The sequence below is a fragment of the Lynx canadensis genome, chromosome X, assembly GCF_007474595.2.
Source record: "Lynx canadensis isolate LIC74 chromosome X, mLynCan4.pri.v2, whole genome shotgun sequence".
In the NCBI taxonomy this organism is placed as follows: Eukaryota; Metazoa; Chordata; class Mammalia; order Carnivora; family Felidae; genus Lynx; species Lynx canadensis.
Genome location: NC_044321.2, coordinates 96,223,513 through 96,295,601, shown reverse-complemented (window position 1 = coordinate 96,295,601; position 72,089 = coordinate 96,223,513). Strand labels below are relative to the sequence as shown.

The 72,089-nt window shown below is 39.4% G+C and overlaps 1 protein-coding gene and 1 pseudogene across 3 annotated transcripts; one reads left to right on the top strand and one right to left on the bottom strand.

Annotated features, from left to right (window-relative positions):
• The first annotated feature begins 12,133 nt into the window (after positions 1–12,133).
• On the top strand, positions 12,134–50,313 carry CUL4B (cullin 4B). 3 transcript variants are annotated; one of them, XM_030305144.1, is made up of 21 exons: positions 12,134–12,311; positions 13,066–13,605; positions 15,937–16,052; positions 26,411–26,514; positions 26,938–27,007; positions 27,777–27,850; positions 28,634–28,796; positions 28,943–29,032; positions 29,324–29,406; positions 30,347–30,414; positions 32,043–32,161; positions 32,753–32,945; positions 37,976–38,080; positions 38,536–38,646; positions 39,096–39,187; positions 40,260–40,367; positions 41,236–41,349; positions 42,387–42,492; positions 43,604–43,776; positions 45,189–45,341; positions 48,077–50,313. In XM_030305144.1, the coding sequence occupies exons 1-21, from the start codon at positions 12,284–12,286 to the stop codon at positions 48,170–48,172; spliced, it is 2,706 nt and encodes a 901-aa protein (XP_030161004.1). In that variant the 5' UTR covers positions 12,134–12,283; the 3' UTR covers positions 48,173–50,313. The 3 variants fall into 3 exon arrangements, with proteins under 3 accessions (XP_030161004.1, XP_030161005.1, XP_030161006.1); XM_030305145.1 differs by having other exon boundaries at positions 12,135–12,311; positions 39,096–39,181; XM_030305146.1 differs by lacking the exons at positions 12,134–12,311; positions 13,066–13,605 and adding an exon at positions 13,635–13,907 and having other exon boundaries at positions 39,096–39,181.
• On the bottom strand, positions 35,071–35,168 carry LOC115507956 (annotated as a pseudogene).
• Positions 50,314–72,089: the final 21,776 nt, after the last annotated feature.

Sequence of the window (72,089 nt, the reverse complement as noted above, 5' to 3'; positions counted from 1 at the left end):
CCACCAAAATGGCAAAGGTATCTGAGGTCCTACAAAAGCCTTCAGAAGAGAGTCCAGCTGATTTCTATGAAAGATTTATGTGAAGCCTTCAGAATTTACACTCCATTCGACCTAGAAGCATCAGCGCATGGTCAATGCTGCCTTTGTGGGACAGGCCCAAAGTGACATTAGACAGAAGCGCAAAAAAATTGGAAGGATTCCCTGGAAAAAATCCCACCGAATTATTGGAAATTGCCAACAAGATTTCTGTAAACTAGGATCAAGGTGCCAGAAAGGAGGCAGACTGAAGAATGAAACAAAAGGCAGCTCTTCTGGCTGTGGCCTTGAGGCAACCACCCCCTCCGGAAGGGCCCCCACAGAAACCATGAGGGATGCAAGAACAAAAAAGTAGGGCCCCACGGGGACGGGATCAAGGAATGTGGACACTGGAAAAATGAATGCCCAACCGCCAAAAAGGGAAACCAAAAACCTCTTCACTCAGATGCTACCAACCAGAACCACCTAAGGCTGACCTGATCGGACTGACAGGAGTGGACTCTTACTAGGAAAGACTGAACTCTAGCTAACTAGGCCCCCATGAGCCCATGGTCAAAATGAAGGTGGGGGGCCAAATAATAGACTTCGTGGTCGACACTGGGGCTGAACACTCTGTGGTGGCACAAGGTGGCACCTCTGTCAGGTTGAGAAGTCACCATTGTAGGAGCCACAGATTTGCCAACAGGAAGTTAAATATTTGGGCTTCACAATTACCCAAGGCAAACGGAAGTTGGGAGCCGAAAGGTAACAGGCAATCTGTGTCATTCGGGTTCCTGCTACCCATTGGCAGATCCGAGAGTTCCTGGGAGCAGCAGGATTTTGTTGAATATGGATCCCAGGTTTCTCAGAGTTGGCCAGACCTCTATATGAGGCGCTAAAGAGGGAAGAGAGAGCACCCCTTTTCTGCGGCCCTAATAAGAAAAGGCTTTCATAAAGACCATAAAAACAAAACTCATGGAGGCACCAGCCTTGGGACTCCCAGATCACGAGATTTCAACCTGTTGGTACATAAGAATAATGGGGTGGCCCTGGAGGTTCTCACTGGGGAATTTGGACCTTGGCAAAGACCAGTGGCATACCTTTCAAAGCAGATTGACTCAGTTGCGGCAGGGTGGCCTCCCTGTCTGAGGGCCCTGGTAGCCACCACACTTTTAATCAAGGAAGCAGACAAACTCATGTTTGGGCAAACCTAAATGTTAAGGTTCCCCATTCTGTTATTACCTTGATGGATGCCAGAGGGCGACACTGGCTAATGCATGCTCAGATGACACAATATCAGGGACTGCTATGTGAGGACCCATGAATAAGATTGGGAGCCATAACATTTATCCAAGGGATATAGGTGTGCTGTTTCAAAGGGACACATGCACCCCCATGTTTATAGCAGCACTATCAACAATAGCCAAAGTATGGAAAGAGCCCAAATGTCCATCGATGGATGAATGGATAAAGAAGAAGTGGTATATATATACAATGGAGTATTACTTGGCCATCAAAAAAGAACGAAATCTTGCCATTTGCAACTATGTGGATGGAACTGGAGGGTATAATGCTAAGTGAAATTAGAGAAAGACAAAAATCATATGACTTCACTCATATGAGGACTTTAAGAGACTAAACAGATGAATATAAGGGAAGGGAAACAAAAATAATATAAAAACAGGGAGGGGGACAAAACATAAGAGACTCAGAAATATGGAGAACAAAATGAGGGTTACTGGAGGGATTGAGGGAAGGGGATGGGCTAAATGGGTAAGGGGACACTAAGGAATCTACTCCTGATATCATTGTTGCACTATATGCTAACTAATTTGGATGTAAATCTAAAGAAAAAAAAAAAAGATTGGGAGCCATAACAACTATAAACCGTGCCACTTCCTTGCTCACAGCAGCAGGGACCCCAGAGCATGATCTTCTAGAGGTACTTGATGAAGTCTATTCTAGCTGACCCGACCTATTAGACAGGCTCTTACAAACCCTGACCTCATCCTGTACACCAACGGCAGCAGCTTCATGAACGAAGACAAAAGATATGCTGGTTATGCAGTAGTCTCTGATTTTGAGGTCATAGAAGCAAAGGCCCTTCCACAAGGATGGTCAGCCCAAAGAGCAGAACTGTAGGCCCTAATAAGAGCACCAGAACTCTGCAAAGACAAACAGGCCAACGTATATGCGGACTTGAGCTATGCCTTTGCCACTCTACATGTACGTGGGGCTCTATACAAGGAGAGAAGACTTTTGAGTGCAGGAGGAAGAGAAATAAAAAATCGGGAAGAAATCGTAAAACTATTAAGGGCAGTCTGGAAACCAAGTCATCCACTGCAAGGGACACCAAAGAGGAAAGGACTCAGTGTCGGAACGTAACAGACGAGCTGATGCTGCAGCTAACCAAGCAGCAGGAAAACAACACCCTCAAAAATCATGCTGGCCCCGGAACTGCCCGGTTCCCCAAGGCACACAATCCAAGAAACAAAATGGGCACAGCAGGAAAAAGGAGGCCAGACAAAAGAAGGGTGGTGGGTACTTCCAGACCAAAGAGTCTATATCACCAGAGCAGCGAGCCCACTAGGTGGTTCTCCAGCAGCCTGAGCTTGCCCACCTAGGAAAAACCGCCCTTGAAACCTTACTGAGCTGTTACTATGTAATTGCTCGACTCCCATCACTCTGTGCCTCAGTCTCTCAACACTGCCTCCTCTGTGCTCAGAATAATGCCAAACAAGGCCCCAGTGGGCCCATGGGAATCCAACGCTGTGGTCAGGCACCCTTCGAAGATTTAGAGGTAGACTTTACCAAAATAAGACCCAGCGGATGATACAAATATCTTTTGGTATTTATCTGCACGTTTTCGGGCTGGGTTGAAGCCTATCCCACACACACCAAAAAGGCAAGAGAAGTAACCAAGGCCTTGCCAAGGGGTATCATTCTCAGTTAACCAGAGGCTCAGACAATGGCCCAGCTTTCATGGCTGAGGTGGCACAACAAATAGCCAAAACCCTAGGTATCCAGTGGAACTTACAGCCTACCAGCCCCAGAGTTCAGGGAAAGTGGAACGTATGAACCGGACCCTTAAATCAGCCATGGCAAAACTATGTCAGGAAACGAACTTGCCCTGGCCAGATACACTACCCCTAGTTCTTCTGTGAATACACTGCACACCCTGGGGAAAAAACAGGATTCTCCCCATTCGAGATCCTACATGGAAGACCCCCTCCACTAGTCAAATTCAAGGGGGACCTGAAAGCTAGGGAATTGAGAAATACAAAAACGACTAAACGGACTAGGGAAAACTGTATTTGAGATACATAGATGGGTGACAGACAGGATGTCTATTTCCCTAGGAATAACTGTACCCCCCCACAAACCTGGGGATCAGGTTTGGATAAAAGATTGGAAAAAGGAACTGCTTAAACCTACCTGGAAGGGACCTTCTTGTGCTAACCACACCCACAGCTCTCAAGGTGCAGGACTAACCTGGATCCACCATTCTGGAGTAAAGGCAGCCCACCTGTCACCTGACAACCACTTGGAATGAAAAGTAACTGCTAACAGAATGATCCTCTACAGACCACCCTTAAGGAGACAACAGACTATACGTGGCTGGCAGCCAACACCTGAGAACTCTCTCTGTAACCAGAAGCTTGAAGAAATCACCACGCAACTTAAATGAACTATACCAAATCGTTCTCTCTCAGATTTCATTGTCATCCCCACCTATTTCTGTTTCCATACTCGTTGCTATACTCTTTGCTGTAGGGCTGGACCTGCTAACTGCCCAAAGGAGAGGACTGTGTCTCTTCCGAAATGAAGGTTGTTGCTTCTGTGTCATCCAATCAGGGAAAGTCTGAGGTACAGTCCAGCAGTTAAAGGAGTGAATCAACAAAGGAAGACAGGAACTAGCAGATTCATGGAACTCTTGGAGCACCATATGGATGCTCCAGTTGGACTATTCTAGCTGTCGCTACTCTCCTTTCTATGATGAAGAACCCTAGCTGCCTCACCCCTTCCTTTGACGTCCCTGTCCAACAGGAGGAAGCCAGAATGGTCTTCGCCCCTCCTTTCATTCCCTGGGCCCCACAAACTGATTTTCTCTAAGTGCTACCGCAGCTGGAGAATCAAGAGGGGGGAATGAGAAGAAAAGCTTGCTAGTAAAAACAAGATAAAAGGGTCCAGCCAGATGCCCGAGGCTGGATTCTCCCCTTGCATACTTTTGGCTTCTGTAATCTTGTTTGCCTCCTGTGTCCACCAACTGCCCAGTTAGCACCACTGATAAGGCCCCTTCCCCTTTTTGTCTCTCAACCCCCTACCATCCCAGCCATAAAGGAGGCTGATGCCAAGGTTTGGGGCTCAGGCTTTGGAGGTGACTCCACTGGGCCGGCACTGGTGCTCAGTAAACTGTCTTTTCTGATTCCTCAAGTACCTGTGGCTTGTCTCTTCCTGGGCGCCAAGTATATGCTGTAACAGCCACAGCTCCAAGTAGGGGATACGAGTAAGGCCTGGTGCTAAGAAGCCTAGGAATTACTATACCATAAATGAGACTGGGATGCTGCCTTAATTCCCCTCCATAGCACTCCAGGGGGATCAGTTAGGACAAACTAAACTATTCACTGACAACTAGTTTACTTGCTGATCATGAATATGTCTTGAGTCTTTCTCACCTTTAGGATTTAAACATGCACCCTAGTTTCCTTCTTTGTGCCCCTTGCCTCCTCCCATTCTCCTTGCCGGGTTAATTCCCACTTACCCTCATGGATTTAAATTGAATTATTTTCGGGGCACCTGGGTGGCTCAGTCGGTTGAGCTTCCGACTTTGGCTCAGGCCATGATCTTGCAATTCATGAGTTCCAGTTCTGCGTCAGGCTCTGTGCTGACAGTTCAGAGCCTGGAGCCTACTTCAGATTCTGTGTGTCTCTCTCTGCCCTTCCCCTGCTCATGGTCTCACTCAAAAAATGAAATAAAATGTTAAAAAATTTTAATTAAATTACTTTCTTTGGAAGCTATTTGTAACTCCTCACGCCCACCTTTTCTCTACCCCACCCCACCCCACCTTCCTAGGCTGTGCAGGTGTCTCTCTTCTGTGCTCCTAAAGCAGCTTTTATCACTCTGTTCTCTAATTGTCTGCCTCACCCACTAGGCCAATTGAGAACTGTTTGAGGGCAAGGGTTGTCTTTGTATACTCAGTGACAGGTCCTTAGGCAAGGCTTGTTCAGTGTTTGTCTAGATTTGGCTAGGAGAAGGAACTGGTTTCTACCTCTAGTGAAGATCAGCCATTGGGCTGAGGGTCCAGCCAAAGAATGGACTGATTCTCTAGAACCAAATTGCTACTGTCTCCTTAAATGTGTATTGCTTGCTGCTGGATCCTGCCTGAACTGAATCCAAGCTTGGTCTCCTATTGGGCTCTGTGATTTGGCTCATCTCAATAAAGGAGTTATTTTTTATTCCTCACTTTTTTTTCTTCTGGTGAGTGGGACCCTGAACGTCTTTTCCTAACTTGTCTATTACTTGAGACAATTTTATGGCATGTCTCCTTACTAAACTAGAAATTACAGGAAGTACCTTATTTGGGTTTGGAGAAAAAGTGTGTTTGGTTTATGTCTGTGTGCTTCGTGTCCTTGGCAAGTCATTTAAACCTCCTTCTCTGAGTCTGTTTCTCATCTGTAAAATGGGGATGGCACCTGACCTCACAGTGTGGTTATGAGGATAAAATAAGATTGTGTGTGAAAGTGCTTTGAAAAACTGTAAAATCAACCACAAATGGAATTTCGTATTAGTTCTGTATTCCCTTATGACATCTAGCACCATGCCTTGCCCAGAGTAGTTGCTCAATACATTTTTGTTGAATGACCAAATGAATTGGCAAGAAAAATAATGCTATTGGTGGGAATAAAGGACATTTAATGGAATCAGGAAAAACAGATCACTTGGCAATAGAAACATCCATATGGTGAATAATTCAGAGTTGGGCATTTATAGATAGTCCCAAATCTACATTCTCAATGTCTGGTCTTTGTTTTGTTTATAAAAAATATTTAAATTTCTTTGAATAAGCTTTTGGCAGCTGAGATAAACTTGACTAGATCTTAAATATGCAGTCATCACAAAGCAGGATTGGCCCCAGGCAATACTGTGAGGTCAGCAAAATGTACTCTCAGAAATCTTTCCTCCCCTGCTGGTAACTTTACCCCCCCCCCACATCCCCCATTGCAATGCCTCGTTCTTGTTCTGTTTACCTCCAGGCATTTAGGACTTTTGTATTATCCTTTGTTCCCCAGAACCATTCACCTTAAAGGGTCAGGAACTGAGTCTCCCTGGCTAATTTGCATTTGAAAAAAGGATTCTTAGAGAAGGAGACTATTTTTATCAAAAGGAATGAATAAATAATTGTGAAATTTCGGGCATTAAAGAGTACAAAGGCTTATCAGCTTCATTCAAATCATGATGGTACTTAGTTCATCTACAGCTGTGGTCTCAATCTTGGAGGTATGTAGATTCACCCTGAGAACTTCTTAGAAATAATGATAGTTGAGGCCCTACTCACAGAGATTCTAATTCAGTTGGACTGGTTTCAAACCTGGGCAAAGGTGTGTTGTTTTTTAAGTCCCCAGGCAATTCTGTTGTTTACTTGGAGTTGGGAACCACTGGTTTAAACCTAAATTGGCCTTGCTCTGGAGAAAAAGAAAAGCCAAATGCTATTGGAATATCAAACCTTGAAGCGGGACGGGGTGGTGCGGGGGCGGGGACTATGATAGTCATTGATAAAGTGAAGGGAAAGTTAAAAATAGGCCCAGCAACTCCACAATAAGCAAGTGCATGGCAGCACCAAAGAAAAAAGTCATCTGTGGTTGATCCAGTCCCCTACCCCAAACCCACAGGGAAAATGGCCTGGCCCTAACTTTCAGTCCTGAAAACTGCTTTCCAGATGGTTCACGGTAAGACTATAGGTAAAATCTCTGTGCTAAGGGGCTAAGTCCTCAAATGTTTGATGTACCCAAGTCAGTAAGTCTTAAGTTGATGAGATAATTTTACGTAGAAGATAAATGATTTTGTTAAAAATATGAGATCTGTGTTATATTTATTTACATTGCACTGAGCACCACAGGTTTAGCATTTTTTATCAAGTTTCTTCCTTTATAAAGCAACTCTAGGAGGGGTGCCTGAGTGGCTCAGTCGATTAAGCGTCTGACTTTATTTTTTAATTTTTTTAACGTTTATTTATTTATTTTATTTATTTATTTTCAACGTTTTTTATTTATTTTTGGGACAGAGAGAGACAGAGCATGAACGGGGGAGGGGCAGAGAGAGAGGGAGACACAGAATCGGAAACAGGCTCCAGGCTCTGAGCCATCAGCCCAGAGCCCGACGCGGGGCTCGAACTCACGGACCGCGAGATCGTGACCTGGCTGAAGTCGGACGCTTAACCGACTGCGCCACCCAGGCGCCCCTAACGTTTATTTTTGAGACAGAGAGAGACAGAGCATGAACGGGGGAGGGTCAGAGAGAGGGAGACACAGAATCTGAAACAGGCTCCAGGCTCTGAGCTGTCAGCACAGAGCCCGACGCGGGGCTCGAACTCACGGACCACGAGATCATGACCTGAGCCGAAGTCGGCCGCTTAACCGACTGAGCCACCCAGGCGCCCCAAGCGTCTGACTTTGGCTCAGGTCCTGATCCCATGGTTCGTGGGTTTGAGCCCCACGTCAGGTTCTGCTGCCAGCTCAGAGCCTAGAGCCTGCTTCTGATTCTTTGTCTCCCTCTCTCTCTGCTCCTCCCCTGCTCACGCTCTCTCTGTCTCTCAAAAATAAACATTAAAAAAAAAAGCAACTCTAGGATGGGCAAAGGGTGTATGTAGTTGGATCATCTTTGCTTAAGCTTTGACCTCCCCAGTCGTCTCCTAGCAGCCCCTTGCTGTTGAGAGCATCACAGAGCCCTTATTATGACATCATGTTGACTACCTCACCACTGCCTGGTTTAACACTTCTGTACTTCCCTGCTTCAAAGATGGTCCTTCAGAAAGGCCGATAGGCAGCATGGACTACGTTTTACCCACCAGTTGTCTTTTCTAGACACATTCTTAAACAATGCTTGCTGCAGAAATATCTTTAGTATTCTCCGGAGCAATCACTATCTCCTATTTAAGGAAGATTCCACCTGTGGACAACAAGGCTTCCAGGGGTGTCTATCACCGACAAATCACTGCTCTGAGATGTCTGGAGAAGACACAAAACAAAGTAACTTGGGAAATTCCCGTGATCAAAAAAGGGAATCAGGTTACACTCTTTTTTAAAGTTTTTTAGAATTTTAGTTATTTTGAGACACAGAGACAGCATGAGCAGGAGAGGGGCAGAGAGAGGGGGAGAGAGAGAGAGAAAGAATCCCAAGCAGACTCTGCACTATCATTGCAGAGCCTGATGTGGGGCTAGAACTCACGAACTGTGAGATCATGACCAGAGCCAAAACCAAGAGTCGGACGATTAACTGACGACTGAGCCACCACAGCACCCCTCTCTTTTAGAGACATGCCTGCCAAAATAGGGGAATGGACATTAGAAAAACTTGTCCTCTGTTTTTGTATATCTTTCTTTATAAATGTTTACCTTTATAAGAAGCTACAGGTTTATTTGCTTGATTAAAAGAATACCAGTAGTAACTATACTTCATCTGGCAGCACTGTAAAGTTTAATTAATGTTTCTAAGGTATGAGTTGAACTCACAAGATGAAAGATTCTATATATGGAATATGTGTTAAGTGCCCAATCTGGTTTAGTCTGATAATGGCCATAATTGTATGGTGTTCTACATTGCAGTCTTGATTATTGTGGTTTCAGTGAGTTCAACCTTGAGAAATGTATTTTAATGTTGAGAATGTGTTTAACAACGGTTGGCAAATGTTTGGGTGTACTTGATTCTTGATGTAAAAGATGTTTTACAAAGAAATATGGAAGGTTTTTCTTTTTAAATTGGTTCAAGGGTCCAAGAAGACACAAAATTCTGGTCCTCACACATCATATAGTAATATCTAAGTTGGTTTGTGCCACAAAATCTAAATGCTAAATAAAAAAAAAATCATTATTAAAATTACATCTCCATATTAAGATATGCTAAATATGTGAGGATTGAGCTGGCACAAAATAAGGTTGTTAAGATATCAAAAGGAAGATTCGTGTTAATCAACAAGATAAAAAAGAAAAATATTTTTCCACAAAACTCATTTAAGGATATTTCATGGAAAACTTAAATAGTAGGTAGGACTGCTGGGTCATTCAAAGTGAGCTAGTGCTCAAGAGCCAAGGATCTGTGCTTTTAGAGCTAACATGTAACTTGGAAAACCGAAGGGCTTAGATAATCTTGTCAGATTGGGAGCTATTATTACCAGAGTGTAGTTGAATATTAACAAGACTCAGCTATGCTTTATGTTAGTATAAAAGTTTATCTTTGTATGGCAAAAGCCGTTTTCTACCTTTATGTCCATTCCCTTTCTGTTGTACTAATATTTGTAATTTTAAAAATAGCCAGCACTTCCATATACCCTTTAAGAAATATAATTACATGAATTAAAACAAGGCCCATTTTTCTTGGTCTTGAAAAGTACTTGGTTAAAATGCAAATCCTTCTAGAAAATGTATCAATTTGGGCCATTATCAGCTGGCCCATCCACACACCCTTCTAAGAAATTATAACTACACAAATTGGAACAACCTTGTTCATTAAATCCGGAAAATTAGCTAATCTTCCCTTGTAAAGATGTAAAGACACGGCATTATTTTCTCATTCAATGAAATTTTCAGTATTTACTTTGCATTTACAGTTGTTCAGCATCATGTGAAATATGAGACACACTAAAGGAGGTTAATGCTTTAGGATACCTTTCCTGGCTTTAAGAGTTGACAGTCATTTTAGGCAGTCAGAACAAAATGGTACATTCAAAACAGATAGGAATCCATTCCCCCTCTTTTTGGCCTCCATCTCTGTTCTCTATGGTCCTAGGGCCTAAGTTCCATTAGAGCCTTGCTCTCAGCCAATTGTCATCAAACAGCATAAAGCTGATAGTGGTTCCAGGTGGTACCTCTTCTAGAAGGATTTGCATTTTAACTACAGACTTATGAAGATCTAAATTTATTAAATAAATAAATAAATAAAGTGGGCTTGTATGACAGCTAGAAAATTGATTCATTCTTAGAGTTCTGATTTGTCTCTCTAAAACTATTCAATACAAACTGCTTTTACTCCATCCACAGTCCTGTTACTCCCCTGCTTTTAAAAGCCTAGCTTGCTCCCTCCTTTCCTTGCTGTCTAACCTAGCCCACAGAGTAGACCAGATTTTTGGCTTTGTGTGCCAGAGGAGGGAAGGAAACATTCTTCCTCTACCCTTCAAGGTCTTCCAGCTGGATTAAGAATTAAATTCACAGGAGACAGATTAATAGGAGGAAAAAAACCCCAAAGTTTTATTATGTGGGCACAGAGATCTCAAGAAATGACCAAGGCAGGCAGTTCTTAATACATTTTAGACAATGAGACAGTAAATTTGTGAGGAATTGAAGGGATAAAGAAAACAGGTGTTTGAGAGCTTTAATTAAATTACGGAATTCTAAGCGGAATTTAGGTTGAGGTAGATTAGAAAAACGTTGGTTTCTGCAGCTTTCTCAGCTTTACTGGTGATAAGGATGTCTTTTTCTTTCTTAGTACAGGGAGCATATTTGCCTTATGGGAGATTTGTTTCTTGCTTTCATGGGGACAGAACAGGGTCTGCGTGTTCTTGTGCCAGTGGTTTCCCAAGTAGCTTCAATTCAAAATAATCAATATGCCATTGTGTTACATTTTGGGTGGACTGCTCTTGGCCTCTACCCAGGCACTCTTGAGCCTCATTTTCCTTACTTCTAACGACATCTTACTTGGTAGCTTCATTGCACTTTCCGTATTTCCATAAACAGGCCAGGCCCTTTCACAACTCCCTGCTTTGCCCATTTGCACTGCCCAGAATGCCTTTGACCTCCCCCCTCTCTCGTCTTTTTGGCAGTTCCTACTCTGACACCCAGCATAAACAATTCCTATGTGAAACCGATTATTCCAAAATTCTTCCGAATTTCTTGATTCACATGTTTCCGGAGCACTTTGTACATATGTTATACAACTGTTAGGGAAATTAGTTTTGTAACCCTTTTCCCCTACTGGCTTCTCAATGGTAGGGACCTGATAACATGTGTGGCATAAAGTCTTTCAGTTGGATGTTTCTGCAATTAGAATGATCAACAGGTTGGCAGATTTAGTTTTATTTGACATTGTGCCCCACCCCCCCCATGCCCTCAGGTTAAACAAAAACTCCCAGCAGGAAATTTACAAGGTTAGTGCTGCTAATTTAACCACATTTAGAGGTTTGTTCTTAAGAGTAATCTATTTTGGAATTGGGGCTTGTGGAATATATTGGTAGAAAACATTGATTTTTGCCAATATCATTCTTCCAAAATGTGTTCTTTGAAACAGTTCTGAATTGAGATTTGGTAAAAGTCGCTTTGTTTGGTCTGTAAATTATTGGATTAATGACTGAGGAGGTCGTTGTGTATTGTGTGTGTGGGGGGGGGGGTGTTAGTTACCTGCTTATTTCTTGGACCTTAGAATGCACCCTAACTCTGGCCAGCCATCTTAGAAAATGCTCCTGGTAGGAAGGTAAAAAGATTTTACAGCTACGTTACTGAAAAAGGTATCAAAATTCAGGCCCTATTCAGTGTTGGGTCAGCAGTGTCCTTGACATAAGAGAAACAATTTATAGCTCAATCGAAGCAAAAACTCATTTTCTTTGTATCTAACATCTTTTTCCTTTCCTATTTTAACGTCAGGACATTCCTTCTTAGCAGCAGGCATAATGCCATGATCATATTTTCCTTCATTTCGGGTTACTCCCCATGCCTTACAACCCCTCCTTATTCCTTTATCTCTTTCAAAGTTTCCATTCTCGGTTCCCTTACTTTTTACTCCCTCCCTTCCTGTCTTCCTCCTCCTCTTTTTTCCCAGCTAGCTCACCCCGCCCCTCACCGTCACCACCTTCCCTCCCCTTCAGGCTCCTTCCCGCTGCTTCTCCCGCCACCTTCCCCCTACCCCTCCCGCCTCGCGTTCAGAAAGCTCCAATCAGGAGCTCGGGAGGTGTCTAGAAAGCCCGCCCCCTCCTCCCTTTCCACTTCTCTTACCCCCCTTTTCTCCCTCCCCCACCCCCCCCACTCAAGTCCTGCGGACCTGGGGGCTTCGGGATCTGGGCGCTATGAAAAGTGTCTGCCCAGTCACTTCCGGTAAGGGCGCTGCAGCGCGAAGCTTCCCGCGGGACCGTTAAGGAGGGGGTGGGAGTTACCGGCGGACCGGGGGAGGAGAGTGCTGCCAAGGAAGGGGAGCGGGAGAGGGAGGGGGAGGAACAGCGAGAGCTAGGGAAGGAGCACGAGCGTCTTGGGCGCCTTAGCTGCCGCTTTCCCGCCGCCTCCCCAGGAGCCAGCACCCCCGCCCCTCGGGCGCCTTGCAGTGCTTCTCTCCACCCCCCACTCCCGAGCACAGACGCCGCCCCTCCCTCGCCGCCGCGTGACCGGAAGTGGCGCCATCTTTAGCCTCTTGTGCTATTGACAATAACAAGCCTTGGTTCTCTCCCCCTCCCCCCTCCCCCCAACCACGGCATCTCCCCTCCCAGAGAGAGGGAGAACAGGAGGAGGAGCTGCAGCCTCACAGACTCACTGAGTCGCTCCAGCAGAAAGGGGGGAGAGAGACCGAAAAGCAGGGGAGGGGGACGGCACCGCCGTTTACCTGTCTGCCTCCTCATTCGCTCTCCCCCCTCGTTCTGCTCACTCCTGGTGTCAGCCTATCCGCCTTCCCAAACCCTCCCATTCCCCCGGTGTAGCCCCCCCTTCACTTTCCTTCTCGTCCTCTGTGTTTCTCCTCTCTTTCTTCCCTTCCCCCTCTAGCATTGCCACCTTCTCTCCTACACGCACGCAGGCATATAAACGTAGGTTTTTGATGCTCCTCTGCCTGTTGACCCCGCTATTTTCATGTTTCCAACAGGTTTTTCTTCCCCCAATCCCTCAGCTGCTGCTGCTGCTCAGGAGGTCAGATCTGCCACTGATGGTAATACCAGCACCACTCCGCCCACCTCTGCCAAGAAGAGAAAGTTAAACAGCAGCAGCAGTAGCGGCAGTAATAGTAGTAACGAGAGAGAAGACTTTGATTCCACCTCTTCCTCTTCCACTCCTCCTTTACAACCCAGGGATTCGGCATCCCCTTCAACCTCGTCCTTCTGCCTGGGGGTTTCAGTGGCTACTTCCAGCCACGTACCGATACAGAAGAAGCTGCGTTTTGAAGACACCCTGGAGTTTGTAGGGTTTGATGCGAAGATGGCTGAGGAATCCTCCTCTTCTTCCTCCTCATCTTCACCAACTGCTGCAACATCTCAGCAGCAGCAACTTAAAAATAAGAGTATATTAATCTCTTCTGTGGCTTCAGTTCATCATGCAAACGGCCTAGCCAAATCTTCTACCACCACTTCTAGCTTTGCTAACAGCAAGCCTGGCTCTGCTAAGAAGTTAGTGATCAAGAACTTTAAAGGTAACCAAGGCCAAAATCCATAATCACCTACTAAGGATTTGACACTTGAGCGGTCACGTGCTCTGTTTATGTTAATATATTAAACAGTATAGAGGTGGCCTAATGTTTTATGCATAATCAATGAGGTGGAGGGAGGTCCTTTTTTGGGTGGAGGGTTCATTTTCCGGGGGTGGTTAGTATCCTTGTGCTGAAGCATACACCGAGTGTTTCTGGGCAGTATTTTGAGGTCTGGCTCAGCTTCTTCTATCTACTGTTACTCATTACAATACTGAGAATCGGTATGATTGATCCGGATTTTACAGGTGAGAAATTTGTATTCTAAAGAGGTTTATTTATTTCAGGTGCATAGTGAGCTTTCGTACTGGTGATTTTTATTTTTATGCTTCAGTAGGCCACATTTTCTAGTCCCTAGAAATGCAGGTAGCAATGGTGATCTTTTCATGCTCAGTGAAGATTTATAGTTAGATTTGTAATGTTGAACATTATATTCTTGAAACCCCTTGTGGAAGCAGTATTTGGAGAAAAATATTTATGATCTCTGCATTTCTTTCCAAAGGTAGGGTTTGGAAGTCAAAAACACTGTGTATACAGATAAGTAGTAACTCTGTACCACTAGTTTAAAGATGGGAACAATTACTACATCTTTTTTTTCACTAAAATGGGTTTTAAAGTACTGACCTGCAGTTCAAATTTAGGAAAATTTGTTCATTTTACATTTGAGATATGTGATTGAGAGTATTATGAATGCACTGATGTATATAAAATCAACAGATTTTGAGCTGAATTACTTTTTTCTGTTAACTGTGTTTCTAGTTTTCTGACTTAGTTTTTCAACACCCTTAACTGGCAGGTAATAGCTGCTAAGAGGTTTATTAAATGGAGAAGTAAATGAATGAACTTAAGTAATATTTACCAGATAAGTGCCTTGTGGGTAAATATTAGTATTCAGAAAATTAGCTTCTTGGTGCTTGTGTTTTCAACATTAGTGTGAAAATCAAGAATATGCTCTATTTTGTCTAAAGCAGAGGGTTATAGTGTTTATTTTTAACCTTCTCTTTTTTTTCTGTCATTCCTCTCCCATCCCCAGGTTCTCAAGAGTGTTGTAATCTTTCTGGTTTAATAGTATACTTTTCTGAAGTGAATGTGAATTGTAATTGACTAATGTGTTCACTGTTCCACTCCAAGTATATGGGTGTAATAGCCAAGGATTTTTAAAGAGATGAGCTTTATCCCTAATTTCATTTGCATACTGGTTTCAGAGATTTTGTTTGGGTTTTTTCTCTCCCTCTTAAACTAAAAACACATTAAGACATTTGAATGTTTTAATTAAAAAAATATTCCTTGTTGGTCAATGAAGTTTAAATTAAGGCCCGGGTTAAGATATTCCTTTCCACTCTGAAAATGCTACATAGGTTCTGGAGTCATTTGGATGTTTTAATTTTTAAAAATTTTACTCTGCTCATAGATGGAATTTAAATTAAAACCTGAGTTAAGATGTTTCTTTTCATTTGTAGATGCTGCATAAATTTATGTGAGAGTCAAACAGACTTGGATTAGAATTCCAGTTTTGCCATTGATTAGCTATGATGACCTTGGGCAAGCCTTACTAAATCGAGTCTTCTGGCCTCAGTTTCCTCTGTTGCAAAATAGGGGTGATAATACCTTCCTTTGAGCGTTGTTAGGAAGATTGAGAGATTTATAAAGTACTTGTACATAGTAGACATTCAGTATTTCAAATCTCAGGTACAAAATGCATGTCAACTGACTTGCTAGGTTTTACATGTCCTCAAATAAGATCAGGATTGTTATTTTTTTATCTGTGATTCTTGAATTTTTATTTTTTGAAGCAATACAGTCAATAGAAAAAAAAAAACTTCACCTAAAGGTGAATTCTAATAGGTGAGTCAAAATGACGAACAATATTCTGGCATTTCAAATTTATTCTTTATGCTAAGTTTAAATACAGTAGTTACTTTATTTTTTATTTTTTTATGTTTATTTATTTTTGAGAGACAGAGCGTGACTGGGGGAAGGGCAGAGAGAGAGGGAGACACAGAATCCGAAGCAGGATCCAGGCTCTGAGCTGTCAGCACAGAGCCCAACACGGGGCTCGAACTCATGAACTACAAGATATGACCTGAGCCGAAGTCGGATGTTTAACCTTCTGAGCCACCCAGGCGCCTCCAGTAGTTACTTTAATATTTAGATGTAATAATTATAAAAATCAAAATTTACTCTTAAAAAGCAGTAATACTATTATTGCACTTTTAATGGATCCTTTCGTTACCATATACTATATATTCTGACATCAACTTTCTACATATTATCTAGATAAGCCTAAATTACCGGAGAACTACACAGATGAAACATGGCAGAAACTGAAAGAAGCGGTGGAAGCTATCCAGAATAGTACTTCGATTAAGTACAATTTAGAAGAACTCTATCAGGTACCTGTTAATGTGGATAGCCAGATTTGGCTAGCATATATTGAGGTGGGATGTATATGGATTTTACTTTGAAATGAGTCCTTCTGTAGACTTTTGGTTCTCTTCTAATTACAATTTCTTGATTAACTTATGCATTCTTTTATAATCAAACCACATACTCTGACATACTCTGACATTCTGACATAAACTATGAGTACAGTCATATTGGTATATTTCGGGTTTATTTTGGACCCTTCCGATTAGGATTTACAGTAAGGAGTACCTTGGTATAATCAAGTTTTTACCTATAATGGAATCCTATAGCCTAGATCCCAAAGATGATATCTGGTAACATCATTCTGTTGTGGCACTTCTTGCTAAGTGGTGTTATTTGCCTATAGGAAGGGCCTCAAGAAATGCAAATACTCTGTATTTTATCCTTCTTCCTTTGTAGTAGTAGACTTTTGCCATTTCTTTTTCTTTTGAGAGAGAGAGAGAGACAGAATGCGAGAGGGGGAGGGCAGAGAGAGAGGGAGAAACAGAATCAGAAGGGGGCTTCAGGCTCTGAGGTGTCAGCACAGAGCCTGATATGGGGCTTGAACTCCAGAGCCGTGAGATCATGACCTGAGCCGAAGTCAGATGCTCAACTGACTGAGGCACCCAGGCGCCCCGCCATTTCTTTTTCTTGCTCTTTACGTTTGTCTTATCTTCTGGACTGCAAGACCATCCTTAGCCAAAAAAATGAGCAGCTGATTGTAGTCCAGTGACTTCCTCTGAGGTTCAGGTTTGTTTCTTTTGCTTAACAGATGGGTCTATATTTGAAGTGTTTGGTTTAAATATACGATTAAGGGCAATTACTGATTTAGACTTCTTACTACTAAGATATTTTTCCCTACTGTATTTTTGACACAACCACTTCAAGAAATTACTTTCCATTATAGCGTCAGCAGTTGCATATAAAAAAATATTTCAGAATCTAGTAGCTTGAATTGTTTTTTTTATTTTTAATTTTTTTAAGTTTATTTATTTTGAGAGAGCACGCACACACAGGGATGTGGTGAGAGACAGGGAGAAAGAGAATCCCAAGCAGTTTCTCTGCTGTCAGCGTTTAGCCTAACTTGGGGCTCAAACTCACAAACCATGAGATCATGACCTGAGCTGAAACCAAGAGTCAGGAGCTTATCCAAATGAGCCACCCAAGCACTCTTAGAGTCTTTTATATTGATAAATACCTTGTAAGAAGTTAAGTTGGTTCAACTCATCAGAATTTGTAGTTTTCATCTATTGACTTTAGTTGCAGAGGCTGTGTAGTAATGGACAAACACTGGGTTAGGAGTCAGGAGACAGATTTGGGATCTGGTTTTGGCTGCTATCACCTTTGTGATCTTGAGCAAGAAATTAGACCTCTCTCGACTTCAGTTTGCTTCTCTGTAAAATAAGGGAAAGAAGAACTGTCCTATCTACCTCATGGAGCTACTTGTAAGAATCCAGTAAGATGTGAGAAACACCTCGAAGCACTATGATCTAGAAATATAAGATGATATCACTAGTACAGCTTTTTCATAAGTCACAGTGTGCCTTTTTCACTTGTAATAAGCCAATTAAGATCACCAGTTTCTGTTGCTTTGAAAATTGAATGAGTCAGTGCATGCAAAACACTCAGAACAACGTCCGAACCATAGTAATAATGTTGTACAGTATTCTAATCCTTATAAAGCTATGGAAGTATCAGATAGTGGTGGTAGTAGTAGTAAGTTATTACTTAAGAATGAGCCCACCTTACTTGGCTTTGTTGGTATATTGCACATGTGGCTCCTGAGTTGTACAATATTAAAAGTAGAATTACGGAATTGGAGTTGGAAGGGCTTTAAGAGATCAGATCATGTAGTCCAATAGCTTTTTTCATATAGTGCAGGTGACAGTCTACAAAGCAGGTGCATCTTTTATTATTTCATTTAAGCATTATAGAAGAAACCTTTTGTGAAGTGGATAAGGGAGTGCTTATTATTCCTCTGTTGATGAGGAAACTGAGTCTCAGGGAAGTTAAATAATGAGATGCCTAAGTTTCAAGTCCAGTGCATTTTTACTACTATGCTGCTTCACTAATACACCACAGCTCTTTGAATACCTCTGTAGTGCAGTGTTTGAGGCAAATAAATACTTCACTTTAGGGAAAAAACTTTGTCATCAAAGAAGGTAATTTTTTCATTCGTGTACGTATATGGTGTTTATTTGGATATGCTGGTGTACAGCATCTTTAGTTTCAATAATGTTATTTTATATATTTTGTATTTATGGCAGATTGTGATTGCTAATGAAGCCTATTTACTTTACCTTGAATATTTTTCTAGAGTTTTGGGGTTCAAAAATATTTCTCCTGGGGCGTCTGGGTGGCTCAGTTAAGCGTCTGACTTTGGCTCAGGTCACGATCTCAAGGTTGGTGGGTTCGAGCTCTGTGTTGGGCTCTGCGCTGAGCCTGCTTTGGGTTCTGTCTCCCTCTCTCTCTCTGCCCCTCCCCCGCTAGCACAGGCGTGTTCTCCCTCTCTCTCTCTCTCTCTCTCTCTCTCTCTCTCTCAAAATTAAAGAAACATTAAAAAATGTTTCCTGATAAATTGATTCTGTTAAATGTCTTTGTTTCAGGAGCTCATAGCTTACATTTTTTCTGTTTTTCCTTTCCTGTATTTCAGAATTATTACATGCTATTCAATTGCATTTCTTTAGCCTAAAATCAGTGATACAGCTTTTTAACTCTTTGCATTTTTCATAGTTCTTTACTATTTCTGCTTTAATAAATTGAAAAGCATTTGTTTATAACTGTTTTTGTTTTTGACTTTAATTTTATAAATGCTCGTTTGGATCATTCTCAGAAAGTTTATTTTGAGATGTTCAACTTCACAAAAAGATAAAGGGAATAAAGTTCATACCATCTGGATTTCAGGTGCTTGTTTAATTTTGACTGGTTGAAATGTAAATTAAAAGTACTCTCCTAAAAAAAAAAAAAAGTACTCTCCTAAAATTGAAACCGTAGAAGTATGTAGTATTACACCAAGCAAAAGTTCACCAAACCTCTCATTCCCCCATGCTATCCTTTGTATCTGAAGTAAACGCTTATTTGGCATATATTTATGCAGAACTTTTTTCTCTGCACGCAAACGGTTTTAAAGCTTAATCATAGAAGTCCCTAGTATGGATGGCATGTACTGCCTCCCTGAGTTTTTAGTTTCTAGAACAGAATATGTGGTTCTGAGTGCATTTGCAAGAAACAAATGTCTTTTAAGGGTGATTTTAAATGAGAATTGTACTTGAGTTTAAAAATATCTTTCCTCGACAACCTTGAAATCCTGGTAAGTGTGAGGCAGTGGTTGGTTAATGTTATTTTAGTTTGGGGGATTTTTTTTTGTTTGTTTGCTTATTTTTGATTGACTACAGATAGGAGTATGGTTAAGTGCACTGACTTTTGAGTTGATCAGCCTGATTTAGATTAGAGATCTGCCACTCATGATAACTTTGGGCAAGTTACTTCTCTAAGCCTTGTTTTCCTCATTTGCAAAATGGAAGAGTAACATTATCTTTGTGTTAGGGTTGTTTAGTTGTAAACAAAATACTGCAGAAAAACTGCTCGTTACAATGTCTACTGTTTGTTGGTGTCATCATTGATAATGATGATAATAAATGAGTTTTTTAAAAAGATATCTTTATTTTTAGATTACCCTTTACTGTACAGCTCTAAAGCCACATGTTATAAAATTCTAAATCCACACTGACTCAGAACAGCTGGCTGATAAATAGATTACATTCCAGATACGTGTCAGTAGACATCATTAGCCAAATTGAAAGAATAATAAAGAGAGGAACTCTCTAGGAACAAGTATTTTTTACTTCTCAAGAATATGTCTTGTTTTTTACATGTGGTATCTTATAATAGTTGGAATTTTGGGTGTTTTAAATAATGGGATTATTTTTCTTACGTACTCAGCCTTGTATAAGTAGCTGTATAGTCTTTTAAAATCAGCTACCTTTTTTGGAGCTGGCTGGTAGTTTATATATGAAAATATAACATTTATTCTTAATATAAATGTTTATTTTATTTGAAGGCAAGTCTAGTCCATACTTCAATTCTGATGGAAATAATTTTATGTATTATTAATAATAGTGCGGGGTGGGGGGGCGCCTGGATAGCTCAGTTGGTTAAGAGTACCACTCTTGATTTTGGCTCAGGTCATGATCTCAAGGTTTGTGGATTCAAGCCCCATGTCTGGCCCGCTGCGGACAGTGAGGTGCCTGCTTCAGATTCACATCCTCTGTCTCCATCTCTCTGTGCCCCTCCCCTCCTCATGCTCTCTCTCAAAAATAAACAAACATTTTTTTTTAAAGTGCGACTACAAATTCTTAGTCCTTGATAATTTTAGTCTTATTTAAATCCTTTTTTACTAGCTGTAAAAAGAAAAATAATTTAGGTTTCATGTCTGGTTTCCTTTCTGTAAGTTCTTAGTTTTTGATGTATTTTGAGTATCTTATTGTAGCCATTTTTCCTAAATGTAAAAAGATAAATTAGATTTTATTGCTGTATCGTTTGTTGAAAACTTGGTGGTGTGTTTTCCTTTCTTTAAATATATGGTTTGAAAAATAACACCCTACCCATTAGGCCAACAACCAGAGTTCAGCACCCTGTGGGAATTTAATATCTTTCTTGGTGTCTATCGTTGTTAAATGAGAAAAATTTCTAGATTTCCTCCCTTACTGTGTTTATTTTTGTAGTTTTTGTATTTTTTATTCTTATTTTAGTCCTCTTCATTTTTTTATTCTAGTCTTACTACTTACCTTCATTTCTGTTCCTTCTCTTGCCCCTTGTGCAATCTTATGTGCCTTTGCTGTCTTAAATCCTGTATTCCCCAAAGCATCAAATTTCAGGAACTGTAGTTTTACATTTTGTTTGCTACATGTTTACATTTCTTTGGAGTGTGTGGTTTTGTTTGTTTCAGACAAACACTTTTTTTTCAGACAAACATGTTTTTGATGTGATATGTATGGATTTTGGAGGGGAGGGGCTGAGGTTTTGGGGAATAAAGGTTAGAAACTTGTTAGAATGTTCTATTTTATATCTGACTGCATTGAAAAAGAATTTTAAAGAAAAATTTTCTTTAACGTTTATTTATTTTTGAGACAGAGACAGAGCATGAACGGGGGAGGGTCAGAGAGAGAGGGAGACACAGAATCCGAAACAGGCTCCAGGCTCTAAGCTGTCAGCACAGAGCCCCGACGCGGGGCTCGAACTCACGGACGGCGAGATCGTGACCTGAGCCGAAGTCGGACGCCCAACCGACTGAGCCACCCAGGCGCCCCTGAAAAAGAATTTTTAAGGCAGCATATTTACCAGTAATGATTAGGAGCTTAAGTAAAAAGATAATTTTATTTAAGAGACTTTTAAAATGATCTAGAATCTGCTTGATATAAATAGTTGCATGTGAAATGAGACATAAAATAATACTAAATACATTTCTAATAGTTCATTTCAAAGATCTGGAATAAAATAGAGCTTATCCCAAACTTTAAGTAGTTATTTAACATTTTCCTATTCATGTTTCTATCCCAGTACTTAATAGGGTACAGAACACTTAGTTAAATAGTTCTTGTTGAATTAGTTACTGCTTACTGTGTGCAAAGCTGGACAGATGCCATGGACATAAAAAGATCACTTAGGCCTTTTTCCTAAGGTGCTTATATTTAAGTAGCTTCATGAAATGAGTAGTTTGTGACCAGCATTTAAAAAAATTTTTTTAATGTTTATTTTTAAGAGATAGATACAGCATGAGCAGGGAAGGGGCAGAGAGAGGGAGACACAGAATCTGAAACAGGTTCCAGGCACTGAGCTTGTCTACACAGAGCCCGACATGGGGCTGGAACTCATGGACCGGATGGTGAGATCATGACCTGACCTGAAGTTGGATGCTTAACCGACTGAGCCATCCAGCGCCCCCCCCCCACCCCGGCCATGACCAGCATTTTTTAAAAGACATGAAATAGAAAATAATCAAAGAACATCACACATAGTAACAATAAGTGTAGTTTCATGAAAGTTTTGTTTAAGTTACATAAATTTATGTATAATGGATTGTGACATACAATGTGTTTCTTAACTGTGGCTTGTCAAAAATTTTTGGAAGTCCCTATTTTAGGCACACGTGATTGCTCCAAACAAACCTTGCTTTAAAAAGTAAGGAAAGCAGAGTGTTTAGATGATAGTATGTGTGGAAGATCATAAACAGACATGAGACTAAAATGGTAAAATTGAGCCTTGAATGCCATGCTGAAAAGTGGTGGTGGGGAAGATAGGGTTTATTGGGTAAGGCAAATATTTTAAATTTTTTGAGGACTTAATGTATTCATCTAGTTCAGAATCCAAAAAATAATACAGAACATATAGTGAAAAGTTTCACTTCCACCCTATCCTCTACCCACCCCCCCCCCCACAACTCAGTTAGTTCCTCTCTCCACAAACACTATTAGTTTGGGGAGTATCTTTCCAGCAGTGTCTCATGTATGTAAAAACAACTGTGTGTGTGTTTTATTTGTTTTGTCTTTTTTACGTAAATGGTAGACCATGAACCACATGGTTTAATCCTTTGTATATTTTTTTAAAGATTAAAAAAATTTTTTTAGTTTAGAGAGAGAGCGTGCAAGGGGGGAGAGAGTCAGAGGGAGAGAGGGGGGAGAATCTTAAGCAGGCTTCATGCTTAGTGCAGAGTCCAACACAGAACTCTATCCTGTGACTCTGGGATCATGACCTGAGCTGAAATCAACCGACTGAGCCACCCCCCCCCCGGTGCCCCAAAGGTAGATAGATTGTTTGTTTGTTTGTTTATTTATTTATTATTTCAATGTTTATTTATTTTGGGGAGAGAGAGCGTGCGCGTGCGCGCGCATGAGCGGGGGAGGGGCAGAGAGAGAGGGAGACACAGAATCTGAAGTAGCCTCCAGGCTCCGAGTTGTCAGCACAGAGCCCGACACGGGGCTCGAATCCAAAGACTGAGATCTTGACCTGAACTAAGTCAGACGCTCAACCGACTGAGCCACCCAGGTGCCCTGCACCAAAGATTTTTTAAAGTAGGCTCCATGCCCAATGTGGGGCTTGAACTCATGACCCCGAGATCAAGAATCGCAGTCGTCTTCTAACTGAGCCAGCCAGGTGCCCCTAAAGTTTTTTTTTTTTATTTAAGAATTTATTTTTAAGTAATCTCTGCACCCAACATGGGACTTGAACTCACAACCCTGAGATCAAGAGTCACATACTCCACTGACTGAACCAACCAAGCACCCCAGCCCTTTGTATTTTTTTATACCTATTATGGGATTTCTCCAGAACAGTACTAGAGCTTGATGAAAGGTTGTCAGGGAAGGGAAATGACTAGATCTGGTCTATATATGTTGAACAGTCAAAGTTAACTAAATTAGAGAAGCAGAGTGTTCTCTTCAATTTGACCTTCAGGACTCACCTTAGATCCTTAGATGCTCCCTTTCCTGCCTTTTTTTTTTTTTTTGCCTCTTAACATTTTAAGTCACTTTTCAACTAAACATGGGGGAGATGGTAAAGCCCGGCTAAATTCTCTATTTCTCGCTATTCCCACTAGCTCTTCATTTTCTTTTGGTCTTTGGGATTCCACCTCTTTGTCTCTTAGGAAGGCTTTTCTGACTTGCCCCTATCCTAAGGAGACTGGGTTAGGGCCTTGCCTCTGTGCTTATCCTTACCATAGCACCTAACAGTGTTTTGTAATTATATGTTTTCTGGTCAGTTTTCTCCTTATACTATAAGCCCCTTCTATGTGCAAGACACATTGCTAGTTGTAAGTATGTTGGTTTTTGAATATTTACTGTATTGCCTGGTTCAGAGCCCCCAAAACATTAATAGAATATGTGGATACATAAGCACATGATCTCTTTTTCTCATTAGGGAGAATTAGGGGATAGATATACTTGAAAAGGTAAAGTATTGACTCAGTGACAGATCACTGTGTTATGATTGGTGACAGTGCCAGGTGAGGCAGTTAGGGAAAGCTTATTGGAAGAGGTGGGACCTAGTAAGTCATAAGGGAATATGATATCTTGTGTGAGAAATACAGCAGGAGGGAATGGGAGAAGGAGGAGTCGGAGAAGTACTGGAAATGGGAAATGTGCATAAGATGAAGTACAAAGAATCTAAGCAGGGAAATAAATGCTGACAAAATGAGTCATTCAAGAGGAATACCAGATACAATGAGATTACTAAAGGAGGAAGGGGGAGAATCCATAGAGAACCAATGTGAACAGAAAGGCTCATGAAATAAGCATAAATACACCCTTTAGGTATTTGTGGCCTACCCCAAGGCCACTTGGAAAGTGGCCAGGGGAGACTGAGGCTTCTTATTCAGCCATAGCTACTGGATCTAATTGGCCTGCTGTTTCCTGGTGAGGTGCAGTGACTTTCCTCCAATGATATAAGTGGTTTTCTTTAAGGTTTCTTTTCATTTACTAATTTATTTACTGGACCTGCATGCTGGGAATGTGACTTAAAACTACGTATTTATAAAATTCCACTCCAACCAACAGAACTTGGAGTCAATTTTAATGGATTTTCTGCCTTTTGTTGTGGTGAGGAAGGAATCTTGGTGTTATGTTTAAGTTATTACTAGTTGGAATTGTAGATTATATCAGAGTTCATCCTGAGAGTTTTTACCATGCCTGTTGTTTTAAATTTGAAAGCCTTTGATACACATAACAAGAAACTCATTGAAATCTGAAGTTTGTCCTTTTGGGATCTGAGTAAAAAAGGAAGACCAATTCAACTATTAGAATGAAGAAAAAATACAGTCATTTTGGTTATAATTAATGTTTATTCAGTTGTGCAAATTAAAAAAAATTCTGTATTTAAATATTCTTAGACTTAAATATTGGAGAAAAGTATTTGGTATTTACCTCATACTCTTATAATACTGCTAGCAGTAATGTTTCTATTGTTCTGCTTAGGATGACTTTCAAAGAAAGTACAATTAAGTTTTAATTCATTGGTGGTCAAAGTGCCCAACTCATCTGATAAACAACTGGTGAAATTGTTTTTAAAACTCAAAATGGAGGGCACCTTGGTGGCTCAGTCATTTAAGTGTCCAACTTCGGCTCAGGTCATGATCTCAAGGTTCGTGAGTTTGAGCCCTGCATCAGGCTCCGTGCTGACAGCTCAGAGCCTGGAGCCTGCTTCAGATTCTGTGTCTCCCTCTCTCTCTGTCCATCCGTCACTTGTACTCTGTCTCTCTCGCTCAAAAATAAATTAAACATTTTTTTTAAAATCTCAAGATGGGATGCTGCTTATGAAAACAATGAACATTTTAAACAAGAAAGCATTTATATATAGTAGTTGTTACAAATTGGATGTCTCCGTAGGGGGAGAACTTGACTTGATTCCCTGTGTCCTTAACCTGAACAGTATATAATATAATAAATATACTGGTGGGGATTTTTTTGGGGGGGGGAGGGTGGTACGTTGGTTATGAAAAAGTTCACCTGCATTCATATTTTATTTTACTTTATTTTTTTAATCTTTATTTATTTTTGAGAGAGAAGGAGAGACAGTGTAAGCGGGGGATGAACAGAGAGAGAGAGGGAGACACAAAATCCGAAGCAGCCACCGGGCTTTGAGCTGTCAGCATAGAGCCCAACATGGGGCTCGAACTCACGAACCCAACTCATGAACTGAGAGTTCATGACCTGAGCTGAAGTCAGACACTTAACCCACTGAGCCACCCAGGCCTCTTCCTTTGTGTTTTAAATGGATGAATATGGGGTGCCTGGGTAGCTCAGTCGGTTAAGCATTGACTTCAGCTCAGACTTCAGCTCAGGTCATGATTTCATGGTTCGTGGGCCCGAGCCCCGCTTTGTGCTCTGTGCTGACAGTGCAGAGCCTAGAGCCTGCTTCAGATTCTGTGTCTCCCTCTGTCTCTCTGCCCCTCCCCTGCTCATGCTCTGTTTATCTCTCTTTCTCAAAAAGTAAATAAACATTAAATTTTTTTAATGGATGAATAAACTTTTTTAAATAAATTGATGTAAAAATATTAAAATAGTAAGAATTTGAGGGTTTCCTGGGTGGCTCAATCAATTAACTGACTCTTGACTTCAGCTCAGGTCATGAATTCATGGTTCATGAGTTCAAGCCTCACATGGGGCTCGTGCTGGCTGTAGGAGCCTGCTTGGGATTCTCTCTCCCCTCCCACCCCTCACCCATTCACACATGCTCTTTTTCAAAATGAAAAAAAATAAAAAAAACTTTAAAAAAAGTTCAGAATTTGATGTAAGTAATCGAGAAATCCCTACCCCATTTTTCTCCTTAAACAATTATGTGTTTAATCTTGCAGGCTGTGGAAAATCTCTGTTCCTACAAGATTTCTGCAAACTTGTACAAACAGCTGAGACAGATTTGTGAAGATCACATCAAAGCACAAATTCATCAGTTCAGAGAATATCCTTTTAAAAACCAAAAATACTGTTTTTTTATCTTTGACCTCTTTTCCTATCCCTCACTATTTAACCCAACTTGAAGTGGAATGCCTGTGTTTTATAGATTTGTTGTTAATTTCATTTCTAGAGAAAGAAGAAACAAGTTTTTGACTTTTCAGCTTTAATTAGGTTCCAAATTTACATTGTAGTATAAGTTTACTCTTGTCCTAACAAATTTCCATTTTAAGAAAAAATAATCTGAGGGAAATCATAAACAATACAATGCTCACTTATATGTAAGACTTGTTCTAAAAGGTATTTTTTTAGTGGGATCTAAAACTTTTTTTACAGTTTAATAGCATTTTGTTCTATAATAAGACAAATGTGCTCTTCTATTGCTTATTACTTGTACTAAGCACTTAAAAATATCCTTGACATATTTCATGGATTCATTGGATAGTGTTCTTTTTCTAAAGAAGATTGATAGATGCTGGCAAAACCACTGCAGACAAATGGTAAGCTGGAAAAATATTGTAGTTAAATACATTTTTTCAAATACATGGATGTTTTAAAAGCTTTGCAATGTTTGGGGGATAGCCTCAGTATCTGCTCTTGTTCTGAATTGAAAACAGATTTTGAGTTTTCTACTTTAAAACTGCTAGTTTTAGGAAGACCACAAGTTTAGAATGATTTGCACCTTAGGATCATTTTTATTTTTGTCATGCGTAAACTAAAAGTATTTATATGACTAAAAAAAAGTAACATTTTTGTCTGTTAGTCTTGATGGATATCTCACCCACCTACTTGATTACCTGTGAAGGTGCCTGATGCATTTTAGTTTATTCAGATCAGAACTTTTTCCTTTTCCCTAATCGTATTTATTTTATACCTTTTAATCGCAAATTAAAAATCTTAAAATCCCCGTGCCCAAAACCCACACGTGCAATTTAAGGCAATTTCACTCTGAATGGGCACTGTTACTGAAGAAGAATTGCATGTGTGTCTCCTTGATTCTGTTTTTATTTTTGGTTACTTCTCAAGTTGCAGAGAAGTCATAGGACCATTCTAAGTGTCCCTTTTCTAGAAATTACAACAAGGATTAAGACAATAGAATAGTTTAACAAAAATGGCATGGGCATATTCTCAGGTAGATTTCTTTATCTGTGTGTTTGATTCTAGTAGTTTATGTATAAAAGTGAACCCTGCAATTTTATTCTTATTTTATCAAGAGCAAATATTTCAGCTTAACAAAATATAAAAATTGGTTTTCTTTTTCATTGGCAGATCATGATTAGAAGCATTTTTTTGTTTCTGGATAGAACTTACGTTCTTCAGAATTCAATGCTACCCTCTATTTGGTAAGAATGCCAGAAAAAATTACGAAAAGATTTGTTACAAATGATAGTTAAATCTTAATTACACTAATGGAAAGAGAGTAAGTGATTCTGTGAACATTCTAAAAATTCACATTTGGCTTCTAGACTTGTATTTATAGCAGTTTTACCTTCTTAATTAGTTTTGCCTATGTTGGAGATAGCTCGCATTCCTTGAGCATATGATACTTTATAAAGTTTTTTTGTTAGCCAAGGGATTAAAGTTTGCTCTGGACTATCTTATGAGTGTGCATTATTTTGTTGCTTATCAAGAGTTTGCTCATTATCTTTTAACATTGTTATGGAAAATTCCATATATGAAAATAGAATAGTATAACGAGCTCTTTCCCCCACCATGTGCCTAGTATCTGCCTGCAGTAATTATCTGGAGAGTTTACTGATTTTTGAGTACTGAAGCCAGATTACAAATGACCAATTAGCCTTCATTACCAGTACAGTGAAAACCATTTTATATCTTTGAACTAATTTTGTCTCTTGATTTGACCAAGGAAGAAATCCACCAAAGGAAATAATACAACCAAACTTAGTTACGGAGGAAGACAGGAATTTAGCTTCAATTCTCATTAAAGGCAGTGATTTTCCTGTATACTTTAATTCTAATAATGTTACGTAAAATTAAATGTGTGGATTTTATCTTTTCACAATTGCTGCTTCAAATCTGGGGCCCTCATTAACATGTGGTGAGAAGTTAAGCAGGTTTTTCTAGAAGTGGTATTGTCAATTAATTATATATGTTTTTTATTTTAGGGACATGGGACTAGAGTTATTTAGGGCTCATATTATAAGTGATCAGAAAGTCCAGAATAAGACAATTGATGGCATTCTTCTCTTGATTGAGAGGGAAAGGAATGGTGAAGCAATTGATAGAAGTTTACTCCGAAGCCTTTTGAGCATGCTGTCTGACTTGCAAGTAAGTTAACTTACTTCACTTACAGAGCTAATTGCTATTCCTAGTTTGATGTTTGAAAACCAGATTCATGGTGCTATTCACATAGAGGACATTTAATAAGTATTGAATAAATGAACTCGTTTGTTTTGATTCCCCCCCACCCCCAGATTTATCAGGATTCTTTTGAACAACGGTTTTTGGAAGAAACTAACCGGCTCTATGCAGCTGAAGGCCAAAAATTAATGCAGGAAAGAGAGGTACTTAAAAATCATGATTAATAAATCCACTGTGTCTCATAATAGACCTTACTTTATAGAGCATAAGCTGCCTTTTGCATTTATCTTCTGAACATTGTGACGCTTTTCTCTCACTTAGGTTCTCCTTTCTTTTCTCTCTCCTTAAAGGCCAGAATTCTGGATCGTAAACTACCTATAATTTTACATGTTTCAGTCCTGTCATTCAGGGCTGTCCCCAGGGTATTTTGGATTTGACATTTTCTGAATGATTTATGGGGAGGAAAACAATAATATGAAAAACTGTCTTTGTAGGTTCCTGAATATCTTCATCATGTTAACAAACGTCTAGAAGAAGAAGCAGACAGACTTATTACTTACTTAGATCAGACCACCCAGTAAGTATTATATGCTCAGTCTAATAGACTTTAACCAGTGTTGTTGAATCACTTAAGGCACTAAGCATCCCCAAACCTGTTAGTACCCATTTTCAGGTGTGATTTGAGATTTTTAACAATTGTTTTCTTAATGTAAACTTCAAGTTATTTTTCTCTAGTTAATTAGATTTAATCAAGGGTTGTCTGCATGTGTTAAGGATGTAATTTAAAAATAGTATTAGAGAGGTGCCTGGCTGGCTCAGTTGGTAGAGCATTCAACTCTTGATCTCAGGGTCATAAGTTTCAAGCCCCACATTGGATGTAGAACTTATTTTTTTTTTTTAATGAAAAAAATACTAGGCTGATTAAAATTCAGTAGGTATGGAGCATATGGGTGGCTCCATTGGTTAGGCTTCCAACTTAAGCTCAGGTCATGATTTCATGGTTGGTGAATTCAAGCCCCGCGTTGGACTCTCTGCTGTCAGTGGGCTCTCTGCTGTCAGCGCAGAGCCCGCTTGGGATCCTCTGTCCCTACCCCTCTCTGCCGCTCACGTGCGCATGCTCTGTCTCGCTCTCTCTCTGTCAAACATAAACTTTAAAAAAATCAGTAGGTGTTTGGAGGAGAAACTGTTTCTGTGCTTTCCTAAATATTAACCACCAAGGAGTTCCTGTAAACAGCATAGATGACTACCTTCCTAATAAAAGCAGAGAAACTTGGAAAAAGCCAGCCACGGCAAGACCATGGAAATACTTATTTAGTGATGTAAATCAAATTCTGAAATAATGCACTTTTTCTTCTTGTATAAGTAGAGTGCCTCTGAGCACCAATAAATTTAAACGTAGGATAGGAATATTAAAATTATCATAAAATAAGCTATATGTGATTTTTCCACCCAAAGAAAGGTTTTAAATTTTCAGGAAAGTCCATTGGCGGTAATTCTAAACTTTTTCTTTCTTGTAGGAAGTCATTAATTGCTACTGTAGAAAAACAACTTCTAGGTGAACACTTAACAGCAATTCTTCAGAAAGGTAATTGACAATTTATAAATAAAGAGATTACATTTTAAATGGTAGAAGCAGACAAGTAAAAAAATTTTAAGGATTACCCTTTTAAAAGCTTGATGCTGTGTGGCTGCTTTTCTGAGGATGGACAAAACCCCTTTTCCCTATTCATCATTGTAAACTTTCAGGAGGTGCTTCTTGCCTTAATTTAAAGATACAGGAACTGAGGAGGTGCCTGGGTAGCTTAGTCAGTTAAGCAGCTGACCTCAGCTCAGGTTATGATCTCACGACTCACGAGCTCATGGGTTCCAGCCCTATGTTGGGCTCTGTGCTGCAGCTCAGGGCCTGGAGCCTGCTTTGGATTCTGTGCTCTCCACCACTCCCCAACTCACGCTTGCTCTCTCTGTCTCTCTCAAAAATAAATAAACATTAAAAAAAGATACAGGAATTGAGAATGAGAGGGGTCCACTAACACCAGCAAAAAAAAAAAAAAAAAAGGCAGTGGGAATTCTTGACTTAATTTGTAAGACTATGGTAAGATTCCTTTTTACACTCAGGTGTTTTTATTCATAGCATATAAAACCAAGCACTTCTAATCCCAGGTGATCTTGAGGGTATACCCTGAATTTTATTTTGACAGTGCCAGAAATACACAAAAGTCTTACCTTTCTCTCCAACCACCTTTTGTATAAAATGGATATATTTTAGAACTTCAAAGCAGTTACATATTATTTCATTCTGAAAATCAAATACAGAACCTCATTTAAACTTGGCCTATTAGGGGCGCCTGGGTAGCTTAGTTGGTTAAGCATCCAACTTTGGCTCAGGTCAAGATACCATGGTCTGGGAGTTCAAGCCCCGTGTCGGGCTCTGTGCTGACAGCTTAGAGCCTGGAGCTGGCTTCAGATTCTGTGTCTCCCTTTCTCTCTCTGCCCTCCCCTGCTCGCATTCTGTCTCTCTCTCTTTCAAAAATAAACAAACATTAAAAAAACACTTAAGCTTGGCCTATTAATGCATGGTTTTTAAAACACCACAGACTGGGGCGCCTCGGTGGCTCAGTCGGTTAAGTGGCTGACTTCGGCTCAGGTCACGATCTTGCGGTCCGTGAGTTCGAGCCCCGTGTCGGGCTCTGTGCTGACAGCTCGGAGCCTGGAGCTTGTTTCAGATTCTGTGTCTCCCTCTGTCTGACCCTCCCCCGTTCATGCTCTGTCTCTCTCTGTCTCAAAAATAGATAAACATTAAATAAATAAATAAATAAATAAAAACACCACAGACTGTATCCAGTACTCTGAAAAATATGTATACTAATTAGTGCCAGATATAATATGGCTTCCACACACATGTGCGAGTTATTTATAACGTATATTTAAGTAAATCACTTATTACAAATTGGTTTATACCTCTGATCTATGCTAAATGGAACAAACTGTTGCATAATTATTTTTGTTTTTATATAGACTAAAGCTCCCTGTATTTAGTTTTCATTTGGAAAGGTGATTTATCTATTTGGATTGACTAGAAAATAAGTGTCCGTTAAAATTCATAGACTAGTAATAGTTTAGACCACTATTACATTAATAATTTAACTTAATTTTCATTAAAATGTCTGACATTTTTGGTAACTATTTTTAATGCCAAAATATTTGAAATTCCAGGTTTAAATAACCTCCTTGATGAAAACCGAATTCAAGATTTATCTCTCCTGTATCAGCTCTTTAGTAGAGTTCGAGGTGGAGTTCAGGTTCTCTTGCAACAGTGGATTGAATACATTAAGGTATTAACAATTAACCTGTGTTTTTTTTCAGCTATTATAATCTATGCAGAATGCATATCAGCAAGTATTTCTTGTTAGATCCAATTTTTTTAAGTAATGGGAATTTTGAAGGCGGTAAACCTGAGAATGATAGCTGTGTAACAGATCAGCAATAAAAGTTATCTTCCTGATGTCTGATATGATTTCTAGCTTCAGTACTTAGAATAGTGAATGTGGGGAGTGGGGGCAGGCAAGAGGATTTTTGTTTGGATCCAAAATTTCTTTCCTTTCTTCAATTTTACACTGAAGCTAGATTGCTATTTTTTAAAAAAATTCAAACCTGACTTTAAAAGTAGGAACAAAAGCCCAGAGACTTACAATAATACTCCATTATGATACCATATACCCAGTAAGTCATTTCTTATTTTGTGACTGTAGATGAATTGTATCAGTCTGCATGTTTTATCACTTTAGTTTTTTCTTTTCCTGACCTCAAAAACAGCTTTACTTTAATATTTTGATATTTAAAAATGTGTGTACCTACTTAAAATATGATTTGTGGATTGTTTTCATCAGATAATTCTGCTAAAAAGTGGTCATTTTTATTTTTAGGCATTTGGCAGCACTATTGTAATTAATCCTGAAAAAGATAAAACCATGGTTCAAGAATTACTGGATTTTAAAGATAAGGTTGACCATATAATTGATATTTGTTTTCTGAAAAATGAAAAATTCATCAATGCCATGAAAGAAGCATTTGAGACATTCATTAACAAAAGACCAAACAAACCTGCTGAACTTATAGGTATTTTCCAGTATTTTTTTTCTGGCTGTTTAATGTTCTTTTATTCATAAAATTTCAATTAATTTGAAACTTTGACAAGGTTGTAGTTGATTCAACACCTCATTTATTTGGGGTTGATTAGGTGGCAGTTTCTAAGAACCTTATTCTAAGGAATAAGTCCTTCGAGGTAAAGAACATAAGTCACATGTCAAACATGATGTTCTGTCTTGGTAAGATCGTACATTGGACCCTATTTACTTTTATTTACACTAAGCTTGATATCTGTTTTTTAAACCTGTAGCAATTTAGAGGTGGGACAGGGTGCTACTTCTAGAGGCCCACACTTAGGGCTACAATAAAGTCTAGCAAGAAATTATAGTTGCTAGCGAGAAAGGAAAATGTCCAGGACAGGGGCACCTGGGCGGCTCAGTTGGTTAACATCCAGCTCTTGATTTTGGTTCAGGTCATGATCTCATGCTTCCTGAAATTGAGCCCTGTATCAGGATCTGTGCTGACAGTGTGGAGCTTGCTTGAGATGCTCTCTATCCCTCTCTCTCTGCCCCTACCCCATTCATGCGGGCACTCTCTCTCAAACTTAGAAAAAACGCCCAGGACAAAAATAATCTGGTCATCTGGGTCCATTTAGTGTAAGGATATGATATATGGCAGTGTTTCTCAGGTTTTCCTACCAAACTACCCTTCAGTGTCAGGAGAGGTACTCTCTGAAGGTTTAGGGTCCTCTGCCAAAGGGATGAAATTTCGTTGATCTACTACTTACCTTTAAATTTTTTGGCAGATTTTGCCTTTTACTCTGTGTCTGGTTTGTTTTCATAAGTAGCGTTTAAGATTGCTTGACATCAGTATAAAATGGACACTCAGAAGATGTGCCAGGTCTTTCAGTGGCTTTTTTTTGGAGATGTAATTGCCATATGTTCTATTAGTTTCAGATGTACAGCATAGTGATTCAACATTTGTATGCATTGTGAAATGGTCACCACGATAAGCCTAGTTACCATCTGTCCCCTTGTGAAGTCAATACAATATTTATGGACATTATTTATATTCCCATGACTTATTTTATAACTGAATTTGTGTTTCTTTATCCCCTTTACTCATTTTGACACCCCCAACCGCCCTTCCTCTGGCAACCACCAACCTGTTCTCGTATTTGAGTCTGAATTTTGTTTTGTTTTTTAGATTCCACATATAAGTGAAATCCCATGGTATGTGTCTTATTTCTGTGTCTTAATTTCACTTAGTGTACAACCCTCAAGATCTGTTATGCAAATGGCAAGAGTTCATTCATTTTTATGGCTGAATAGTATTCCATCACACACACACACACACACACACTCTCGCTCTCGCTCTCTCTCTCTCTCAACCTTCTGTATCCATTTATCCATTGATAGGATATTTAGATTGTTTCCCTATCTTGGCTGTTGTAAATATGCTGCAATGAACATAGGGGTACATGAATGTTTTTGAATTAGTGTGTTCATTTTCTTCATGGTGGAATTGCTGGATCATATGGTAGCTCTATTAATTTTTTGAGGAACCTCCATAATATTTTCCATGGTGGCTGCACCGGTTTACATTCCCACCAATAATGCCCGAGGGTTACCTTTTCTCCAAATCCTCACCAACACATTTTTTTGTCTTTTTGATACTAGCTGTTCTGACAGATATAAGGTGATATCCCATTATGATTTTGATTTGCATTTCCCTGATGATTAGTGATATTGAGCATCTTTTCATGTGCTTTTTGGCCATCTGTATGTCTTTGGAAAAATATCTATTTAGGTCCTCTGCCAATTTTTTAATTGGATTTTTTTTTGTTAACTGGGTTGTAGGAGTTCTTTATCTATTTTGGATATTAACCCCTTGTTGGAAATTGGTTTTTCTGTATGGTGTAAATCATGGTCCAGTTTCATTCTTTTGCATGTGGCTGTCCAGTTTTCCTAATACCATTTATTAAAGAGACTGTCCTTTTTTCCCATTGTATGTCCTTGCCGCCTTCGGCATGGATTAATTGACCACATAAGCATGGGTTCATTTCTGGGCTATTTATTCTATCCCATTGATACGTGTGTTTGTTTTTATGTCCACACGATACTGTTTTGATTAGGAATTCTTTTGGTTTGTTTTTTTAAATATGGAACGCTTCACGAATTTGCGTGCCATACTTGGGCCATGCTGATCTCTGTATCCTTCTGATTTTAGTATATGTGCTGCTGAAGTGAGCATTGATTACTGTAGTTTTTTTTAATGTTTATTTTTTAAAAGAGAGAATGTATGGGCATATGCGTGTGGTGGAGGGGCAGAGAGAGACAGAATCCAAAGCAGGTTGTCCACTGACAGCTGGATGTAGGGCTCGAACTCATGAGCCGTGAGATCATGACCTGAGCTGAAGTTGGTTGCTTAACTGAGCCACCCAGGCGCCCCTGATTAATGGTTTTGCAGTATAGTTTAAAATCAGGAAGCATGATGATACCCGTGGCTTTGTTGTTCTTTCTCTAGATTAGCTATTTGAGATCTTTAGTGGTTCCATACAAATTTTTAAATTATTTGTTCTAGTTCTGTGAAAAATGCCATTGGAATTTTGGTAGGGATTACATTGAGTCTGTAGATTACTTTGGGTAGTATGGATGTTTTAACAATAGTAATTCTTCCAATCCATGAGCACAATATATTTTTCCATTTATTTGTATCGTCTTCAGTTTCTTTCATCAGTATCTTACAGTTTTCCACATACAGGTCTTTCACCTCTTTGGTAAATTTATTTTTAGGTATTTTATTCTTTTTGTTACAGTTGTAAATGGGATTGTTTTCTTGAGTTCTCTTTCTGATAGTTTAGTATTAGTGTATGGAAACACGAGACTTTCCTATATTTTGTGTCTTGCAACTTTACTGAATTCATTTGTTTTAATAGCTTTGTGGTGGAGTCTTCAGGGTTTTCTATATACAGTGTCATGTACAGACAGTGACCATTTTACTTCTTCCTTTCCACTTGTATGCCTTTTATTTATTTTCCTTGCCTAATTGCTGTGACCAGACTTCCAATATGATGTTGAATGAGACTGGGAATAGTGGGCATCTTTGTCTTGTTCCTGATCTCAGAGGAAAAGCTTTCAGCATTTCACTGTTGGGTATGATACTAGCTGTGGGTATGTCCTATATGGCCTTTATTTTGTTGAAGTACATCCCCCTACACCCACTTAGTTGAGAGTTTCTATTGTAAATGGCTATTGAATTTTGTCAAATGCTTTTTCTACATCTAATGATGATCATATTATTTCTCCTTTCATTTTGTTAATGTGGGTGTATCATGTTGATTGGTTTGTGGATGTTGAACCGTCCTTTCATCCCTGAAATAAATCCCACTTGATCACTGTGTATGATCCTTTCAGTGTATTGGGTTTTTTTTTTATTTTAACAGTTTTTATTTTTTTAATGTTTATTTTTTGAGAGAGCGCAAGTGGGGGAGGGACGGAGAGAGAGAGAGGCAGAATCTGAAGCGGGCTTCAGGCTCTGAGCTGTCAGCACAGAGCCCGACATGGGGCTCAAACTCACAAACCGTGAGATCATGACCCGAGCCAAAGTCGAGACTCTTAACTGACTGAGCCACCCAGGCACCCTTCAGTGTATTGTTGAATTCAGTTAACACATGCAAGCTCATCTACCTGTACTAGTGAGCTATGTTGAAAGTGCAGTGATGATTCTAGCACCTTGATCTTCAGGGAGTATATTACCTGTATCTCTTTGCCCCCAGATCAGCAAACATATCTTCCACTTATAGTCTAGGTGCTTTTCAAAAGGCTGTTTTTTCATTGGGTCTTGAGGTGAGCCAGGCTACAAGGGAGCCCTCCAAGAGGGGAATCCCCATTTCCTAGAGTACTTTGGGATCCCTGGAAATCACGTCTGTTGGTTATTTATAATTTTTTAAAATGTTTATTTATTTATTTTTTTTTAAATTTTTTTTTTCAGCGTTTATTTATTTTTGGGACAGAGAGAGACAGAGCATGAACGGGGGAGGGGCAGAGAGAGAGAGGGAGACACAGAATCGGAAACAGGCTCCAGGCTCTGAGCCATCAGCCCAGAGCCCGACGCGGGGCTCGAACTCCCGGACCGCGAGATCGTGACCTGGCTGAAGTCGGACGCTTAACCGACTGCGCCACCCAGGCGCCCCTAAAATGTTTATTTTTGAAAGAGAGACAGAGCACAAGCGGGGGAGGGGTAGAGGGAGAGAGAGACAGGATCTGAAGCAGGCTCTAGGCTCTGAGCCGTCAGCACAGATCCCAACATGTGGCTCGAAGCCACAAACCGTGAGATCATGACCTGAGCCGAAGTCAGTCGCTTAACCCAACTGAGCCACCCAGGTGCCACAAAATCTGTTGGTTTTTTAAGTCAGATGTTCCCGGGGCTCATCTCTCTGCTGCAAATCACTGAGGCCAGGGTGCCCGAAGTAAGGCACCAATCCCTTGTTCCTCCAAGAGAAGCACCTGACTGGTGAAATCTTTCCCTATTGTGTGTTACAATATCGTGTCTCTGCCTCTCCTACCCATCTTGCTATGATCCTTTTATCCTTTGTTGTAGAGAGCAGTTCATCCAGTTTTCAGATGTTTTTCAAAACAAAATGCTCCATGGAGCTGTAGCTGGGGTCTGTTCATGGGAGGAAGTGAGTTTAGGCTGTTATGCTGCCATCTTGGCCCCCCCCCCCCCATCGTCAATGGTTTTGATGACTCCAGCATGGTACTGTATACACTACCTCTACCCCAGGATACATATACCCCATTTTACTAACCATCAGGATAGTGGAAAGTACATGAGATATGGAGCCAGAAAACTTGGGTTTGAGTTCAGGCTCTAGTATTTATTAGCTCTGTGATGTTGAATAAGTCACCTGATGTCCCTGACTTTGGAGACTTTAGAAATGCATGTATATCTCTGAAGCATTGAAAAATTCAGTGTATCATACTCCTATTTGGGTGTATATAGTACCTAGTATCTTACGGATACTAATGATCACTAAACAAACTTTCCCCCCATTTTAGCTAAGTATGTAGATTCAAAGCTTCGCGCAGGCAACAAAGAAGCTACAGATGAAGAACTTGAAAAAATGTTGGATAAAATTATGATCATATTTAGATTTATCTATGGTAAGTGTTTTTGCCTTAAAATTTATCTTTTAGAACAGAGCACTCAACCTGGAGGGAGTATTTATTTGGGAGTTAGATATTTAAATTTGTATTAGATTTGTTGCATTTAATTCATTGGGGTACTTGTGGAATATTACTTAATTGCCTTGTGCTTTGACTTCTCCACTTATTAAGAGCCTTGATTTTTGCTACTTTTTTTAATCTGTTAATGCCAAAGCCACCAGTCGACTAAAACTTTTTTAAAGAAAAGGTAATGTAGTCTTCTTTACAGCAAAGAACATTTGAAATGTCCAGCATAAATATCTACCTCTAATGTCTGTTGCATTTAACGAACTTGGGTAAAATGTATAAATTTAAATAACCTGGAGTAATGGTATGATTTATTAAGCACTTGGGAGCAATTGTGTCAGAACTTTTTATTGGAAACTTAGCTGTATTTTATTTTTTTAACATAGGTAAGGATGTTTTTGAGGCCTTCTATAAGAAAGATTTAGCCAAGCGCCTGTTAGTTGGGAAAAGTGCATCTGTAGATGCTGAAAAATCAATGTTGTCCAAACTTAAACATGGTATGATTGTCATTCTTTCTATTCCTTTTCTTTGATTTCTGAGGGACAATGCTACCTTAATTTTTATTTAATTACTTGCCTCTTTCGTTAATCATTATTCAGATGATGAAAATGTAAATTGAGTTAAGTTTATGAGGTTTCCATCCTATTGTACATATCCAAAGCAGTTGCAGTTTTTTAGAAAATAAAGCATTGTTCTTGTTTTTATTATTTGTATAAATATTTTCCATTTATCTTATGCCTAAATAGTAGATAAGGTTACTACAGGATTAAAGAGTTTGGCTCTGAATTAGTGGGGCATACACTTTGGGGTAAGGATTTTTTTATTCTTATGAACAGTTACAGATCATATTTCATGCTAAAATACATTTTACATTTCATGTTTTCAATTTTCAATTGTTTGTTTTCACCACTTTAAAATATTATAAATGTATAAACATCTTTAATAGAATGTGGAGCTGCTTTCACCAGCAAACTTGAAGGAATGTTTAAAGACATGGAACTTTCTAAAGACATCATGATTCAGTTCAAACAGGTAAAAGTGAGTTAAACTCTTACTTAATTTCTCAAACTTAAGTGTATTTAGTTATTTCCTTTCTGTGGTTTGCACTGAAGAGGATAAATAGGAACCTACATTTGTTGTAAATACATCATAGCAGCTTAGATGATGTTCACATTAGAGAAATCACCAATGGAATATATTTGACCTACTTCAGAATTTATTCCCAGTATACACCCAGGGTAACACAAAAGCAAATAAAATGCATCGAACTGAAGTCGGGACAAGAAAAACTGTAGCTAGATCGTGAGAATGGGGCTTTCTCTAACATCCAGTCACTGTTAGTGATTTATATGTTCAAAGCTCGCTATGGGGAGAGAGGAGATTCAATAAAATGGTTGTAAAAGGCCTTTGGAGCCATTGGGAATGAAAAGCTTAGATCCGCGGTTTTGTAGATGTTGGTTAAGATGATTTTAAAGCATTTAAGAGCATAGGTAATAGTGATAGCAAATTAAATTTTCCTCTCAGGGTTTTTGTAATGTACCACTCTATTGCTATGGTGGGAAATGATAGTGGACAACGCAAGAGAAAGAGCAGCAGAATCACATTCCCATAGTAGTGGCAGAATAGGGTTTATTTGCTTTGCTCTTTCCCCTTCCTCTTCCTTCAGCACTTCAGATTACCCCCTGCAAGCAGGCAGTGGAGCACGTGAAAAAGTGGATACTTGGGCTGGCTGGTGGGGTGAGGAATGGGGGTTGCTACAAGTTGTTCAGGTCACATTAGGCGTCTCCAAAGGTGGGGACTGCAGGTGGTAGGGGGAAAAGAATGGACATGAGATTCTACCTATAACAGCCTAGCCATAAGTGAGAGATTATTGAAGTCGATAATGCCTCTAATGAGGTCACATGATCCTTGTGTGCCTTTGTAATAAAATGTTAGCTAATGCATTTGATAGAGGCTTCGTTTATAGTCCTTTTATAACAGTTCCCTTTTAAAGATGGTCAGTGTTGGCATGTAATTTTATAATGGGGAACTTCTTGAATGGGCTATTACTATGACATGAAATGTATGCACTTTTTTAAAGACCTCATTGTGTGTGTTGATCTTATTGTAGTATATGCAAAACCAGAATGTACCTGGGAATATTGAATTAACTGTGAATATCCTGACAATGGGTTATTGGCCAACATATGTGCCTATGGAAGTCCACTTACCACCAGAGGTAAGAGTTGCTGTTCAGGACTTGTGTTATAAGCACAGAAATACATAACACTTCTATTTTGTTTGTTATTGAAAAATAGATAATTTTTAAAGGTTTGTGTCAGCATGCCAACACCAAATGCCAACTGTTTTAATATTTTGCTCTTCCTTTTATTATTCTTGTACTTACATCGTTAGAGCATAGTTAATGATGTCAAGTTTCTGGGTCCAGAGCCAATTTTCATGACTCTTTTTTCAGTTTTCCAGATTGCACCCATCTTTCTGCCCAGCTCTCAAAAATTCTTGCCCATATATCACCTGGGGGTTGGATTGCTGAGTCAATGGGCTTGAGTAAATCCATCCTAAATTCTGGGGAAATGTCTTAACTCAGGACTGAAGCTTAGAAGCGGGGTTAAAGCTAGAGATAGATATTGAGAATCCTTCATGGAGATGATCATGGAAGCCAAGGGGGTCGAGATCTCCCTCATTAAGAGGAAAAGAATGTAGAAATAGAAAAAAATAGGGCTGAGACAGAACATTGGAAAAGGTTCACATCTGGCAGGTGGTAGGAAGAGGAAGGAAACCAACAAAAAAGCAGTCATGAGGTAAAGGAAGCAGCATGATATGGAGGCACAAAGCCACTGGAGGGGAATGTTGCAAAAGAGGGAGTGTTTAAATGTTGCAGAGAGATCGAAGCGTATAAAGGCTGATGAATGCTATTAGATTTGGTAGTTGGCAGATCATTACATCAAAGTGATCAGTGGACCTACCAGGTATAAAAACTGATACTAAAAGCTTCCAGAAATTATTACACATGAGGTGAATAGAAAGAATGGTGAAAGCGATACTGGATACAGAGCTTAAATAAAGCTGTATTTTATTTACTGTAGATGGTAAAACTTCAGGAGATTTTCAAGACATTTTACCTAGGCAAACATAGCGGCAGGAAACTTCAGTGGCAGTCAACCCTAGGACACTGTGTGCTAAAGGCAGAATTTAAAGAGGTAAGTAGATGTTCCCATAACTTAGTGTTCATCTTCATTTTTGTTGTTGAGGTCATCCTTTTTTCTCCTTTAAACACTTTTTATTTGAGTATAGTTGACACACGATGTTACGTTAGTTTCAGGTGTACAACATAGTGATTTAACTTCTCTATACATTATACTATGCTCACCACAGAGGTCATTCCTTTTAACTTGACGATTTGTTTTACAAGTTTATCCTAAATATATAACAGTGACTGCTTTGTGTATATTATTAAGAATGTGGTCATGGTTGAATTGGCTCTGCTGCAAAACCACAAACAGTAACGCTTTTGTTGCCATCCTTTCCCCACCTGTGGATACAGGATTCCCATTTCCACTTCTTGACAGGAACCTTCTTGTTGCTGGGAGCTAGGGAATAGAGTGGATGTAAAGGAGAATAGTTCCCGTATCTAATTTCAAAAAATTCCTGCAGCTTTTCATGACTAATTTGAATCTAACAAGTTGAAAATGCATTTGAAATAGTGATTTCTTGCTGCTTGTGAAAAAAATCTGTAGTGATGCAATAAAGCCAAGTTATTAATGTTTGGTTTTTTTTGAGAGATAGGGACAGAGTGCGAGCAGGGGAAGGGAGAGAGAGGGAGACACAGAATGTGAAACAGGCTTCAGGCTCTGAGCTGTCAGTACACAGCCTGACGTGGGGCTCAAACTCGGGAATGGTGAGACCGTGACCTAGACCGAAGTTGGATGCTTAACTGACTGAGCCACCCAGGCAATAAGGCCAAGTTATTAATTTTCATTACGTTGTTGTTCTGTTTTAATTACAAGACATTTTAAAAAAGACCCATAGAAAGGTCACCCAATCCTTCTTTTCTATTTCAGGTAGGATCACACCTAAACCCTACACTGAACGTACTGGCTTTTCTGTATAATGTTAATCCACGTTTCTAAATCCACTGAAGGAAAAATGCTTTTCCTGTTAAAGATTATTGATGATTTGATTAATTTTCATGTGTTTTTTAAAAAATGATGGCTAAACTCTGCTGTTTCTCCAACAGGGTAAAAAAGAACTCCAGGTCTCTCTCTTTCAAACCCTGGTGCTGCTAATGTTTAATGAGGGAGAGGAGTTCAGTTTAGAAGAGATCAAGCAGGCTACTGGAATAGGTTTGTGTTGAGTCAATCAATTAGCAAGCATTATTCAGTGTCTGCTGTGTGCATTCCACTAAGGTTAAGAGCTCTGGGGGATACAAAGGAATAATCCCTCTTAGCACTCATAATCATGGGGAAAGGGAAAAATGACATTTGTAATAATTTCACAGCCAATAAGTATCAATCTGTGGGGCTGACTAGGACTGTGTTAAGAGTTTAGTGAAGCAAGAAACGTCCGTGGGCTGGCATAATTGGGAAATCCTTCATGAAGGAGGTGATATTTGAGGTGGCCTTCAAGTTTTAGTTAGGGAGGTGGCATATGCTGCCAGGGGAGATAGTGTGAGAAAAGTCTTGGTAAGAATGAGCACAGTGTGGGCAGGATTCATGAAGAATGTAACTGCAGCATCGAATAGTGAGATAAGGGTAGGTAAGATGAATAGAGCCTGATCATGGAGAGCCTTGAAGATCTAGCAAATGAAACCTGCATTGTAGGGTCTCAAGTATGAGACATCATGAAAGTGGCTTATTTACACAACTTACCTGGAATCAATAGACAATAGGGCAGCTTGGAGGATGAAGAGATGCCAGTCCAGAAACTAGTCAGGGTAATTCAGGCTTAAACTGATAAGGGGCTTCGATTTGAATGAGACCAACGAGAATGGAGAAGAGGCATCTATCTCTAAGGAAACAGCTACTAGGTACATGAAGGAAAAAGGGGAAGGACAGTTAAAAGATGATGCCAGGGTTTCTCACCAGAGTGGATTGGTAGTTTCAGGACTAACAATTAGAAAGAATATATAGTTTTATGGGGAAGATTATGAATAAAATTTTAGACATATTGGAGTTGATGATAGTTAAACAGCCAAGTGGAGGTGTCTTTTGAATGTGGGACTAGAAGGAAGTGAGATGTCATTTCTGAAGATTTGGTAGTTATTCATGTGGAATAATTGGAGCCTTTAGAGAACCACAGGAAAAAGGCCATTGGATAGGGCAAAGAGGAAGACCTTGACCTTGGGGAAAAAAGGAAACAGTTTTAATCGAGGGATGGGGTAGAAGCTAGATTGAGATGAACGTAGCTGTTTATGTTGATGAGCTAGTAACAAATAATCCGCTATTTCTTCTTCAGAGGATGGAGAATTAAGGAGAACACTGCAGTCATTGGCCTGTGGCAAAGCTAGAGTTCTGGCAAAAAATCCAAAGGGCAAAGATATTGAAGATGGTGACAAGTTCATTTGTAATGATGATTTCAAACACAAACTTTTCAGGATAAAGATCAATCAAATCCAGATGAAAGAAACGGTATCTCTTTTGCATTCTCCTTGTCCTGATGCACTGGAATTACATGTATTCATAATAAAAATGTATAAAGAAGGTTTCATACCTGTACTATTGGCACTAACGTTTTCTGTGCTTATATTTAGCTCAGTATATTTCAGTACTTGATCTTGCAGTTTTTTGGGGTGGGGGGGAAGTACACACAACTGGGCCTGATACTCAAGATAGTTCTGTATTCTGCTTTTTTTGCTTAACATTAAGTCTTTAGAATATTCTATGCCCTTAAATATCTTCATAAAATGTCAAGTGGCTACACAGTGTTCTTTTACATGGCCATTATAATTTATTCAACCAATGCCTGCTGGACGATTAAATTCTTAATTTCTTAGTGCTGTAAACAAAACTGCCAGAAATATCTTTGTACTTTAATCTCTCTGAGACTTCCTTTATGATAAATTCATGGAGGTACGTATTTTTTGGGTTAAAGAGTATGAACAGTTTAAGAATATTAAAACTGATGTTGTATTGTGTTCTAGAAAGACTGGACTAATTTATACTCTGTCTAGCAACAAGAATGCCTGTCTTACTGGTGTCCTCACCAGCAGCACTAAAGATTGTTTTACTTTTTAAATCTGCACCAATTTGCTGGGTGAAAACTCTGGATGATTTAGTTAGTATTTCTTTGATTAACAGTGAAGTTTTTGTTTCTGCTATTTGAATTTGTAAGGGACTTGTATTGTGGAAACAAACAACTGCGGCATTTCCTGACATCATTTGGTTTCAGTTCCAAAGGTTTAATGCAGTACATGAGGAAAAATTTTAATGTGAGACAGAGGGCAGTATCTCAGACAAGTTCCTGTTTTATACACATTCACATCAAAGGTGTCATATTCCCTTAGAAGATTACTGTGTCCTTTTACAGCATTTATGCTGTATCAGAAAGAAATGGGCTGCAAAAAGCCCAAACTCTTAGGTGCTAAAGATGAACATTTTTGCCTTAGCATTAAAATTGATAAACTGACTCATAAACAACCTAAATTTCTGGTGGTTTTGAACACTATAATAACACTGCATTTCTGATTTATGTATTATAAAATAATTTTTAAAAAGTTTGACTCCAGTTAGTACTATACTTTAAGTCAGAGATCAGAGTCCATCACTTCTGCGGAAAAGCTAATGTCATACAGAAATCTGGTCAATAACCCCTTATGACACATTAACCAATATTGGCATTACTTCATTGGTACAGGACAATATAATTAGGACAGAAAGGTATTGTTTTTACTGTCATCGTCTGTATTTATAAGCATTCTGTAAATAATTAAATATATTTAAATCATTAATTAACAGTATGTCATGGCCCTAAAATTTTCAGTTTGTGTAAGCAGATTTCACTTCAGGTGTAGTTCCTAAGTTTGAAAAAATTTTGTTGTTAGGTTGAAGAACAAGCAAGCACTACAGAAAGAGTATTTCAGGACAGACAGTACCAAATTGATGCTGCAATTGTTCGAATCATGAAGATGAGAAAGACACTTAGCCACAATCTTCTTGTTTCAGAAGTGTACAACCAGTTGAAATTTCCAGTAAAGGTAGGTACTTGTATATTTTTGTATTGAGCTTGTTACATAAAAAGAACATGTTAGATTTTCACACACGAATCTTTTCTTTTAAGTTTATTTATTTTGAGAGAGGGAGAGAGAATCCCAAGCAGACTCCACGCTGTCAGTGTGGAGCCCAGCGTGGGGCTCACACTAACAGATCGTGACCTAAGCTGAAACCCAAGAGTTGGACACTTAACCAACTGAGCCACCTAGGCGTCCCCAGACATGAATCTTAAAAACATAGATTGATTTCTCCTGCTCATGTATCTGTGATTCCCCCCACAAAAAAACCCTTTGTTATCATATGTGGATAGCTGTGACAACAGGGAAAACTATTTATAAGAGCTCTTCTTATACCTGAAAGTTTAGCTGCTAAATGCAAAATTTTCAGGTTCATTCACATTATTTCTTTTGATCTTGTTTTATTTTTGTTTATATTTTCTTTTTGAACTACTTTGATATTTTGACAGATTTGGTTATTTTCAGTTATATCTTGTTTTATTTAGCTTATGTAAGTGTCCATTAAAAACTATTGAGACAGGGGTTCCTGGGCGGCTCAGTCAGTTGAGTGCCTGGCTTCAGTTCAAGTCATGATCTCACTGTTCATGAGTTCAAGCCTCGCATTGGGCTCTGTGCTAACAGTGGGGAGCATACTTGGGATTATCTCTCCCTCTTGTCTGCCCCTTCCCACCTCAAAATTAATAAACTTTAAAGAAAAAATTCTATGCAGATAACTAGCCATCATTAGGCATCTTTTTGAAAAGTTTAGCAGTTCTGGCAACCTGAAATTGGTCATTAAATGGACATGTTCCAGTGTAGATGTTCAATATTAAAGAGGCTTAGACAATGTGGTGTTTTACTGGCCTATTTTTCAATTTTTTTTTTTTTGAGAAGATTTCCAAACCTTTGTTATGATAAAGACTTCATAGAGTTTGGATAAACTCTTGGCTCTTGAGGTTCTCATGACCTTTAGGCTTAGGTAAATCACTTCGTCTTGTTTTGTAAAATGGGGATAATCTATTTAAATCGTAGGTTTAGGGGCGCCTGGGTGGCTCAGTCGGTTGGGCGTCCGACTTCGGCTCAGGTCAGGATCTCGCGGTCCGTGAGTTCGAGCCCCGCGTCGGGCTCTGTGCTGACCTCAGAGCCTGGAGCCTGTTTCGGGTTCTGTGTCTCCCTCTCTCTCTGACCCTCCCCCATTCATGCTCTGTCTGTCTCTGTCTCAAAAATAAGTAAATGTTAAAAAAATAAAATAAAAAAAAAATAAATCGTAGGTTTATTGTGAGGCTTAAATGAGGTATGATATATGTACAAAACTTATTAGCTTTGGGCCTGGCATGTAGTAAGTGCTCATTAGCAATTAATGCTAATAAGACAGGCTTTCTCTCTTCTCCAAATCTAATACTGCCTTCTCGTTACCACACTCTTACCCATATGCTCTCTCTGCCTTACAACCATTTCACCTCCAGCCAAAGAGATCACTGGTGCTACGGCAATTAAAGGATTTCTGTAATACTGTTTTTTGGCTTCCCCATCAGACCACTTTCCTTCTTCAGCCTTCTCACGTGGCCATTTTATACAATCTGAAAAACTCTATTAGCAAGATTACATTTTTTTAATAGGCTAGATACAAAAGACAATGAGATTTTGTCATCCAAGAGCTAAGAATGCAAACATGAGAACAAGTTATAAGCTTTCTTGATTTTTCAACCATAGGTAGAGTTCAGATATCCAAATTGTTTATAGTAGATAACAGGTAAATCTTAAACCTGAAATACAGAGACCTGAATAATGAAATGGTAATTCACTTATCAGACCATTTGTTGTAGTATTTTTGTAAATAGTGTTTTCTGCAGTACATTTTTAAAATCTTAATTTATAAAAATACAACCTGACTTTGAGAACTACCTTTTGCCCAAATTTAAGGTCTACTTAGTCTTTTCAGACTCTCTTAGCAAAACTAAATAGCATTCTGGTTTCCTAAACTGTAATGTATTCCTCCTGTGAAGTTACGATAAGTTAGTCTTTTGTATTTTTGCAGAGAATAGCTGGTTCTTTTTTTTTTTAATGTTTTATTTATTTAGAGAGAATGCAAGCAGGGGAGGGGCAGAGAAGGGAGAGAGAATCCCAAACCCGTGCTGACAGTGCAGAGCCTGATGCAGGGCTTGAACTCATGAACCGTGAAATCATGACCTGAGCCAAAATCAAGAGTTGGACACTTAACCAATTGAGCCACCCAGGCTCCCTGAAAATAGCTGGTTCTTAAAAGACTTCCTTTGGGTTGCCTGGGTAGCTCAGTCTGACTCCAGCTCAGGTCATATCTCATAGTTTTTGGGCCCCGTGTCGGGCTCTGTGCTAACAGTTCAGAGCCTGGATCCTGCTTCAGATTCTGTGTTTCCCTTTCTGTCTCTGCCCCTTCCCCACTCGTGTTCTAGCTCTCTTTCTCAAAAAATTAAAAATAAACATTAAAAAAAATTTTAAAGCTATCTTTAAAATAGAAAAGTAACAGTATTGTATAATGATATGACAAGATGTGACAGTATATGTATAGTATAAAAACATTTCTTAATCTGGTTTTATTTTCATTATATTTTTTCTCTTTAAAAAAGTAAGGAGATAAAATACATTAAATTAGTCAGCCAAAAAAAATTTTTAATGGGGTGTTGGTACATGGGCTTGAGCCAATGATGATGAGGTTTGCACTGAAAATTTGCCTTCTTTTACAGCCTGCTGATCTTAAGAAGAGAATAGAATCCTTAATTGATCGGGATTACATGGAAAGAGATAAAGAAAATCCAAACCAATACAATTATATTGCATAAACATTGGCCTCTGAGTATTTGGTATCATATACAGTAGCAGTGGATAAACTAACCTGTTGATCCTATATTATTTGACTTCTTTTATACTACCAATGACCAAATGAAGCAGTGTAATGGAAATAGTTGAGTCGACTTTTTCAGTGGTTAACATGCCCATTTAAAGAGTTAATACTTAACCTTTAAGAAGAATGTTGTTGAACTCTTTGCATGTTATTTAGTATGATGTGCAGAAAATTCTTAAGAAAGTACCTGGTCTTCATGATTCCTCTTTGGAACTGGGGAAGAGGTCCCTAAGGCTATTAAAAAAAAAGAGGGGGGGGTTCTTATACACCATTAATTATGAAGCAAAAGGTTTATTTGCTTAAAATGTCATTTAAAGATACTTAAACTGCATGCAAACTTTATTTACTGTACAGAGTTCTGGATGTATTTATCAAATAGAAAAACCACCCTGGACTTGGTTGTTCACATGTTTTGTGATTTCCCTTGAAAAGAAAAATAAGTTGTCGTAGCTATTGATATTTTACTAAGTAATGTTCTGTTACACTGAAAGGGATGTTTAAAAAAAACTTATTTGGAAACAAGTTTTCAAGTAGAGGGACAGTTGCTTATGTAATCTCTTGTATATACACATCCTAAGGTGTTCCATCTATGACTGTGGGATGTGTGTATATGGCTTAGCCCTGAGTTTACTGTTCTGATTAACAGGTACTTATAAAAATAGCTGAAATAGAAAATTGCTGATCAGCTGTACTGGAAGATATGGTAAGAGAGAAAAAAAATCCAACTCGTCATATGAAAAGTGAATACAATATGAACATTGCAAAAGAGACCAAAACCCATGTCTTTTGTAAATTTTTACAGAAGCAAAAATCATCAACTAGTTTTCAACTTCCTTTAGACTTTAATGTTGCTTGGACAGTTTTATCTTTAACTTGGACCAATTGTTAGATTGTTACAGGCTTCCTAGGATTTAGCATTCCTGTTTTCTCTACCAAAGTTTTTTTGGGAAGCACCCCAACTCCTTTTTGTTGCTAAATAAACCTTTCATCCTTCTTCTGACTTCCTAAAGACCTAGATATAAAGGTCCTCTTCCTTTGTTTTCCCTATATACCTCCTAGTCAGGAATTCCAAAATCTGTATTATGTTCATCTTACTCCTTTCAAAATTTCTTGAAGAGTTCTCATAGCCAGCCACTGGACATCTACTTTTCAGGGGAATGTCCTAGGATTGTTCATACATAGAAAATAGCAGAAGTATTGTTATTCAAATTGGTAATGTGAGTAAAAAGGCTTCTCTGTAGCATCGGTTGGTTTTTTTTGTTTTTGTTTTTTTGCTTGTTGGTTTTTCCTTGAGAATTGATCTTGGAGGAGAAGCAGAAAATTTGTTTGGATTTTTAAAAATCAGAATTGCTTTGATGTTTTTGGCAACAGTAGATTTCCTTGACTATTTGGAGCCATTAGAAAAAATACCTAGATCCTAACCATCAACTGAGGAGACGTTTGGCTCTTGTGTCTACTATTGTTTTCTTGAGTTCTCAAGACCTGTGACCAGCTGTTATTAAAAAGTTGCCTGTTTCTCTGATTGCATCAACTTGCACACTGTTAATAATATGTGGTATTTAGAATGCCTTCCTGGTTTTTTTTTGAGTGTGGCCATTGTCTATATTTTCTCAGCTTCTCCCTGGTTTCCTTGCATGAGCTCATCTGACAAGGAAATGCAGCTATTTTGTTTGTCCTCTCTCCACACTGGACCATCTCTGTCAGTGTTCTAACTCATCCCAGGTGGTCTCTGAGATATACAGACTATCCCACAAGACTCAATAGTTACTCTTAGGGAATTTCTAGGTAGAATTGGTCCCTGTTAGGAGGAGACTCTTGGTGTCACTTTTGTTATCTTGAAAGCTGGTCCCTTCCCTGAGGCTCTTAATTTTTTGAAAACTTGATGCTGTTTCAACTGAAAAATTGGCAAGACTATTAAAAAAAAGTTGAAGGGAGCTGTTTAAGAAATTGACAAGTAATTGCAAAAAACATTGGGTAATTGTGACTTTCAGTTGTTCTGTATCAGTTAAATTTTTGTGCTCTTTTCCCTGTGTACGTGGTGGTTCTATTTTTCTCCAATAAAACTTTTATTTAAAAAAAGTTTCTGGAGAAGATCTTTAAAACTGAAGTATTGTAAGAAAGTTATGAAACCACAGAACTTTGCATCTTCCTAATGACTTCATGCATTCGTATTTGTCAATTTTGTTATTTAAAATTTTCTCTTTTTTATGTTTGTGGTGGTTTGGTGATAATGCTATAGGAATGTGAAGGAGGGTGAGTCAAATTCTCAGGAATTCTCAAGGTGAGTATTTATTCTTAAGTGTCAGTATTGTAGAAAAATCAAGTGCAAGTATAAACACGGTTTCATTCAAATTCTCAAAAGTTCAATAGTTTCATAAAGTCACCATGAAACTAGATTTACATTGAGGGAAGAATAAAAGATAAAATACTTTCGTTTTTAGTAACGGCACTTGATCTTCCTTTTCTATTCATATGAATTCTAGGTCATATACTCTCACTGTTAAGATGCTCCTCAAGAACCTTACCAAGCCTCGGGGCGCCTGGGTGGCGCAGTCGGTTAAGCGTCCGACTTCAGCCAGGTCACGATCTCGTAGTCCGTGAGTTCGAGCCCCGCGTCGGGCTCTGGGCTGATGGCTCAGAGCCTGGAGCCTGTTTCCGATTCTGTGTCTCCTTCTCTCTCTGCCCCTCCCCCGTTCATGCTCTGTCTCTCTCTGTCCCAAAAATAAATAAACGTTGAAAAAAAAAAAATTAAAAAAAAAAAAAAAAAAAAAAAGAACCTTACCAAGCCAGGAATCAGGAAGCTTTTTTGAACCCAGTTTGTGAGTCTGCTGAACAGTCTTAACATGAGGTCTTGCCATACTCTTGAAAATTCTTATCTTTGTACATGTGTGTACAGTTCAGGAAACTAGTTGATGCTGTTTAGGCAACTGTGTCTCAAGATTTTCAAAAGCTTGTTTTTTAATCTTAGTATCCATACATCTTTTTTTACATTAGCTGTTTTTTTTTTTATTTTAGTGACCATTCTGATTTATGCTGTGAATGGCAGGACGTGTTATAAATGTGTTCTGTTCCATCATCTACATAAAATTGCCAAAGTAAATTGCCCATTAAAAAGAAAAGAGCAGGGGTGCCTGGGTGGGTCATTTGGTTGTGTCTGACTCTTGATTTTGGCTCACGTCATGATCTCACGGTTCGTGAGGTCAAACCCCTTATTGGCCTCTATGGTGGCAGCGTGAAACCTGCTTGGGATTCTCTCCCCCCACTTCTCTCTGCCCTTCCCTCACGCTTGCGCTAGCATGCTCTCTATCAGGATAAACGAACATTAAAACGTATTTCTATGTATTTTGTTCTTTTTTTGATGCTCTTGCAAATTGAATTGTTTTCTTTATTTTTCGGATTGTTCATTGCTAGCACATACAATTTTTTTAAATCTTATTTTTAAGTAATTTCTACACCCAACATGGGACTCAAACTCACAACCCTGAGATCAAAAGTTGCATGCTCTACTGACTGAGCCAGCCAGGTGACCCATACACAATTTTTTTGTGTGTTTATCTTACACCCTATAACTTTGCTGAATTTGATTATTGGGTCTAATATATTTTTGTGGATTTTTAAGGATTTTCTATTGTCTGTGAATAGAGTTAAGTTTTTGCTTTTTCCTTTCCAATGTGGGTGTGTTTTATTTCTTTTACTTGCCTACCTACTATCTCTGTCTGGAGCTCCCAATATGATGTTGAATAGAAGTGGCTAAAGCAGGCATCCTTGTCTTGTTCATCATCTTAGGGGGAAAGCTTTCAGTCTTTTGCTGTTAAGTATGATGTTAGCTGTGGGTGCTCCACAAATGCTCTTTATCGTCTTTTATTCTTAGGTTTCTGAGTTCCTATCATTAAAGACTGTTGAGATTTGTCCAATGCTTTTTCTGCATCAACTCAGACAATTGTGACTTTTTTCCTTTGTTCTATTAAATTGGTGTATTACGTCTATTGGTTTTCATATGTTGAACCACCTTTGCATGCCTGACATAAATCCCACTTCATCATGGTGTATAATCTTTTTAATATGTTGTCATTTTGGGTTGCTAGTATTTTGATGAGGATTTTTGCGTTATATATTCATAAGGGATATTGATTGGTCTGTAGTAATCTTGTGTCTTTGACTTTGCTATCAGTTGAAATAGTTACACAGTGTTATTTCCTCTTCTGTTTTTTGACAACTTTGAGAAGGGTTGGTGTTAATTCTTTAAATATTTGCACCAGTGGAGACATCTGGTCCTGGGCTTTTCTCTGTGGAGAAATTTTTAATTCATTCAGTCTCTTTGCTCATAGATCTGTTCAGGTTTTCTGTTTCTTCTTGAGTCAGATACAGTGTTTTGTCTCTAGGAGTTTGTTGATTTCATTTTGGTTATCCAATTTGTTGGTGTACAGTTGTTCACAGTGGTTTTTAAAAACTTTTTTTTAACATTCATTTATTTTTGAGAGGTAGAGTGTGAGCAGGGAAGGGGCAGAGAGAGAGGGAGATGAAGAATCTGAAGCAGCTTCCAGGCTCTGAGCTGTCAGCACAGAGCCCAGCACGGGGCTTGAACTCACATACTGTGAGATCGTGACCTGAGCCGAAGTTGGTGCTTAACCCACTGAGCCACCCAGGCACCCCTGATTATTCTTTTTGATATATCGACCCTTAATATATATTATCGTTCCTTGTCTCTTGTACAGTTTTTTACTTAAGAGTTCATTTTGTCTGATAGTAATAGAGCCACTCTAGCTCTCTCTTGGTTACTGTTTGCATACAATATCCTTTTCCATTCTTTCTCACAACCTTTTTTGTGTTTGGGGTCTAAAGTGAGTCTCTTGTAGACAGCCTGTAGTTAATGTGTTTTTAATCCATTCTTCCAGTCTCTGCCTTTTTAAATTGGAGACTTTAAGCCATTTATACTTAAAATAATGACTGATAGGACACCTGGGTGGCTCAATCATTAAGCATCTGACTCAGCTCAGGTCATGATCTCATGGTTCCTGAGTTTGAGCCCTGCACCAAGCTCTGCTGACAGCCTGGAGCCTGATTTGGATTATGTGTGTCTCTCTCTGCTATTCCCATGTTCACACTCTTGTCTGTTTCTTTCAAAAGTAAATAAAACATTAAAAATTTTTTTAGGGGTGCCTGGGTGGCTCGGTCAGTTAAGCTTCCAACTTCAGCTCAGGTCATAATCTCACAGTTTGTGAGTTCCAGCCCCCATAGGGGTCTCTGCTGTCAGCGCAGAGCCCGCTTTGGATTCTCTCTCTCTCTCCACTCACTCACTCTTCTTCCTCTCTCCTGATCACGCTCTCCCTCTCTCAAAAATAAACATTAAAAATTTTTTTTTAAATTTTTTTACATGACTGATAAAACTGCCATTTTGCTGTTTGCTATATATCTTATACTTCTGTCAACACCTTTATTACTGTTTTTTGTGTTTGATTTTTTTTTGTAGTATACTGGATCGATTCCCTTCTCATTCCTTTTCTCCGTCATTCTAGTTATTTTCTTGGTGGTTAGGGGTTTGCAATTGACATCTTAAATTTACGACAGTCTAGTGTGAATTAATACAAACTTAGCTGCAATAGTATACAAAAACTGTTTGTATACAACTCTGCCCTCCTCCTTTGTGTAGTTATTGTCACAAATTATATCTTCATATGTTGTACGTCCACTAACATAGAGGTAAAATCCTTTCATGTTTCTTAAATCAGTCTTAAGTAGCCAGTTAGGCATGAAGTTGAAAATAATTATCAAGGAGTGAGTTGTTTCACGTATTTAAGTATTTTGTGATAATTAAAAGTCCCTGCTGTACATAAAAGTATTTTCTTGCTGTTAATTACTATGTATCAGAAGTTATTTGTTAAGACATTTTCCAGACAATTTTTAATATTATGTATATCTATTTCATTGTTTATTTTTTATTTATTGTCAAGCTAGCTAATGAGTGTAGTCTTGGCTTCAGGAGTAGATTACCATGATTCATCCCTTACATATGCTACCCAGTGCTCATCCCAACAAGTGTCCTCCTCAGTGCCCATCACCCATTTTCCCCATCCCCCCAACCCCCACTCCCATCAACCCTCAGTTCTCTGTATTTAAGAATCTATTATGGTTTGCCTCCCTCTTTGTATCTTATTTTTCCTTCGCTTCCCTTGTGGTCATCTGTTAAGTTTCTCAAATTCCACATTGAGTGAAATTATATGATACCTGTCTTTCTCTGCCTGACTTATTTCGCTTAGCATAATAACCCTCCAGTTCTATCCACATTGTTAGATAAAGATTTCATTCTTTATTGTCGCTGAGTTTTCCATTGTGTATATGTAGCACATCTTTATCCATTCATCAGTTGATGGACATTTGGCCCCTTCCTAATTTGGCTATTGTTGATAACGCTGCTATAAACATTGGGGTGCACGTGTCCCTTGGAATCAGCACTCCTGTTATGCTTTGGATAAATTCCTAGTAGTGCGATGGCTGGGTCATAGGGTTATTCTATTTCTAATTTTTTGAGGAACCTCCACACTGTTTTCCAGAATGACTGCACCAGTTTGCATTCCACCAACAGTGCAAGAGGGTTCCCATTTCTCCACATCCACGCCAGCATCTGTTGTTTCCTGAGTTGTTAATTTTAGCTGCTCTGACTGGTGTGAGGTGGTATCTCCATGTGGTTTTGATTTGTATTTCCCTGATGATGAGCAATGTTGGGCATTTTTTCATGTGTCTGTTAGCCATCTGGATACCTTTTTTAGAAGAAGTTTAGTAAGTTCTTTATAGATTTTGGATACTAACCCTTTATGTGATATGTCATTTGCAAATATCTTCTCCCATTCCATTGATTGCCTTTTAATTTTGTTGACTGTTTCCTTCACTGTGCAGAAGCTTTTTATGTTGATGAGGTCCCAATAGTTCATTTTTGCTTTTATTTCCCTTGCCTTTGGTGACATGTCAAGTAAGAAGCTGCTGCAGCAAGGTTAAAGAGGTTGCTGCCTGTTTTCTCCTGTAGGATTTGATGGTTTCCTATCTTCACATTGAGGTCTTTAATCCATTTTGGATTTATTTTTGTGTGGTGTAAGAAAGTGGTCCAGTTCATACTTCTGCATGTTGCTGTCCAGTTCTCCCAGCACCATTTGCTAGAGACTGTCTTTTTTCATTGGATACTCTTCCATGGTTTGTTGAAGATTAGTTGGCCATACATTTGTGAGTCCATTTCTGGAATCTCTATTCTATTCCATTGGTCTATGTGTCTGTTTTTGTGCCAATACCATACTGTCTTGACGATTACGGCTTCCTGGTAGAGGCTAAAGTCTGGGATTGTGATGACTCTCGCTTTGGTTTTCTTCAACGTTACTTCAGCTATTCATGGTCTTCTGTGGTTCCATAAAAATTTTAGGATTGTTTGTTCTAGCTCTGTGAAGAATGCTGGTGTTATGTTGATTGGGGTTGCACTGAATATGTAGATTGCTTTGTGTAGTATTGACATTTTAACAATATTTGTTCTTCCAATCCATGAGCATGGGATGTTTCTCCATTTCTTTGGGTTGTCTTCACGTTCTTAAGCTTTCTATAGTTTTCAGCATACAGATGTTTTACCTTTTTGGTAAGGTATATTCTTAGGTATTTTATGGTTCTTGGGGAAATTGTAAATGGGATCAATTCCTTTCTATCTCTTTGTATTGCTTCATTATTGGTATATAGAAATGCAGTCGATTTCTGTACTTTGATTTTATATCCTGCGACATTGCTGAATTCATGTATCAGCTCTGGCAGTTTTTTGGTGGAGTCTTTTGGGTTCTGCATGTAGAGTATCACGTCATCTGCGAAGAGTGAAAGTTTGACTACTTGTTTGCCAATTTTGATGCCTTTTATTTCATTTTGTTGTCTGATTGCTGATGCCAGGACTTCTAACACTATGTTAAACAACAGTGGTGAGAGCAGACATCCCTGTCATGTTCCTGATCTCGGGGGGAATGCTCTCAGTTTTTCCCCATTCAGGAGGATATTAGCCATGGGCCTTTCATATATGGCTTTTATGATGTTAAAGTATGTTCCTTCTATCCTGGCTTTCTTGAGGGTTTGTATTAAGAAAGGATGCTGTATTTTGTCAGATGCTTTTTCTGTATCTGTTGACAAGATCATATGATTCTTACCCTTTTTTTTTTTATTAACGTGATGTATCACATTGATTGATTTGAGAATATTGAACTAGCCCTGCAGCCCAGGAATGAATCCCAATTGAGCATAGTGAAAAATTCTTTTAATATACTGTTGAATTTGATTTGCTAGTATCTTGTTGAGGATTTTTGCATCCATAATCATCAGGGATATTGGCCTTAATTCTCCTTTTAATGGGGTCTCTGTGTTGTTTGGGAATCAAGGTAATGCTGGCTTCACAGAATGAGTCTGGGAGCTTTCCTTCTGTTTTTAGGAACAGCTTCAGAGTAGGTATTAACTCTGCTTATATGATAGAATTCCCCTGGGAAGCCATCTGGCTCATGACTTTTACTTGTTGGGAGATTTTTGATAAAGGATTAAATTTCTTCACTGTTTATGGGTCTGTCCAAATTTTCTATTTCTTCCTGTTTGAGTTTTGGTAGTATGTGTCCAGGAATTTGTCCATTTCTTCCAGATTGTCCAGTTTGTTGGCATATAATTTTTCATAGCATTCTCTAATTGTATTTCTGTGGTGTTGGTTGTGATCTCTCCTCTTTCATTCATGATCTTATCTTTTTGGGTCCTCTCTTTTCTTTTTGAGAAGTCTGGCTGGGAGTTGATCAATTTTGTTTATTCTTTCAAAAAATAGCTCTTAGACTCTTGATCTGTTCCGGTTTTTTATTGTATATTGCTTATTTCTACTCTATTATTTCTTTTTCTGCTAGCTTTGGGCTTTCTTTGCTGTTGCCTTTTAGTTCCTTTAGGTGTGAGGTTAGGTTATGAATTTGGGACCTTTCTTGCTTCTTGAGATAGACCTGAATTGCAATGTATTTTCCTCTTGATACCACCATTGCTGCATCCCAGAGATTTTGGATTGTTGTGTTTTCAGTTTCATTTGCTTCAATATATTTTTTAACAGCTTCTGTAATTTCCTGGTCGACCCATTCATTCTTTAGTAGGATGTTCTTTAACCTCCACGTATTTGGGGGCTTCCCATATTTTTCCTGTGGTCGACTTCAAGTTTCATAGCATTGTGATATGAAAATGTGATGGCATGATCTCAGTTCTTTTATATTTATTGAGGGCTGTTCTGTGACCCAGTATGTGATTTATCCTGGAGAACGTTCCATGTGCGCTCGAGAAGAATGTGTATTCTGCTTTGAAAAGTTCTGAATATATTTGGTAAGTCCATCTGGTCCAATGTGTCATTCAGAACCATTGTTTCCTTATTGGTTTTCTGCCTAGATGATCTGTCTGTTGTTGTAAGTGGAGTGTTAAAGTACCTTACAATCACATTATTATTATCTATACATTTAATTTATATTTGTGATTGATTTATATATTTGGGTGCTTGCACGTTGGGGGCATAAACATTTACAAGTGTTAGCTCTTCTTGATGAATAGACCCCTTCATTATGATACAGTGCCCTTCTTCATCTGTTGTTTGTTAACAGTCTTTGTTTTAAAATCTACTTTGTCTGATATAAGAATGTCTACTCCAGCTTTCTGAGAAGTCCAATAGCGTGATAGATGGTTCTCTAGCCTCTCACTTTCAATCTGCAGGTATCCTCAGATCTAAAATGAATCCCTCCCTCATAAACAGCATCTAGATGGATCTTGTTTTTTTATGCATTCTGATAGCCTGGGTCTTTTGATTGGGGCATATAGTCCATTTACATTCAGAGTGATTATTGAAAGATGGCTCTAGAGGAGCACCTGGGTAGCTCAGTTGGTTAAGCATCTGACTTCAGCCCAGGTCATGATCTCACAGTTTTGTGGGTTTGAGCCCCACGTCAGGCTCTGTGCTGAGCCTGGAGCTTGCTTTGGGTTCTGTCTCCCTCTCTTTCTGCCCCTCCCCTGCTCACGCTCTCTCAAAAATCAATAAACGTTAACAAAAAAACTTTCAAAGAAAAAAGATGGATTTGTTATCTTTTGTGTTATCTGTAGGTTTCATGCTTATGGTGATGCCTGTGGTCCTCTGTGGTCTTTGCTGCTTTCCACTCACAGAGTCCCCCTTACAATCTCCTGCAGGGCTGGTTTAGTGGTCATGAACTCCTTTAGTTTTTGTCTGGGAAAGCCTTTGTCTCTCCTTCTATTCTGAATGAGAGGCTTGCTGGATAAAGGATTCTTGGCTGCATATTTTTCCTGTTCAGCACATTTTTTTTTTAATTTTTTAACATTTATTTATTTTTGAGACAGAGAGAGACAGAGCATGAACGGGGGAGGGTCAGAGAGAGGGAGACACAGAATCTGAAACAGGCTCCAGGCTCTGAGCTGTCAGCACAGAGCCCGACGCGGGGCTCAAACTCACGGACCGCGAGATCACGACCTGAGCCAAAGTTGGACGCTTAACGGACTGAGCCACCCAGGTGCCCCTCCTGTTCAGCACATTTAATATCTCCTGCCACTCTTGTAGCAAGATTCTTGCACAGAGTTTTGACACCAAGGCTTTTCTTTCCAGGAAGCAACTTTATTCATGCCGGCACTGCTCAGTTGGGTTCGTACCTGAAGAACTGACCCCTGAACACCAACTAGGGTAGTTTTTTATATATTTTTTTACTTCTTTGTCTCCCATATATGGTAACATACAAACATGTAGTCTAAGTGGTCTCCTGTTACAAGGTCGTGAGGGATGTTGTCACACACGTATAGCCAGGTTGCCTTGAAGTTTTTTTTTTTCTTTCTTTATAGGGAGGGGACCCTACTACACTCCCTTCTGGCCTGCCAGGTTTCAGTGCATAGGTCTGCTACTACCCTTAATGCGTCTACCCTTGTAGGTCAAGGCCCATTTGTCTCTAGCTGCTTTCATAATTATCTTTTTATTGCCAGTTTAACTATGATGCCATGGTGTTGACTTGTTTTTGTTGATTTTGAAGGGAGTTCTCTGTGTCTCTTGGACTTGGATGCCTGTTTCCCTCTCCAGATTAGGGAAGTTCTCAGCTGTAATTTGTTCAGTAGACCTTCTGCCCCCTTCTCTTGCTCTTCTTCTGGAACTCCTATCATATGGATATTATTTTGAGTTCATTGAATCACTTAGGTTTCTAATTCTCCGTTTGTGGTCCAGTAATTTCATTTCCTTTCCCTCTTATTTCCAACTTCGTCATTTTCCATAATTTTATCTTCTATTTCACCTATTCTCTCCTCTGTTTCTTCCATCCTGGCTGTCACTGTATCTGGTTTATTTTACATTTCATATATAGCATTTCTTAGTTCAATGTGACTATTTCTTAGGTCTGGTCTCTGCAGCAAAAGATTCTCTGTTTTCTATGCTTTTTTCAAGCCCAGCTATTAGTCTCATGACTGTTATTCTAAATTCTTCTTCAGATATATTGTTTTGTTCACATATATTGTTTATATCTATTTGATCAATTATCTGGCTGTCATTTCTTCCTAGAATTTCTTTTGAGAATTCTTCTGTTTTGTCATTTTGGCTAGGTTTCTGTGTTTTACATGTTTTAATAGCTTGTTATGTGTACTACACCTGCAAGAACTACTATATTAAAAAGGAGTCATACTGGGGCACTGGGTAGCTGAGTCAGTTGAGCGTCCAACTTCGGCTCAGGTCATCATCTCGTGGTTGATAAGTTCGAGCCCTGCGTCAGGCTCTCTGCTGACAGCTCACAGCCTGGAGCCTGCTTCGGATTCTGTGTCTCCCTCACTCTGTGCCCCTTCCCTGTACATGCTCTGTCTCTCTCTGTCTCAAAAATAAATAAACATTAAAAAAAGGGGGGGTGGTTCATACACTGTCCAGGGCCTGGCATTTCAGAAAGTGTTGTATGCACTCTGTTGTTGTGTATTTGGCTACTCTGTCCCACTGGTCAGTCCTCTGCAAAAATCCTCCTTGCTTGTAGTGGTGGAATGTTTGGACCTTCCACCAGGTGTGCTTTGATTTAAGTAACCCTGGAAAAAGGGATAGGGTAGGGAAGCTAATCCCATACAAAGAGAAAGTTGAAAGGGGCAAAAAAAAAAAAAAAAGACCAAGCAGAGAATCAAAGAAACTATAAGGCTTACTCCAGAGAGAATGGAAATAAAGAAGGAGATACAGGAAAGGTGTAAAAAGAATAGAATAAAAATGGCTAACCAAACAAAACAGAAGAAAAAAGTGTGTGTGTGTAATTTTTTATATATAAAAATCAAATCAGAAATTATCCTGATTCTAAAAGGAAAAAAAGAAGAGGGTAGAAAGAAAAAAAACATACTAACCTACAAAACCACAGGACAGTTGTCTGTTGGTGCCTGGGACCAGTGGCTATGATGGCCTGGAAGAGAGGCGCTCTGGTTCACCCAGTGTCAGTGTTCCTCCAGTAGATAAGCAGTCACCAGACACAGAGGGGTGGGGTTTGGTGTAAGCGGGTCTCGCCTCCCCTGGGGGCCGTTGTGCTGCTCCCTGAAGCCCCAGCGTGTTGGTGTCGGGGAGAAAAATGGTGACACCCCAGTCTGTCCTCCCCAGACCCGGTGTCTCGAACCACGCTGTTCAGGCAGCCCTCACAGAGCAGCGCGGGCGGTCAGCTTGTCCTGCTCCACAGTCAGTCTCCTGCTCCTCGGCTGGGATTCAAAACCTGACGTCTTAAGGATCCTGCCTGCGCCCACCTGGTTCTGGGGTGGTGTCACTCCGCCCAGCGACAGAGGGCCTCTGGCTGGTGCCTGCAGGGTCTTTTTCCTTGGGTGGAGGGCGATAAACGCTCTACCCTCTTCACACAGTACTCAAGAGCGGGGACTATTCTCTCTCAGTGCAGCCCTGAGATGCCTACAGTGCCCTGGGGCCAGCTTCCCTCCCCCAAGGCACATGCACACAGGGGCCGCTTCCATCAAGAGAAAGTTGTACACTTTTGAAAACCGATCTTCGGCTCCTAAGGCTGTTTACAAAGAAGAAATGAACAGTTCCTATTTCTCATTCCTCAGTCCGTGGTCCAGAGAAGTTTTTCTCTTAATGATGGGGTTTGTGAGCAAACAGCTAAGAAAGCATTCTTGAGACATCTTTGGTAGAAAATGATTTTACTAAAGCGCTGAGACAGGACCCATGGGCAAAAAGAGCTGCACTGGAGTTGTGAGGAGTAACTATATACTTTTAAGTTAGTGCAGGTTAGGGAGAGTGTAAGTCCAAGGAATTTGAAAGTAAGGTTTTCAGGATCTTGGGGCTAGCTAACACTAAGATAAGGTTACTTTTAGTCTTTAATAAAACAAAAAAAACAAAGTGAGGTAGCCATGAGTTCCTTGAGTAAGGTCACACTCTGTGTTTCAGGTGTCTATCATTGGGCTGCAAGCTATAAGGAGATTTAATTTAAGCTACATTTCTCTTGCCTTTGTTTCCCTCGTCACTAATACAGTTCTGCAGTCTACAGCCTCTCTTTCTTTCCCTTTTGTCTCTCCACAGAAAGGGTTCCATCACCTCCATGGCCACACTGTTTTATGTCCCCCAAATCATACACATGCACCTCTGTCCCACCAAGCTGTCTCCCTCCACCTGTGGAGACTTTTCTGTCATCCTGCTGATTGATTTCCTGGGTATTCCAAGTGTTCTGGCCTCAATACAGCTGTGTTTGAGGGACAAGGGAAATCCTGGTCCCCCTACTTCTCTGCCATCTTAATTCCTCCTCATTGTTGATTTATTTAAATCACTGGTGTATTAACATCTTGTGAAAGGATTTTATTTTTTTAATGTTTATTTTTTGAGAGAGAGCACGAGTGGGGGAGGAGCAGTGAGAGAGGGAGACACAATCCAAAGCAGGGTCCAGGCTCTGAGCTCAGAGTCCAATGTGGCGGTCAAACTCAGGCACAGCGAGATCATGACCTGAGCCAAAGTCAGACGCTTAACCAACTGAGCCACCCAGGTGCCCCAAAGATTTTTATTTTTTAACTAAAAGCATTTAAAAATTTTTTTAATTTTTTTTTAACATTTATTTATTTTTGAGACACAGAGAGACAGAGCATGAACAGGGGAGGGGCAGAGAGAGAGGGAGACACAGAATCTGAAACAGGCTCCAGGCTCTGAGTGGCCAGCACAGAGCCCGACGCGGGGCTTGAACTCACGGACCGTGGGATCATGACCTGAGCCGAAGTCGGACGCTTAACCGACCGAGCCACCCAGGCGCCCCTAAAATTTTTTTTTTTAACGTTTATTCATTTTTTGAGACAGAGACAGAGCATGAACGGGGGAGGGTCAGAGAGAGGGAGACACAGAATCTGAAGCAGGCTCCAGGCTCTGAGCTGTCCACACAGAACCGATGCTGGGCTCAAACTCTTGAACCATGAGATAATTACCTGAGCCAAAGTTGGATGTTTAACCAGCTGAGCCACCCAGGTGCCCCTTGTGAAAACATTTTTAAAAGATAATTGGAAATTCTTCACGGTGGTTAACATACCTAAAAGGGCAATATGGAATTTGCTAGATTTTAAAAAGATAACACACCAAAAAAGCAAAAGCAAATTTTCCTAGTATCAGATCTACATGATATTCTAAAGCACTAGTTGGAATTCAGTCCTGGAGTGGGCATTTTTCAAAGATTTGGGTCTAATTACTCTTTGAGTTGAGCTTTGATTATGACATAGGTATTATACAAACATTTTTCCCTTTTGTCTGACTTTCATAAACTTAAACTATATGTTTAGGAATATTAAGTATTGTGTTTAACATGTATTTGATTAAAAGGAAATTAGATCTACATGGGCCAAATATTTTAACAAAAGACCAGAATAGCATGAAAGTTTCAAGTCTCTTGAAATGAGGCCCCCACGGGCCCCATGTTAGCCTTCTCACTCTACTCTTATGTAGGCAGTAATAAGTAGAGGGTCATTTCCTTATAATTAAAGTGAACTAGAAAAGTTGATAGTTCCGAACCAATGTGTAATATCCTACATAAAATAGATCGTCAGGTTCTGTCATCCAAGAATATGTATTTTGGGTATATCAGGTTCTATTATCATACTAGAACATTCTGTGCACTTAGTTTCCAATTTATCATTCCAAAGCAGACCATTAAAATGTTCTTTTTAGAAGAAATGAGTGGGATGCAAGAAGGAATGGTGACCCAATTAATTGTTGAAATGTTCATATATTTAAGCATGGACTAAAAGTAAAAATAACTAATTTTGTTGGGTAAGGTAAAAATAAGATTGGCACTAAACTGCTAAACAAGCTAACATGGAAGATGGAAGGAGTTTGGAATATAAGTGTATTTGGGTCCCTGTTCAGAAGAAGGATAAAGATACTAACCTTGGACTCTTTAGTATGCTTAAAATTAAGAATACCTAGAAATCCCATTCCTAATCTACCCAAGATGAATGAAAACTTACATTCACACAAATGCCTGTAGGTAAATGCAGTAGTTTTATTTATAATTGCCAAAAACTTGAAACAACCACACTTCCCTTCAGCTGGTGAAAAAAACAATTATTTGGTACATACATGCAGTGGAATACTACAACTACTCAGCAATTTAAAGGATCAAACTATTGGGGTGCCTGGCTGTCTTAGTAGAGCATGCAATTCTTTTTCTTTCATTTTGTTGTTTTCTGGTGCAAAACCCCATGGGCAGGAAGAGCTGCACTGGGTTTGTGAAGAGTGACTGGTTATATAGTATGTGGCTGGGGTAGGTAAAGTCAAAAGGGAAGTTTCCGAAGAGATTTTCATATGCTAAAGACTCCTAGATTACTGGAGGCCCGGGTATTGTCAAGCTAAGGTTTTTCCCTTTAGCGAAGCATTAACAATATAGTAGGGAGTTCCTGGACTTCAGGCTATTGATGGGATTTTCTTTTTCTTGCAAACTGGTAGAGACTCTTACCAGTTTAACCATTTGTTTTTTGTCCTTTTCCTGTTTTGAGGTAGCCCAGTGTCCAAGGAATATCACACATGTCCCACCTGGGGGGCGGGTGTGCTAACTTGTGCTTTGCCTTCACCCTGTCTTATGCTCCCTCATCATATCCCCCCTGAACAATTTTGACCCTTAAACCTTTAAGGTTGCTGAAGGTGGAAGGTCTCATATTCTGTAGCTTCTTTCTGCTGAGTAAGGGCGTAGAGATGTCTCTACCTGTATAGGTCAATAGTGATCAGTCAGGGAACATACAGGGGAGTTAAGGTGGAGGCAGCAGAATCCAAGGCGGACAACGTGGATGAACCTTCTTGAGTAGAAAGGATCGTCTGTTGGCTTGAAGTTCCTGCAGTGATGGAGTCTTGGCACCAGGCAGAGACAGAGACATGGGAGAAAAGAGCCAAAGATAATTAGAATAACTAGAAAGATTAGCCCAAATAAAAGTCCCTTGGTAGTTGACAAAAACCCTCTAGTCTATGAGTTTAACCAATCACTAAAGGGAAGAGAGGGATTGTTTAAAAGCACCAATTTGAGTAAATGGCAGAAATCCAAAGATTTTTTTGTGGTAATGTGGAATGTATACACAGTATTTTGTTTTTATAAGAGCTCAAGTTCTACCTTGTACAGCAGCGAAAAATGCCATTCTATTTTATAGAATTGTTTTATGCATTTGAGTATTTAATAGCATATTATTTTGAGAGTCACTTAAGGCCTTAACTATTAGCAGGTGGTACTTAGCCATCATATAGACTGTTTTGCTTAGTAAGCAATCGGGTAATTACCGGGTACTTTTTATACAAACAAGAAAAATATACGTTAATTGTTAAGAGCAAATTACAAAACCAGTGTCTACTAGTGATAATGATGAAATTTTGGGCTGATGGTGGGGTGGTCCGAAGCTGACGGCCAAGAAAGAATTCTTGAAGATGTCATTGGAAAAAGGTGATTTTATTAAAGCATGGGGATAGGACCCGTGGGCAGGAAGAGCTGCACTGGAGTCTTCACAGGTAACTGATTATATGCACTCAGGTTGGGAGGGGGTCAGGGATAGAATAAGTCTTTAAGGTATTTTGGAAGCAAGGTTTCCAGGACCTTGAGTGGTTAGCTGTTGCTAGGGAAATGCCATTTATTACCATATAGTAAAACCTCAGTCATGGGACCCTTCAGATGTATATCAGGGGCCATAAGCTTTGAGTATGATTGCCAGCATATATCTTGGGGGAGTTAACAGGAAGATAAAAGAAGTTTCCAAAGGAATTTTTATATGTTAAAGTAGATTTAAAGGATCCTTGAGGTTGGGATAATGTTAAGCTAAGATTCCCTTTTGCCCCTAGCAAAGTGTCCTCATGGAGGCTCCCTGAGGGAGTCACTGTGCTGGTTTCAAGGACTTGTCAATGGGCTGCAGGCAGTAAGGGAATTTAATTTTTGACTTGCCTTAGTTCTCCACATTACCATGGCAAACACTTAAACCTCTTTCCTTGTTCTTGGGTATCCAGGAGTGTCCAAGGAATATCATACATATTCCACTTTGGGGGGGTGGGAGTGCTGTTAGCATGTATTTTGCCATCAGCTTGCCCTACGCCACCTCAAGATTTTTAGATGTCAGGCGTGAAGCCTCAGATAGAATGGGAAAAGGCTGCATGAATCAGATGGTCTTTCTGGTTTGTAATTCAAATGTCTCTGGTGATTCTTTTGAATGGCCCATTGTAAAAAGAGTGGTCAGTATAGACTGGAGAAAGAATGAAAAAGCTACAACAATCATAAGAGAAGTTTGAGGTCTTTAACAGGTTTACAGGAATAAGAAGACACATTAGTTTGCTCCTTGATTTCCTATAAAGGGGGTACAGGTTTTATTCAGATACAGGAGCCCATGAAGACTGCTCCTCTAACTTGACTGCAGTGGGAGTACATAATATGACCCAGTAGGGGGCCCTCTTATTTTGGAGTTAAATCCCCTGGTGTATTAGACTTTCAGTCTTCTAAATAAAGCAGGTCTCCTGGGTTTATATGGGGTGGGTTTCTAGTAACTGCCACGTAAAATTTAGGGAGGATGTGGTTTGCATATTCACTTACAGATTTGTGAAGAAACCCAGCCTCAAGTGAATAGTTTCATAAAGCACTACAGTCTTTATCTATTGATAGGTCTACAGTAAGAAAAGTCTTTATATACAATTATTGGGGGACTCCATCCCATTTTCTAGTTAAAATAAACATAATCCCCATGGGGTCCTGTTACTATCCCCATAGAATAATAAGCATGAAGGTTGTCCATATCTGTCCTCTTGTGACAATTTTTCTGAAGTTTACCTCAAGTTGTCTAGTTTAGGCAAACAACACTTAAAGACAACCAGAACTAGAACTTAACATCCATAAAGGTACATTATTGAAACACAGTTTTTCTCTCTAAAAACCCTCATTTCCAGAGACAGCCAAATGAAGACTAATTCACTTGTAATACAAGTCCAGTTTTAACAAACTTAGCCTAATATTTACATAAGTTCAGCAAGAACAGTGATTTATAAGGAATCTCTAGATTGAACCTTTTAATAGCCTCTCCAGGCCAGAAGCCAAGCCAAGTACTTGCCATCAGACATGCCTGCAATACCTGTTTGGCTGAATTCCTCTTCACGAGGTCCCCAAAGTGTCCTTAGGTTCCTGCACTGCCAGGAAGTGACATTCTTTACCTGGTAAGGCTGCTGGGAACGCTGTAAGCAAGGTATCAGGCCAACATTTCCAAGGGGTTTTATGGCTCCAGGTTTCATAAAGTCAACCTTAGTTCCTTAGAGCTGTGGGGTCATATCTGAGTCTATGCATGCCTCACAAATATGACATTCCAGTCAAAGCCTTGGGAAAGCAACCAGTATTTCCAGTGGTGTCCTGTTATAAGTAGACTCTTACTGAACTTAGGCAAATAAGTAGGATTGCTGGAAGAATACTTACTGAGACTTTGAATTTTAGAGGGTTCAGGTAGAAAAGTTAAATGCTTCAGTTTGTTTACAAATGAATATTACATTCTTAAGAGAATGTTTCCTTAATCTGGAAGAGGAAACATCAGAGAACTAGCAATACTTCAAAACAAGAGTCACAAAACTATAACCATCTTTTTCAGTTTATTTAGTCTCATGTTACTAATTTTTGTTCAGTTTGAATGCAGCTTTTTAGTTCTGGAAATTCCCCATTTTAGTATTAATCTTAAAGATGCCAAATACCTATTTGTCCTAAATGACCTTAGAAATCTCGTTGAAGATGAAACATGTTTTGTAAGAGGAAAAGTACAATAACTATAAATGACAAAAGACTCAAAAGTAGACATGGTTAATCTGATGAGAGTTCATTATGATGGAATTGGCAAGGTAAACTAGTTATTTCTGTGACACATATCACTTCAGCAATCAGAATATCAAGTGATAACCTTATTACCAAAACATTAAAACTTTAGGAATTGCATGTATGCAATATATATATATATATATATATATATATATATATATATATGCCACACACACACACACACAATTTGCTCAGTTACAGCATTTACCCAAGCAATACAACCTAAGGTGTACCATTATTTGACAGTGTTTCCAGAGTAACTTAACATACCAAATAAAAAGGACTAATTAGTCAAAAAGACTTCATAGGGCTACAGATCATTACAAATCTTATTTATTTAACCAAGATAGCAATAAGAGATTCCAAAGGCAGATATGTAGGGTTATGTAGTTAAGCAAGACCTAGCTCCTTTAACATTGAGAAGTTTTAACTAAGTAATCAAAGACCTGATAAAGGCAAAACATAAGCTTTGATTTTCCCAGCAGAAAAGAGAAAAAAACCTTTGCATATTATTTTTTTAAATCAGGAGCAGAACAATCCAAGAAAACTTTGTCTTTTGAACAGAGAAAAGCAGAATTTTTACCTTATACTAGTGTACTTTTAAAATCCATTCATTGCAAATTTATTCCATCCTAACCACACATAACATTCCTTTGCAAAGATTTACCTTCATGAACCTTCTACAACTTTCCTTTGCCTTCAAATTTTGTCCCAAGCCATTTCTCTTCAAACAACCAATCTCATTTAAGACAAAATTACTTTCTTTTACCTCCAACAAAAAATTCATTTTCATTCCTTAGGTCTTTCTTACATATCTCCTACTTTTTTACATACAGAATTGTTTTTCTTTCCATAAGTCTTAATTACATTTAGCAGAATTTTAACTCTTAGGACTTAGTCTCCAGTGAAAGCTAAGTAGTTACCAATTGTGAACTGTTACACCAGAAGTTTTGGTGGCAAATTTATGAATCTATTAAGCACAAAGCATGTTTTCCACGAGACCCAAATATCCTTAGTTTTTCTGCAATAAATCAAAAGCACAAACCTACAGTTTGTAATCAGTGCTTTAGCATTTTATCTCATTAGATATCCAATGAATTCAATCCCATTTATCGTGCAAGCAAAACTTTTAAGTTTCAGGTTACCAAAGACTGAAAGCTATCTTAATTACCCACGAAAACTTTGAGATAGACAAAATTAACCATTATTTTAAATCATCTTTTTGCTAACAAATTGCAACAGAGATAATGAGCTTATTTAACCTTTAGCAAACCTAAATAGAAAAGTTTATTTAATACTGATAAACAGGTCTATCTCAAACCAACAAACAAATTAGCTTAAACACCAAATGTGTTTCACCTGCACCAACTTAAAAGTCAATCAATTTTTCCCCATTGTCAGTTTTTACCTGGGACACCAGTGTGGGAACCTGAGGTGGGCGGTCCAAGTGGATGCTCTTCACTCCTTGACATTGAGGGTGGGAGGAGGAGCCAGTGGTGCTGGCTGAGGATGGTATAGGAACCAGTAATGTAGGCCACGCCCAAGGTGGTGCAGAAACAGGAAGAGGGGGAGGGGAAGGCAGGAGAGATGAGATGCCCCCGGAAGGCAGACAGAATTCCCGGTTCTAAACCTTGTCCACTCGGACCGAGGAGCAGACGCCATGTTTTTTCCACCAACGTGGAAATACGGAGTCCATGTTAGGCCGGAGTAGACAGGGAATTTCCCGGAAACAAATGGAGTTTTGGCAGCTGCTTGGGAATAGTCCTTAAAGTCCCCGTCCTGAGGTAGACTAACCAGAGTTGGCTACAATTATCATAGGCATTAACCTGGGAAATGAATGAGGGAGAGGCCCCCACATCTATTAGAAGAAGGAATAGAGAAAGAGTCAGTGTTCCCTTTGTCAGGGATGGCCTGTGTTTCCTCCAGCGACTGAGTTTTATCAGGAGGAGGCCTATTAAAACATCCAGTATGTGAGGAGGGAGTTTACTAGCCAAACACCTTTGGGCAAACACATTCTGGAAGAGGCCTTTTGGTCCGGGTCCCAATTTAGAGCCATGAAGGCCTGGACCTAGGGTACCTCCGTCCATTTGCCCTGTTGAAGGCCGTGCAGTGTTACAGGAGAACAGTCCTTTCCTAAATTTGCAATCCAAATTGTTTCGTGGGTTAACAAGGCATCCCAGGGGAGAGTCCTTGGGGACCAAAGAGAAGCTCCCATTCTCCTAGAGAGAGAGAGAGAAGTAGAGAAGGTCCATTACCACGAGAATCTCCCTGACTCCTGGGTGGTGTCCCACGTGCAGGATATGTCAGAGGTTACTGAGGTGTTAAAGCGACCTGAGGCATCCCTCAAATGAAGTCGCTATGATCACCAACCAGCCACTTAGGGTCTCTAAAGGAGGGATGCTAGCGTCGCACCCCCCCCCCCACCCCGCTTCCCCTTTGCATTCTAGGCTACAAATCAGTGCTGAGTTTGCCTTACTAAGAAGGCCGAGAAGAAACTGCTGTGTGTGTGTTTTTTTTAATGTTTATTTTTGAGATACAGAGCATGAGCAGGGGAGGGGCAGAGAGAGAGGGAGACACAGAATCTGAAGCAGGCTCCAGGCTCTGAGCTGTCAGTACAGAGCCTAACATGGGGCTTGAACCCATGAACCTCGAGATGATGACCTGAGCCGATGTTGGCCGCTTAACCAACTGAGCCACCCAGGTGCCCCAGAGACCAATGTTTTTAACTCATGGAAAATACCGGAAAAGTTTTACAAGGGGGAATCACCCAATTTTGTAATTTAAGTAGTAGTTAGTAGAGGTCATTGACTGAAAACAGTAAAGATAGAAATCCATCAAGACATTACAGCACATATAGTCTTTACAACCAACTTCCTAGGAAACAGTCCCCAATTGGGTTTTAATTCAATCTGGTACTGGTTTCGGCTAGCTCCCAGTGGAGGTCCTGTGGCCAGAGCGGCTAGACCAGAAATGTGGAGGGAATCACGTTAGACCAATGAGGAGGAAACCTCACACGGGAGTCTTCAGATTGGCAGCCTTCCTAATGACTTAGGTGGCTGTTCCGTGCCCAAGACAGACAACTTTGTATAAGGACAGGAATAAAGAGAGGGCATCTAGTTTCTGGGTCTTATTACCATTCCTGGGAGGGTACTACCAGCCAAAAGGCAGGCTTTCTCCCTGTAGAGTAGCCACGGGCTAGAGGGTTGTGGCCTGAACAATTGACACGAAAGTGTTCCAACAAAACCATACTGCTCAAAAAGACCCTGAAATGAGAATAAAGGAAGAAAAGAGAAAGTAACCACCAGGTTTGCACCATAGCTCAGAGTCCAGATGAAAAGACTCATAACCCCACACATTGAGCACCAAATGATGAAGTTTTGGGGTGATGGGTTTAGAGCTGACATCCAAGAAAGAATTCTTGAAGACATCTCTGGTGTAAAAAGGTGATTTTATTAAAGCACGGGGACAGGACCTGTGGGTAGGAAGAGCTGCAAGCATGCAATTCTTTATCTCGGGGTCGTGAGTTCAAGACCCACGTTGGGTGTAGAGATACTTAGAAAAAAATAAAAGGAACAAACTATTAATACATTGAACAATGTGAATCTCCAATGAGTCCTGTTTAAAATAGCCAGAATCAAAAGGGTACATCTGGTATAATTCCCTTTACATTACATTGTGTAATAGGCAAAACTAGAAGTGGAAAACACATTAATGATAGCATGGGTTGGTGTGGGGAGAGGGGCTGATGACAAAGGGATAGTGAGAGAGAATCTCAGGAGGTAATGGAGCTATTCAGTATCTTAATTGTGGAGTTACACTTTGCATTTGTTAAAACTTGGAAGTGTACACCAGAATGAATTGTACTCTGTGTAAATAAGTTTTGTAAGTCAAGAAAAGCAAGCGACTCAAAAGTTAGCAAAGAATATGAATAGGCAATCCACAGAAGAGGAACCCCCAATGGCCAATGAATTTATAAGATCAATCTAATTGTGGAATGCACAATAAAACAGGTATAATTTCACATGCATCAGACCGGCAAAAATGGAAAAGTCTCACAGCACTAGATGACAGCAGTGATCAGCAGTGTAAACTCCCCAGTAGGAATATAAATTGGCACAACTTTGAAAAGCAATGTGGTGTTTTGTGAAGTCAAAGGTTCCCATGTCTTAGGACAGCAATTCTAAACTTATATATATATCCTAGAGGAATTCTCACATCATGTACAAAGAAATACATAAGAACGTTTCTGTATCATCTGTAATTAGTAAAAATAATATTGGGACACATTGTGTTCAGCAACAGGGGATTAATTGTGGTATATTTTAAAGTATATAATGTTATATTTAAACTTCAAATTTATAAAATATATAAATCTTACATAAGAGTTGAATGAATTAGTATTCTATCAACAGATCAATCTCTAAAACAATGGTGAAAAATGCAAGGTGCAGGGAGTACACATCCAGTGTGATACCATTTATATAAAGTAAAAAAAAAAATTAATGTTTGCTTATTTTTGAGAGAGTGAATGCGAGCTGCAAAGGGGCA

Bases quoted from the DNA above. Each gene is read 5' to 3' on its own strand.
- CUL4B (XM_030305144.1), top strand. From the start codon at position 12,284: ATGAAAAGTGTCTGCCCAGTCACTTCCG. The intron at 16,053-26,410 runs GTACCTGTTAAT...TTAATCTTGCAG, and splicing joins ATTTAGAAGAACTCTATCAG to GCTGTGGAAAATCTCTGTTC. The intron at 39,188-40,259 runs GTGAGTTAAACT...ATCTTATTGTAG, and splicing joins TTCAGTTCAAACAGGTAAAA to TATATGCAAAACCAGAATGT.